The 70930-nt window shown below is 42.3% G+C and overlaps 4 protein-coding genes across 8 annotated transcripts; 3 read left to right on the top strand and 1 right to left on the bottom strand.

Moving 5' to 3' along the window:
* The first annotated feature begins 27767 nt into the window (after positions 1-27767).
* LOC311507348 (lysosome membrane protein 2-like) lies at positions 27768-44394 on the top strand. Of its 2 annotated transcripts, XM_084571657.1 has the most exons (13): positions 27768-28275; positions 34989-35146; positions 36079-36226; positions 36406-36597; positions 36690-36781; positions 37320-37439; positions 40052-40230; positions 42660-42778; positions 43003-43076; positions 43187-43238; positions 43717-43869; positions 44000-44041; positions 44255-44394. In XM_084571657.1, exons 1-13 carry the CDS (start codon positions 28153-28155, stop codon positions 44363-44365), a joined length of 1563 nt encoding a protein of 520 aa, XP_084427783.1. In that variant the 5' UTR covers positions 27768-28152; the 3' UTR covers positions 44366-44394. The 2 variants fall into 2 exon arrangements, with proteins under 2 accessions (XP_084427783.1, XP_084427784.1); XM_084571658.1 differs by lacking the exon at positions 44000-44041 and having other exon boundaries at positions 27771-28275.
* A 3284-nt stretch (positions 44395-47678) lies between these two features.
* On the top strand, positions 47679-54908 carry nup54 (nucleoporin 54). Of its 3 annotated transcripts, XM_084572761.1 has the most exons (15): positions 47680-47733; positions 48237-48356; positions 49168-49251; positions 49405-49569; positions 49946-50032; positions 50304-50462; positions 50880-51106; positions 51196-51383; positions 51468-51664; positions 51765-51819; positions 52190-52283; positions 52893-53000; positions 53292-53411; positions 53548-53658; positions 54310-54908. In XM_084572761.1, the coding sequence occupies exons 1-15, from the start codon at positions 47691-47693 to the stop codon at positions 54436-54438; spliced, it is 1887 nt and encodes a 628-aa protein (XP_084428887.1). In that variant the 5' UTR covers positions 47680-47690; the 3' UTR covers positions 54439-54908. The 3 variants fall into 3 exon arrangements, with proteins under 3 accessions (XP_084428886.1, XP_084428887.1, XP_084428885.1); XM_084572759.1 differs by lacking the exon at positions 49405-49569; XM_084572760.1 differs by lacking the exons at positions 48237-48356; positions 49405-49569 and having other exon boundaries at positions 47679-47733.
* A 910-nt stretch (positions 54909-55818) lies between these two features.
* Positions 55819-61555, bottom strand: ppef2b (protein phosphatase with EF-hand domain 2b). Its single transcript, XM_084571820.1, is given in 18 exon segments — positions 55819-56093; positions 56202-56289; positions 56390-56553; positions 56973-57079; positions 57164-57330; positions 57334-57573; positions 57657-58007; positions 58101-58250; positions 58707-58743; positions 58844-59010; positions 59085-59131; positions 59235-59349; positions 59447-59622; positions 59801-59855; positions 60960-61087; positions 61306-61323; positions 61421-61448; positions 61452-61555. Coding segments are annotated over 18 exon segments (2250 nt in total). The 5' UTR covers positions 61473-61555; the 3' UTR covers positions 55819-55902.
* Positions 61556-64543: 2988 nt separating this feature from the next.
* Positions 64544-68050, top strand: gsdf (gonadal somatic cell derived factor). 2 transcript variants are annotated; one of them, XM_084572208.1, is made up of 6 exons: positions 64544-64675; positions 64782-64986; positions 65353-65483; positions 65609-65686; positions 65774-65904; positions 66559-68050. In XM_084572208.1, the coding sequence occupies exons 1-6, from the start codon at positions 64549-64551 to the stop codon at positions 66706-66708; spliced, it is 822 nt and encodes a 273-aa protein (XP_084428334.1). In that variant the 5' UTR covers positions 64544-64548; the 3' UTR covers positions 66709-68050. The 2 variants fall into 2 exon arrangements, with proteins under 2 accessions (XP_084428334.1, XP_084428335.1); XM_084572209.1 differs by having other exon boundaries at positions 64562-64986.
* Positions 68051-70930: the final 2880 nt, after the last annotated feature.

The raw sequence follows: 70930 nt of genomic DNA, 5'->3' as shown, positions 1-70930 counted from the left end.
ATATAGCCTATATTTTTTTTTGCTAACGTTCACTGGTCAAGACGGCTGAAGTGCACACACACAGTTCTAGTGATTATAAGAGATGTTGTCTCATCGTAGTGAAGTATCATGATATACTTATGTAATCGATATGAATATGATTGTCACAAACATCTTTTAATGAACAAGGCCACACTCCGTAGATAAATAGCAACAGGCGAATACGTATCAAATGCCAACGTAGAAAGGGCCTACTTAACACGAGTGCATATCAAAATTCCGATTGGATGGAATGTTGATTGACATTGGCTTTGCTCAGTCAAAATCCAGCCCAGGTGGATAACTTCCCCGTTTCGAAAATGAACGTAGCGAATGGGTGACGTTGTATCATTCAGTAACCTAAATTGGAAAATTAGCTGCAGGAAAATGAAGAGGAGCTATCCATCTGGTAGTGAAAAGAAGAAGAAAAGAAAAAAAGAAGAAGCAAAAAGAAAGAAAGACAGTGGTAAGTGGAGCAGATAATGATTTACATTAAAATTTGTACAAAGTTTATATTGGGTTGTTAAAGCAATTTACTGTATTTTATTATACAGTTATTTTATTATTATTATTTTTATTTATTTATTCTTTACTTTTATTATTTTATATTTTCCAAAATAACAAGGTTGTTCATGTTTAGAACATTTGGAATTAAAAAAGGTTTTATTTCATACATTTTTCGTTGGTGTCCGATTATTTATAGCCTAACATAATGGTGATGAACACTGGTTGGTAGGGCCCCCTAGGAATTTTTTGCCTGGGGCCCCCACAGACTCTAGAATCGCCTCTGCTCGCTAGACATGACTGTTAGGGCAAGACACCCCGGGTGTCATTCAGATTGCGCCTATCAGAAGAATCTGCCGTGCTCAGTGGAACATGGCATTCCACTGATTGGACCAGGGCACAGGGGCAATATTCAACAGTCACAGTCGCTGACAGTTAGCTTTACACGGTGGTTGAATGTGACAGAAAAAAAAAATCGCTTTCTCTCACCCTTGGGCAAAGCATTCGTCTTATATTTCCTTAAAAGCCTTCAACTTTTGCAAGTTAACAGACTATTTCCTTACAGCACTTACCACATACTTTTGTTAACTCCTCCAACTTTCTTCTACACCCATCAGCCATAACATTAAAACCACTGACAGGAGAAGTTAATAACATTGACCATCTTGTGATAATTCATTGTTCTGCTGGGAAACTTTTGGACCTGGCATTCATTCATGTGGATGTTACTTAGACATGTAGCACCCACCTAGACCATGACAATGACAGCCCCAGCAGGATGCAGCCTGACACATGCGCACACACAAAAATTCTTTAGGAACAACTCAAAAAAACATGAAGAACAGCACAAGGTGTTGACATGGCCTCCAAATTCGCTAGATGCCAAACTGGGATGATCCACAGAGGCCCCTCCCTTCAACCCATAGGACCCAAAGGCCCCCCACTAACAACATTGTGTTGCCAGACACCACAGGACACCCTCAGAAGGTCCATGTTCATTCTCTGATGAGTCAAAACTGTTTTGGAGGCACAAGGGAGACCTACACAATATTAGGAAGGTGGTCATAATGTTATGCTAGATCGGTGTACTGTCTGAACTCTTGAATATGAGCATCTGAGCTTCTCGGACTCCAGTGAAGAATATAAAGTGTTAGTGTCAACCCACACATGCCATGTCTTGACTTTTAATACATGGTTTTCTGTATGGTGTAGCTTTCAGAACATCAAGACTCCTTTCAGCGTTTGATCTGATCTCATGCCTTGCATTCATCTCTCCTGGTCAACAGTTTCACCTCCCCCATGTCAATGCATACCTATCTTCGCCACTCTATTTCCCTGGAGACGTAGCCCTGGCCAATGAAAGACCTCATATGATTTCATGAGTATTCTGTCACACTTGCAACATGCAATTTCCTCCAATTCAGCCAGGAAGCTTTTAGCCTCTTCTCCCCTTGTCATTAACTGTACTATTCATCTCCCTCAGGTTCTCCAGTCATTCCTGCATGTTAACACTGAGTGAACCCCTTACAATCCCTTATACTTTCATACTACCTTCTCCGCCCGTGCGTCAGTATTACATCCGTTTCTTCTCCACATCTTCTCTTCCTTCACTTTTTTAATTCAATCCCAGATGCTCTATCTTTCTCTGCCATACAGCCATTTGTCTCCACGGCCATTTGTCTTGTCACCTCTTCACGTTCAAGTTCACTCCTCCCATCTTTCTCAATAAACCCCATCCTGTCATCCTATTCCCTGCTGTCAGTTTGCAGGGAACTCTGCAACTAGGCCACTGGACACAATGTCCCATAACACATAATCCTCTTGCCATTACGTATTTACATCCAACATCACTGTCCTTCAGGAAATAAGGATGACCCTGCCCTGGCTGAGGGACTACAATGAATAGCGTGCTCCAAATGCCTGCTGGTCCCTGACAAAGAACTTTGGTGGCAATGTGTCTTCAATGCATCCTGTATGTGTTCAGACCTGCACTTAGGACAGGCCACTTGCGATCTTGTCAAGGTCTGAACTGCTCCTTTTTTTAAAATTAATATTTCATTAAGCCATTGACGCCAACAGACTGAATGAACTGATTAGGAAAGCGAGTGTCCGCACATTGGTGCAGCAATAAGGCAATAATAAGTATGCATCCATCCGTGGGCTAATATGAACAGAAAGGCACAATGCATCAGTTCATCAAACCTGATCGTGTAAAGAGGACTCCCTTAGGGTCTGTTCAGACCTTGCATTAAGATCCGATCTGGGTGATCCGATCACGTAAAAGACAGGTGTAAACACTCCCAGGATGCTCTGAAATCGCATTTGAGAGATCGATCTCCGACCACATTGAGAGGAGGTCATGTGTCCACATTCTTCTGTTAATGTGAACACAATGCCTCCTAAGGCACAACCTGCCATTGAAAGTGCTTCTCTAGCTGAGCAGTTTGCTCCAGGACCTCCCGTTGCCAGCTGACACCACAGTCCAAATACATGTGAACCACCACCGCTGCTATTCTAACCCACCTGTCCAGCTGCCTCATATCCCACTCCTCTCCTACCACGTCGCAGAGGAGAAAACCTTTGGAGAATCAGGGCCTGTTCAATATCCAGTTCATTTAATTTTTCATCTGCAGCCCCCAAAAAATCGAACCACTGCTTTGTAGAGGATTTAATCTGAAGGTAGTTCAGTCTCCACTGAGTAATGTCTTCCTCCCCTCCACCCCAACATTAATAATGTAGTTCAACAGCTTCTGAATCCAACACGCCTAGTTTCAGAGGCACAGTTCAACACACTGACTTGTTAATGATTTCTTTTATGTGGGGAAGTTGAACACTCTCAAACCTGCACATTTCATGCTCAGGTAATGCCATTCATGAATATATGACAGGGAATTTTTGAAAACTAGGCTGTTTTTAATGAGCATGTCATCAACAAATGAATGTAAGCCTTGAATAAAGAATATCAAAGTCCTTGTGAGTATTGAGAAAAACTGCAGGTTACCATTATAATAACCGCTTGTCACGATTACACAGCAGCAGGACCCAATTGCAAGACACTAAGGGGAGGCAGGAGCTGGTAATAAACTGAATTTAATGAAAAACTGACGCAACAGTAACAAAAGAGGCTGCAGTTGAGAGGAGTAATCCAAGAACACAAAACCTCTCCAAAAAACAAAAAAAGGAAAGGACCAAGGACCATGCTGAACAAACGGGTAACATCGCAGACGACTAAAATAAAGGTAAAGGACTTAGATTTAGACTTAGACAGACTTTGTTCATCCACAAGGGAAATTGCTTAATCACAGTAGCTTAGTTGCAAATGAAAAACACTCGAGAACCAGAAAATAAGATAAAAATAAAAGTATAAATCTAGTAGGATACACACAACGTTAGCGTACAAAATTAGCATATGAACAAATGTACAAGAAATAGACACAGAAGTAAATATATAGTATATATTATATATATAGGAACAGGCAGGGTTATATATCCACTCACACACACACAAAGGCTGATGGAATAACAGGAGACAGGTGAGACCAATGAGGGGAGGAGCTTACAGACAAAAGACACAAGGCGAGACAGGTGAATGAAATCACAGAGGCGGGAACAGACAAACAGGAAGTAAAACCTAAATCCAACAAGAAAACTCAAAATTCAAACTTCAAAACCATCACACCTCCCCTTCTGCTGTTATAACTGTTAGCATGCTAGCCGTTAGCCTCAGCGGCCTCTGGAAGCCAGCAGTTGCCTAGCAGCGGCCGTTTGGATGGCAAGCATTTTATGTACATGACTTATAATCACGGCAGCCAATTACAGACCCGAGCCACTCATCCCACCCATTTTATTTTCTGCTCATTTTAGCAAACTACAGTTGAACATTCTCATATACTGCACACTACAGGCCCTCATCCACTTGTGCAACTGTTCATACAGGCTTTTACCAAATAGTATCACTCCATTACTGCCATGTGTGGTCACTGTGACCTTCATCCAAACACAAAAGAACATATAGCCTACTACTGTACTGTTTGCAAGTTTAACTACTTGATTAAATATTATAATATTTGGACCCAGGTACAAAACTTGTGCACTAAATGTGAAGCTATTTCCAACAGCCAGCTAAGCTAGCTTAGCAAGAAAAATGGAAAAAAATAAAAAGATAGAAACAACTAGCCCGGTTGTGGCCAAATCCACCAGAATCCACTTACCAACAACTCTAAAGTTGAGTGAACAAACATTGTTTTTGCATTTTAAATAGGCTTAACCGGATTGTTGGTATCTTAAATTAGTTTTCTCATACAAGACAATGGACAACTCTTACAAGTCATAATGCAATTACAGATATCTTCATATGGAGTTTTGACAACATGAGTTTCTGCAATGGAAATTCTTTTTCCATCCAAGTAAATGAATCACGGCAGCCTATTACAGAGCTGATTCACTCATCACACTCATTTTTTTTTAATTCTTATTCTGCTCATGTCAGCAAACGTGGTTGAACCTTGATATTCTGCTGAAGAGGGCAAAGTGCTGAGGTCTGAGTAATAGTTTTTCCAGTGCATGAATTGAAAAAGAACACAGCCTACTGCACTGTTTGCAAGTTCAAAGCCAAAACTAAGATTAAATCAGCACAATACAACCTTTTCCCCTGTAAATTTAGCAGTATATAAGCTTTATGAGCAACAGTAAAACAGGTTAAGCTCAACATCCTCAATATATGCAGTTTGTTTTCATCTTCACGTCACAAAAAAGCCTGTGTAGATATGTTAAGATCATGCACCATATGGCCAAGCTCAATCTACATAAAGGAAATAGGTCTCAAATGAGCCTGTAATAGCTGATGAGCATGTGAGGTGCCATGGCTTTCTTCCACTTTTCGCTTCCTTCAGCTATGATCCACTCTCAGTGGTTATTAGTCAGATAGCCCACACACTCAAGGCACTTCTCTCAGATCAGAAATAGCAAGTCTTTGTTCCAAGTGGCCTCAGACCAAACCCTGTCACCAATTACTGTCTCACTTCGAACTGATCTTCACATGGCTTTTAGCAACATTTAAATACAACAACAACTACAAGAAAGCGGATGAAAGCAACAAATAGAATCTGAACGACTTGTAAAGTTTCTTTTGTCATACTGTGTTTAGAAAAGGCTTTTAATTTCAGGTATTTCTTTTTTGAATTAGTTAAAATTGCATTCCAAGACAAGAACAAACAACTCATTAAGTGCTTTGTTTTTAGATCCACAGGGAAAACTCACAAATACACAATGTCTGTCTTATTCTTCAAAAAGAATGATGACTTTTTAAAAAGCCGCCACGCTAACCGTGACGCATTTTCCATTTTATGTCACAAAAAAATACATTTGTTTCCCCCAAATTATTCTGACACAGCTGTTCCTTCAGGAAGCGATGCGCTACAATGACGGAAAGTGCAAAAACTTCATCGTGTTTCCTTTCGGTGCACCAGCAGATCTTGTGGAAAAGAGCCACACACCCCGCAGGGCATGAGCCTGTTTAAAAAATGCTGTTACTGCAAAGAAATAAAATAGTCTAACCTCTGAGAATCCAGTGAGTGTCACAGGCAATTACATTTATCTCTTATAGAGTCCCTGTGGTGCAATTATACAGTATTTTCAATAAATGTCCAGGGCGTTGTTTCAAAGCATTTCTTCAAAACAGTTTTTCCACATTTATTGTTGTTATATAAAAAAGATCGTGTCTGTACATCTTGGACTCAGCAGAAACCGCTGTTTTGAAGGCAGCAAAATGTTATCTCTTTATAATTCTGGTGAAACGAAGAAGGGATGTTCTTCCAGATAGTAGAAAGGAGAAGAATTATATTTAGCCTTTACTTATTCCTTCCTTAAAGGTTGTTTTGGCTTTGGCAGAGAGTTAAATGACAATGAGTAACAAGGAAAATACAGCCAGCAGCTAGCTAAGCTAACGTAGCTTAGCATCAAGGAACAGGAAAACGGTTAGCCTAGCTTTTTTGGAAAGGCAGCAAACTCCTCCCACCAGCAACAACAACTGAATAATTTAAATATATAGAAATAAAAATATAATATTAAAGCGTTGGACTTATGTACAATGATTTCAGCTTGTAAGCTAAATATAAAGCTGGCTAAGCTGGCTAACCTAGCTTAGCAGAAAGGATAAGAAAAAGAAGGAAACAGCTAGCCTGATTTTCCAAAGGCGAAAGCAACAGAAATTCTAACACTGAACAGATTAAATATTATAATACTTGGACCCTTGTTGCTTGTACACTGAATGTGAAGCCACTGCCAACAGCCAGCTAAGCTAGCTTAGCAAGAAGAATGAAAAAAGAAAAGATACTAGCCCAGTTGTGTCCAAATCCACCACAATCCACTTGCCAGCAAGTCTAAAGCTGAGTGAATTAAAAATATAAAATATATTTTAAGAGATAGAGATAGAGTACAGCCTATAAGCAATAATTGTTTTTGCATAACCCGAATTGTTGGTATCTTAAATTAGTTTTCTCATACAAGTCAATGGACAACTCTTACAAGTCAAAACGCAATTACAGATATCTTCAAATAGAGTTTTGACAAGTCGTGAATGCAACGTGAGTTTCTGGAATGGAAATTTTCTTTCCATCCAAGTAAATAATGTGAAATTATGTCTGTGAAGTCATTTCATGTATCTCACAAAATTTATGCAAATGGAAATCACACATGTCAGCGCCCTGTAATTAACAGACAAAATTAGCCCCGCAGACCTGGAAAATTTTTAATCGTGGCACTAGAGGAAAGCCAATATAAACATAAATGTCTGAAAATCTAAACGTGCCTTGCAAATGCCACTGGAGAATAAATATCTGTTTCACCAAGGTTGTAAGAATGAATCCTTTTGTAACCATGAAATACTGTACAAAGCATGGCAGTCCTTCCAGTATGGACTTAATTACACTTCCGTTGAAGCATGTTACAAACATACGTATACAGGCAAAAGGAGCAGTTGATGTTGTGATAACAAGAGCCCTGATGCAAGGTCTAACGTGAAGGTCACTTGTTTGTATGCTGAATTCAACTCTTCTGTAATTGTTGTGGCTCCTTCCTGTAGCGCATGTATAAGACCTATTGTACATGCATAATAAAGCCTCACACCGGCATATAATTTTACATAGGACTAGACCTTTCTCAGGGAGCACATCTTGCCATCACTAACACCAGTGCTTTCTGCTCCGTGACAAGTAAAAATGTGAGCGATGGAAAAAAAAAAATACTCCAAACTGCATTGTTTAAACTCACAGAGACATGCTGGTCATGTCGCACATTGTGCAACATTTATATTTGTTTGTCTGATGCATATTGATCAGACTGAGCTTGTTGTTGCTGGCGTCAGGAAAGAATAGCCTCCGACAGCACCTGTGCTGGTCCACCGGTGGAGCAGATACTTACAATAACTGAAATGTCAACTTTTATACAACACAGATGGACGGCAATACAGACAGGCACGAGGTTTATGCAAGATTTATGTGGATCGTTTCACAAATGCCAAGTTATATTAAAGGTCTATTTGGATATACACAGAAATGTTTTTGTTTTTTTGTTTTTTTGCCAATATGTTTGAAACAAGAACTGGAGGGAGATTGAGCTTCTATGCACAGATAATGTTGATTTAGGAAAGAGAAATCATTAATCCATATTCAGCAGCCACACGCAGTTAAATTAGCGAAAAAGCGAAGCCATCTGCATTATATAAAAAGATTTACACTGTGGCTAAATGAGCAAAAAAAAAAACAATCTTATGATATATTCATGCTAATATCTTATTAGCATGAATGTTTCATCCTCTTTGATCCTTAATAAGTTTAATTAATAGGTTCATGCTTACATCCTTACGTAAAGAGAATGCAGCTAATAAATACCAGTGGGAGGAGCAGTGCTATAGTGCAATAGCTAATAAGAGAGATCACTGTGAGCTGCACTTATAGCTTCTGGACAGGTTAAGGTGACTTGCTAATGAGCTGCTGCACCTCCCTCCATGACTCAGTGAGATCCTCAACAAGCTCCGAACAGCAGGAAGCAAATGAAGGCAGAAGCTGACGTTACAGCGTGTATTAATGCTGCAGCTGGAGAGAGACAGCTTTGTGCAATAAATCTGTCCCTCTGGGGTTAATACATTTTGTTAAAAATATGCCTCTCCTCTGGATCGACAACTGAATCACCTATAGAGGCTTATTATGTGCCCTTGTGCGTTTCAAAGAGCAATGAGTGAGATTGTTTGTCAGCTACAGTTTCCAAGGTAATATCAGCAGTATCCAATTTAAGATGCACTTTAACAATATTTATTTATTTATTTCAGGATGAACGCACACACAAGAAAATGGCTTTTGCAGGTTTTGTGTAATGCGTTAAATTTCACATCATGTTCTATCTTGTCAGGTGTTTTATTAGGATTGACAGGAGGTCGATGGTCGAGGGTTTTAATTCAGAATCCCATTTAAACCACTTACATACTGCTGTCAGGTCAATGAGGAGTCACATATTAAATCCTGCAGCTTTTTGTACAGTAGCACATGCTGTTTTTATGGTACTTGAACTGACCGCTGAATTCCATGGACCTCTGGGGGTCAAAAGAAGCTTTTAAATCTGGCATCTACTGAATCTGCCTGTCAGTCTCAAAGGAAATCACCCAGTCACTACCTTGTAAATACCTTGTATAACGGTTTATTTATTCCTATAACGAGGAACTGGTTGGAGGAGGACACGCACGACTCAGTACTCAGGGGGTGCACAGAAAGTCTTTGCTTCCAAAAGGCAAGCAAATACAAAGTCCAAAACAGTAACGAGGAAAAAGTTCAAGCACACAGGGAAAATCCTCGAACGACACAGACATGGGAACAACGTCGAACTGGCAAAGGAGAAAGGAAATGCTGAGGCTACAGTAAATACAAAGGGAGACACAGGTGAAATATATCGGGGCGGGGCAAACAATCAGAGGAAGCAACCACACAGGGGAAGTGAAGGCATCTGAAATGATAGAGAGTTAGTGACATTAAACATTTGATTCCACAGAGCTCGATGTGACAACTCCTGGCTTTTCTTTTCTGCTCCCACTTATTTTATAGATTTTTTTTTAAAAAATTATTTTATTTTTTAATGCAGCTTGGTCTATAAAACAGTTCAAACTTTGGGCTAAAAAAACATTCCACATAAAGTAGTAAGTGATCAATCGCAGAAGAAGCGTTATTGATTGCTCTGCAGCCAGGAGTCATTGAGGATGCCCCTGGAGCGCAGAGGAGAACTTGCGTCGAAGCAATAAGACTGGATTATATGGAGGCAACGAGAACAAAGGTCTTCAAGCAAAAGTTCAGGGTCACTGAACGCTGGAAGAAGGTCCTGGTGTCAAATCTCATACGCGGGTTGTATGTTTCTAAATTATTCTGCAGACTAAACCCACAAAAAAAGTGTCCTTTTGGCTTATTGTCACAGAAACATGATGGTGCTACAGCATGTTATTAGACACTGGACAGCTCTGCAGATGAAAAATGTACCAGAGCCTATTTAAGGAAGATGAAGACTTAGATTCTGAGAAGAGAACTAATCAGATCACTTAAAAGCAGAAGAACATGGACTGAGGATGCCAGAAAAGATAACGACAACGGTAACTACAGTGCTTCAGTGTGCCACTTCACTGCAAGTGTGTAGCACAAACAATAACAATGAATCATACAGTCACCAACAAAGGCTGATGAAGGAATACCTCAGTTGCATCGATCCCGCTCATTCAAATGCACAAGTAGTTTTCAGAGAAAAGCATGATGGCAGTTGTCAGAGGGAGTGAAAGAAATACCAGGTGATCAACGATAAAACAAATCTCCAATTTGTCCTGCATCCATTTCAGCTTAAAAATCAATAAATAAACAAGGGAAATCTCAACAAACAAACAAACAAACAAACAAAAAACACTGGAGATGCCCCATCTGTTCATTCAAGCATGAAAGTAAAAAAACGTGGGCGCTTTACGCAGTCACCATGTTGCAATGACCACAAGTGCTTGGCTAAGTTACGCAATTACCGTGATGGCCAATTTGGGTTTGGCAGATGTCACTCAAATGACAGCTTGCAATAGTAACTGTGACAGTTCACACTTACAGATCCGCGCTGAGAAAGGGAATGCATTTATAAAAAAACACACATTCCTTAAACAATTTCATAATAGACAAAAACATATTATTGTTAGTCTGAGCATAGTAGGTGTTTGCTCGCTAAGATCCAAGGTATGTATTTCCATTTGTTAGTCACTGGGGGACGGTGGGTGGATGGGTTGGCGAATAGGTTAAATACACTGATCAGCCACAACATTATAGGAGATAGGAGAAGTAAACAACATTGACTTGAAACTTTTGGACCTGGCATTCATTCGTGAGGATGTTACTTAGACATGTACCACCCACCTAGACCAGACCAGGCACCCCCACCCCATAGCAATGACACTCCTTGATGGCAGCAGCCATCCCCAGCAGCAGGATACAGCCTGACACAGGCACACACACAAAAATGCTTTAGGAACAACTAAAAAAATAAAAACATGAAGAACAGCACAAGGTGTTGACCTGCCCTCCAAATTCACTAGATCCCAAACTGATCAAGTATCTGTGGGATGACCCACAGAGGCCCTTCCCCTCAACCCATAGGACCCAGATGCCCCCCACTAACAACATTGTGTTGCCAGACACCACAGGACGCCCTCAGAAGGCCCGTGTCCATTCTCTGACGAGTCACAACTGTTTTGGAGGCACAAGGGAGACCTACACAATATTAGGAAGGTGGTCATATTGTTACGCCTGATCGGTGTATACTGTTCGAAATCTTTTATTGACTGCTAAAATAACCATAGAGACTTGTACTGTCAGGACAAGTGTCATCAACTGACACAGGTTTATCAGCAGTTAATTAGCTTTAAAAGACAGCGATGCTAGCTCTGTGACAGGAATACATGTTAATAAATAAGGGTCACAAACTCACTCTACACTCAATTGTGGTTATTGAGTAGGCTATTAGAGCCAATTACTGTCATGTGTAGTGTAGTGCCCTGTAGCCAATAACACTTACAGTGTTGGCATCTGAGAGACTCAACAATTGATCCAACTCTTTTTTTTTTAAGCTCCAGCAGGAAAACACGAACGTTAAATGAGCAAAAGACACGACCAGAGCTGAAATGTCACGAAACTGTGAACATGATCTTTCGTCCTAAAAGATTTAAAAGTGTATCTGACACAGCTGAGTGCTAACAACAACAACAACAATGCCTAGTGCCTGCATGGTAAAAGCCTTGGATTTGAAAAAAAACAAAACTGAGTGGTCCCCTGAGCTGAATGCAATTTCCTGATAAATTTTCATCCAATTACACATAAATACCGCCCAGGTAGATATAAGCGGGTGGACTTCTTTAAGGTAACATTTTGTTCCCGTTAACAATACTTAAAGAACAAGCAAGGACACGATGCATTGGCACTTTTCTGTTTGCGAGGCAGCAGCAGGAGCAGTGAGGTCCTAAGGGCAAAGCCCACACAAAAATGACCCTTGTTTAGAAGACTGCAAAAGAACTTGAAGTCATACCCTGCCCTGAGGCGAAGTTCTGCTGATAGGATGGCAGGAGGGAGAGTAAAGGATGCTGTAGAGCTCTGCTGCCCTCTGTTGGCCGTGCATGACAGTGTTTTAGAAATATATGGAACAGCAGCCACATTATTGTTTCTATCCAAGAGAAGATCTTGTTGTTGTTGCTATAGTGATCCTCCCTTGTGCCCCCTTGTGTATTTTCCTGCGGAACATATACCCCTGGGTGTGCAGGTGAACTTCAAAGCTTGGCCGTGTTGCGTGTCTGCGACGTGGTATTAAGTTGATTTTTAATGCTTGGTTGAACTTTGATGAAATGTTCTTTCCTGCAAAGGCGTGGAAAGTCTTTGGTTGCGTTCAAAAGGCACTTGCTTATCTTCAGAGCGAGGGGAAATTTGACATGGCACTCCAGTCATCAAAATGCTCCACCTTACAGAAGTCTGGTTCATTTTTATTTATTTATTTTTCATCTTGACGCAGTCTGAAGAGAAACGATTCACCGTGACGTTGTTCTGACTTGAGGACTTGTGGCTTCGCTCATTAGTTTGATGTCTAAGGAAAGTCAGCGCTCACAGCCAAAGCTGAATCATCAGTACATGGAAATCCTCTGTGTATTCTGCATTTACATGTAACTATAAAAGTGATATTAGCAAATAAACCCCATATAATGTACTACAGATTACCTGGAATCTAATTTGCATAGTACTATATCATTATTATCATGGCACAGGATAATTCATGTAGGAGAAACAGCATATATTTGCTCGATATGAAGCAGTTTGTACAATCTGCTGTTTGACTACAAGGGCTTGTTAAAGGGGAATTACTGTTTTTTACAACCTGGACCTTATTTCTGGCATAAAATTCGATCATTAACTCACCCATATAACTTTTGTGTAATTTGTATTTCTTCAGGAGATAATTAGATCAGCGTATATCAATATAGTGGGAGTGACTGGGGCACCGAAACGCAGCCTCTAAATAACTCATTGTCTGCTGCGAAATCCGTTCATTTCACTATGGTTTGTCCACAACCTCAGTATCGTAAAATTATTCAGCCATGTTGTAAAAAACTAGCAGTAGCAAATTACAGGTAAACAAGCCGACTGTCGGGGGTGTGCGCAGCGCTCAGAGATGACATCATCCAGGTCAGAAGACATCATCCGGGGTCTGTAGGTCAATCTACAGACCCCGGATGATGATAACAGGTAACTCTGGACTCAACGGGGAATAGTACTAGCGTATCATAACAAAATATTGGTGAAATGAATGAGTTTCGCGGCAGATAATGCGTTATTTAGAGGCTGCGTTTCGGTGCCCCAGTCACTCCCACTATATGGATATACGCAGATCTAATTATCTCCCGAAGGAATACAGATTACACAAACGTTATATGGGTGAGTAAACAATCATATTTTATGCCAGAAATAAGGTCCAGGTTGTAAAAAACAGTAGTTCCCCTTTAACACTTTCTGTTCAACTGTTTGTCAAATTTAAAGAATTAACTCATAAAATAAATATTTTTTTCCCCCTTCCTGGAAGTTTCCACACATTTCTGCACAATGCACGGTGGCTTTTAGCCAGTAAATTCAGGAGGCTTTTATGAAATGGTCCTCTTGTTTAAACAACAAAACAAACAACCCATTCATCAACCTGTGGGGGTAAAGAGAGTAATTAACCCATGTGTATATTAAACATTTTTTGGCAGCAGTCAAGCCTGTTGCCGATTTAACAGTTTCTATTTAATTATAACTGGACTACAGGCTTTTGCAGCATGTGTCCCCCATAGATTGGGCCATGGATTGATGATGTGAGAAACACAAAAATAGCACCAAAAATATTTTGAACTACAGCGTGTTTCCAGTTTTGGGGGATTTCGGCAGTGCCTTTGAACAGCAAAAGCCAAAAGGGTTTAGAAAGATAAAATTTGACAAGACTGTGTGGCAGGAGTTCCAGCAGAGATCCTTGACCTTAGGATGAATGTGAACATGCAACTCGTTCAAGGCCTTCCGGTAAGACTGGAGACTGTTTAGAGCAGCAGCAGATTATTTGTTTTGGGCCAAACTGGGACATTGTATTAATCTTATCAATATTTCCTGTTTGGATTTTTCATAATCAAATACAAGAATGAACATTTTAAGTGCATTCTAATAAAATATCCACAGCTTTAATTTTTGCATTGAGTCAAAAAAAAAATGTTTTAATTTTATATATTTAAATATGATTTTTAGTTTGACAGCTGCCACTTTGCTAAAGCTAGGCTAGTTAGCGTGCATGGCTGGTGTTGTTTATTTTATCACCATAACAGGTGTATATATATATAGAGAGAGAGAAAGAGTGAGAGAGAGAGGTATTACTAAGAAGATGACTCATGAATTATATTTTCAAATACAGGAAACTGACAGGAAAAGTGTTTATTAGCTTTCACTAGGTAACCACAACTAGCTAGCATGCAGCCACTTCTGTTACATCTGTATCTGTGTTTGGCTCTTACTGTAAAGTTTTATTGTTAAATTATGCTGCAGGTTCTGACTGTGTTTCAAAGGTTAAGTGGACGACTGACCCCGATGCACTCCAAAAGGTCATCACTCCATGAACGTCCTTCTTGTCTCCACTGGTCAAACAACAGGACTGCACAAGCACTTGAATCCACTTAAAATTACAGCTACTTCACTCAAGTTTGTCAAAAAAAAAAAAATAAAAAAAATCTGCACCGTGGATTAACAGTGGGCTATTTATCAGGGAAATGATTATGTCAGAGTGCAATGGTTGCTTCAGACGAGGACCTTAAATCACTGCGCAAACACGCAAATGCAATTATATGTGCACCATGGCTTCTGTCAACATGAACTTTAGACGTCAAGGAAGACAGGAGATCTCTCACGCACAATAATTTTAATCTTAGCCTGCGCTATTTATGGTTCCTACTCATGAAAACCTCAATATATAATTGGAATTTATTGCATTTTGTTGGATCTGGAATGTATCTTAATGACGAATTGCTGCGCGGGGCAAAGGTTGCACCACACGAGGCTACGAGATGTTTTAAGATAACTGCATGTTTACAAAAACAGCCATTTACCTTTCCAGTATTAAAAGATTAAATGCACTCAGGAGGATTTTCTGCCCAGTGTTTATAAAGCTGAGGCCGGAGTCACAAATCACATCACGTCATGTCTTTAGGCAGGACAATAGGGCTGCCGTCGGATTATTTAACTCTAGTCATAAATCATAAGACAATCAGAGGATGTCAGCTGTAGTCTGTGTTTCTTTACGTCCTCAAGAACCGCGTGAGGGAGAGGACGGGATCGGGTGTAGCTCCCAAAGGATGGATTACAATAACTTCCAAAAATTCCTTCAGATGATTTGCATATTGTCAGCAGCAGACCTTTTGTGTTTTAGTTAAAGCATAAACACAACAATGTAGAGTGTAATATTTCAGTGTGTATTAATAGTGGACCACTATTAATCATTCCACCTCATGTACCAACATGTGTGTAATGACAATAAAACTCCTTGAATCCATCTAAGGGTTAGGAATCTCTTCATCATAGTTTGACAAACTAGGGGCCCCCAAACAGCATCTCGCTTAGGGTCCCCATGAAGCTAGAAACGGCCCTGATAGTGGTAATAGTAGCAGCTCTTTACTGAGGTCAAGTTCATATAAAATATCATTTATATGTTGTGAAGTGGTCTCTAACCTAGCGTTTAAAGAAAAATCCGACTGACTCTGCAACTCAGATCCAGTTGTTTTTGAGAAATGCCCAATCATTTTGCCGTTCTGGACTTTTTTGCTTATCTGAGCTTCTTTATTTTATTTTATTTTATAGTATGAGATATCTAAAACGTAACAGGATTTGTTTTTTCTTACTCCTGAAGCCCAAGGCTTTCTTGAAATTGCCACCTGGAAAAACATTCTCAATTTTACTCAGTAGTAGCTGCCCAACTTTAAGGTCAAAGTTAACAACCTTAGGCTCTACGGATAAGTCATACTTGGGAGGATAAGCCTCCTACACAAACTGCTAACAAGGGTTAATTGAACTTGGCATGTGACAGTTAAACTGACCCAGATGCCGATGAGACTGTAAAATCGGGAAGTGGTTATATTGCCTGAAACCATGGTGAGTAACAGGCTAATAATTAACAAGTAAATCAATAAGCTGCACTTGAACTTAAATGACTCTTGTCAGTGTTTTACTTTAACAAGAGAGTGTTTAAGGGAACCATGTTTACGAGAAGTGTATGGTGTGAAAATGATGACGGAGAGCACACTTTGACACGGTAAACATGCAAATAAAGTTGACTTGTGTGAATTACAATGGGGCATATTAAGGGTGGCGTCAGGTGAGGGTTCAGTGGGGGGAAAGTTTCCACCCTAGGGAGACTTACACATCGTAAAACTCATCGCATGTGGCCGGATGAGTCATTTTGCTATCTGTGAAGCTACAGTGACAGCCCACAGTCTAAAAAAAAAATATTTAAATTCAGTAGCTAAGAAATAAAAGCCCTAAACTTAACTGTCAAATTTCTTCGTGTCCGCAGACATTTGTATAATATTTACCTGCAACAAGAAGTTTTGTTTTTTTAGCGTTTTATAGCAAATGTGTTTTTTCTGTGACGCTGTGTAAATGTAATTATTTTTTGTCTAGCGTAGGAGGCTGATGATGCACCACAGTAGTTCCGTATTTACCTCTACACCCCGCCGATCTGCATCCATGACTGCAGGCTGAAGTGGTAATCTCCCTCTTTTTTTAGCAACGTCAACTCTGAGTCATTTCTGTGCCGAATTTCACCGCTCAAACACGACATTTAATTTCCTCGCTGAACCCGGGCAAACTGGAGGAATTACTCACGGTAATTGTATCACAGCGTTATTAACTTTAACCCGACAAGCTGAAAAAATATTGACAAAATGTTGCACAAAACGCAGCTGCGGGAATAGTGACATATTGATATCCTGGAAATGAATGCATGGCTTTTGCTCCTCAAGAATTTTCAGTAATCTACGAAGTGTGAGTCCTTACATGTTATAAGCAGGATATCTATTGTGTTTTTTTTTTTTTCTGTTTTGTCGTTCAAAAAGAATATCCACCCCTGTGACTACGGCCGGGAGATCAGGATGTGCCTCGGGAACCACAATAATCAAGTCCTGTGCCAGACAGGACAACAGGACGCTGAACTTAACTTACATTTCCATCATTAAGTGGATTTTATTTTCACATAAATGCCTTGGTTATACATCTCTTGTGACTTCTCAGTAAGACAGTCTGCACGTATTTGCAGATATAATCAGATAATTGGATCTGCCTGTGCAGCATCACTCAAATATTTCACCTTTTTGTTTATATAGTGTTTAGACCATACAGTTATACAAGTGGACATCTATTAAAGTTCCTATTAAGGTTGTACGTATACACCGATCAGCCACAAGGTAATGGCCATTGACAGGAGAAGTAAATAACATTGACCATCTTGTGACAGTTCAATGTTCTGCTGGGAAACTTTTGGACCTGGCATTCATGTGGATGTTACACAGACATGTACCACCCACCTAGACCAGACCAGGCACCCCAACCCCATAGCAGTGGCACTCCTTGATGGTAGCAGGATGCAGCCTGACACAGGGCACACACACAAAAACGATTTAGGAGCAACTAAAAATAAAACAGCAATTCAAACAATTCACTAGATCCCAAACTGATCAAGCATCTGTGTCATGATCCACAAGGGCCCCTCCCCTCAACACATAGGACCCAAAGGACCCCCACTAACAACACCACGCCCTCAGAAGGTCCATTCACACAATATTAGGCAGGTGGTCATAATGTTATGACCGACCGGTGTACATACAATGGCCAAAGACGTTGTATGCGCCAGAAATTAATGAAGCTGTTGTTTTCCTGTACAGCGAGTCAAAGTGTTCTCTGCACAGACTAATAGTTGTTTCCGTAACTGATACCAGTTCTGATATGGGTTATTATCGTGTTATTGTTTTTAGCTGACAAAAAACAAAAAAACAATTGGCCATGCAAAAAGGCGGCTTCAGTACGTGTTTAATTGGAAATACAGACTTTTTGTAACAATGGTGCAATTGGGCTGTCTCAGCACCATCTCAGCCAAGTTAACACAAAGGTCGTCTGGTGAACATAACACTGAACACGGTGTACCAAATACTCACAAAAATGGAATTTAATTGTCAAACTTGTGCAGTAAGTAAGCTTAATTATCTTTATTCCTATCAACTTTACTGAAAAACAAGTGAATATCTATAAAGGGTCACATACTATGTATTGGTGTCAGTAGTATGAGCCTGTTAAAACATCTATCTCCTTTGTTTGTGGTGGGTGGGGTGTTCTGGAGTGTCCCTCAATGTTTCCTGCCCTCTGTCCTAAAACTGTGTGAAAAAACATGGGGAAGTGAGATAAACATACATGCCGTAGCCAAGGACATGATACATCCTGTGCGGTGGACAGTAAGGATCTCAAAGGTGAACAGATGTGCCGCATGGAATGACCCCACCTTGACCAAAGATCACTTCCAATTTAAAGGTATAAAGCGCGTAATGACAAATATGGCTTCTCCGTTAGTAGAAGCATCAGTGCAGCTACCTTCTGTTTGTTACACAGCCTACACATTGTGAATGTTTAGATTGCTTTGCAGCTATTGAGCTACGAACTCTGGCTGAAAGTTGCGTGCCAGTTGTGTTGTTGCGCGTCAGTCCGCCTGTCAGTTTCTTGGACAACACCTTGGAAAATGCACTCGAGCAGCTTAAATAACAAAGATAAACAAGGCTGAAATAAACTTCCAGAGGTCTCTCCATGGGCACAACCTTGTTCAAGAACAGTTCCCACGTGTCGCGTTTACCCTGGGAATGTGCTTCTCCGGCTCTGATAATGTGCGTAGCCGGACGGATCGAAACCTCCTGAGTCTCTTTTCCAAGAAAGGCTGATTTGTGATGCTTTGTCTGTCCAGCTACAGATGATTCAAGGGCAGTCAAAACACACTGCTTAAGAGAACAGTTTGCATTCAACGGAGCCGGAAGAATCAGGAATCACGACACAGATCTGTGCACACTTTTTCTTCTTAGCGTTTTATTTTCAGTGCATTATAACTCAGTACATATCTGGGATCTTGTAACACTATCTCCCAGAATTAATCCGCAGCATTTAGCCGCGCAGACTGTCTTTTAAATCTGTCGCAATCCAGCTTTTTCTGTAGCTTGTCTGGTGAGATGAAAAGGCAGATCTTAGTTTGGAGCAATTACTTACAGATAATCAGAACAGCAGCACAAGTGAGGACACTATGATCTGCAATAACAGATGACAAGTTGCATATTTAGTGGCGTGACTCAGACATGTTCTCGTTTACCAGGCATGGCAGAACCACATGGCACAACAGACAGCTTTGTTTCGTAGCTGCACTCGCTCACGCCCTTCCTTTCAGGATGGAAATATCAAGTCGAGACTGCTGGTCCACTACTGAAATATCTAATATCTAATAACTCAACTATTTCCATTAGGTTTTGCACAGTTGTACAGATGCCATTTATCAGTATATTACCTACAGAGACCGGACTGTTTAGGAAAGAAGCAATATTTTGTCTTCTTGCATCATATAATGTCTGATAATTGTCGAGTCTTCCCACGCTCAGTGGGGAATAAAATAACAGGTTACATGGAGATAACTGCTTGCACGTGAATCTCACAACCTCCCTGATGAATCTGAAAATTACATTGTAATTCCTTAATTACATACTCTTAATTCTCAGGTTCTCTCCCTGTATTACAGTTTTTGTAACAACTACTTGCAGCTATTGAGTATAAAAGAAAAACCTGCCTTATAAAATACATCTTTTCACAAAATCCTCCCCCATGAGTGAACTATTCTTACCTTGGCCTCGCCCCCTTGATGCTCAGCTGTCCTGTGGGCTTAAATTAACATGCACACCCTCAGCGAGAAGCCTGCCAAGAAATGTGTGTGTACACAACTCAACCTTGAAGTCAGATACAACAAGAAATAATAAATCAGAGAGCACAAACAGCTTCATGCATCAAGACGTGCGTCGTATCACGTAAGACCGAAGCTGTATTCTTCTTCTTTTTTAACTAATCAGGGATTAATTAGAAAAAAAATAAAAAATAAAGTTTAAAGAGAGTTTAAAGCTTGTGTTGACATGTGTCGTTACATATCTGCGTGGATGAACCAGATGAAGAGTCGAAACGCGTCGGCCTAATAAAGTTGTTCCATACGCTGCAGATGCTGCTGGAGTCTTGACCTTTCGACAATGCCTCTTCCTCCTCTGTGCACCTGGGTAGCAGGTGAAGTCGTGCCAGAAATACAATGTTTGTGAACCTTGAGGATTACATTTTATTCCTCAAGATAGAAGAAGACATCCAAAACACAGAGAAATTACATCTACTGTTTTAACACAATCTGGTTAATTGTTGTTTCCCTTAAAACAGATTCACTTTATATTTTATGCCTTAATAGAGAAAAACAAGGTGGAGGCCATTTCACTCAAGCAGCAACCTCGCTGACCCAAGAGGTAAAAGAGGGGCGAAGAAGTTCACAGACCTGAGAAGATGTCAACCCGTTCAGTGCCCCCCGGCCGTAAATCTCTGACATCAACTCTACAGCGTGTCAACTGAGGTCACTGTGGCAGGGGTGCAGTCCTATTCCTGGAAAATTATCAGAAGCCTGACAGCCCAATTTCTGAATCTAAACATTGTTGTGGAGCCTCTGATCCCCCTCACTAATGAGAGCTCTTTGGTGCTGAATATCTCTCAGATCAAAGAACTGTGCTGTGGCAGATCTGACATCTGGTGATGCTGCACCCACCCACTTTTTTTTTTTTTTAACCTTCAAGAAACGGGGTAAAAGGGCAGGTTGTGGAGCAGGTGGGGGCCTTCGGATACCTGGGCACAGACATAGACAGAACTCTTTGCTGAGTAGAGAGGACAAGAAGGCCCAGCGGCGACTCCTTTTAACTGAAGGAGATCTAAAGCTTTAATAATCTAAAGGACATTTTAACTTTCTCTGATCATCGTCGCGACTTCAGAGTGTTTGGCATTGCTGCTGGAGGTCGCTTAGCAATATATTTCCCGGCTAGTGTTGAGGTTTTTTCATAAACAACTCAAACAAAATGACTTTTTCTTATTAGGTTGTGGTGGCTACGGTATGTAACCGTTGTCTGGATTGCTTTCAGAGGCAACAGATCACATTTATGAACTGCACTGGAGTCATTAGGAGGTGGTTGGGGTGGATGGTGGGCGTACAAAGCATTCAGCTCTCACCACAGGAGATCTCAGGTGGTGAAAACGTTATAAAAGCCACTACAGTTAATATATATTCTTCTACCTGATCAGAGATTCCAACTATTATCCTACCTGCCCTGGGACTGCAGATGGAAATTAGCTATTTGCTAAATCTGGTACGGTGTATCTTCTAGCTTTTTAAGCGATTAATGCATTTTGTACATAGTCCTTGTAAGAAATAAACTAAATAAACTGTTCACATGGACTTATATGGAATAAAATGATCCAATACGGCATATCCAACAATATCCATCATTGAATTGTGCTCCATAAGTTTTTTTTTTTTTCTAAATTTTCTGACGATACCGAATTAATTCGACAGAAAACATGTTTTCAGTGACATTTCCCCCAACGGTTCTGGTTCATTGATCTTTTCATACACTCATCTGATCAAAATCGTTGTTTTGCAGCCATCCCTGTCTGAAACATGTTACGTTTTCCTGTTCGAAAGAGTATTAAGCCGTTACACCACAGCTCACAATTCGATTCCTTTTAATAGAACCAGTCTGTTCTGACTGAGGTGTTAACATGAGCTATTTTGGTTAAGATCGGGCTGTAATTCTGATCATTAGCGGAAACTAGCTTCCACAGAAACGTAGCCATTGATCCACTCACAATCACGTTTCCTTCATGACACGTTTGATGCTGCGACTGACTGACTGAAATAAAGACAGACCTTGCAAAACTTTATAAAGACTAATTGGATTTATCTTCCAGTAAAGTTTTCCCACGAATAACGGCTATTTATGTTTTCCACATTCTTCTTGGCTTCAGCGCAAACATACGACAAACAGATGGCACGCCATGTCTAATCAGGACTCCGTGTAATCTTTTGCAGGTTGCTCAGTTAACCCCGCGTCTTCACTCACACCGTCGTGAGGGATCCTGGGAGACGCACATTATCTTCCAGTAAAGTCAGCCGCCAGAGAAAGTATGTCTCTTTCTGTAGCCTGTCTGATGAGATGAAAAGACACGTGTTGATGGTAGTCAAGACTACGAGAGCTGCCCCGAGGGCTATAGGGAGCAATTAAAAATAATCAGAATAGTGGCACAAGTGGAGATGTTGTGATCTGCAGTAACAGCTGACAAGTTGCATATTCAGTGGCATGTTTTAGATGCATTGTCATTTACAAGGCGTGACAGAACCGCATGGTACAACAGACAGTTTTGTTTCATGGCCGCACTCGCTCGCGGCGTTGCTCTCGAGATGGAAATATGAAGTCAAGACTGCAGGTCTACTATTTTTGATCCAGACTGAAATATCTAATATCTAAGAAATCAGCTATTGTCATGAGGTTTTGCACAGTTGTACGGTTGTCATGTATTAGGATTTTAGAAATTAGAGACAAGAAATTGTGTTTGTTTTCTTTAAAAGTTCATATATGACAAGTAAGAACATCTCACTGTCCTAAGACACATTCAGTCACACATTGACCTGCTTAAATAACTTAACACTGACAGGAGACAGACCATCTTGTAACAGTACAGTGTTCTGCTGGGAAACTTTAAGACCTGGCATTCATTCGTGTGGATGTTACTTAGACTTGTAGCACCCACCTAGACCAGACCAGGCACCCCCACCCCACAACTAAAAAAAACATGAAGAATAGCACAAGGTGTTGACCTGGCTTCCAAATTCCCTAGATCCCAAACTGATCAAGTATCTGTGAGACGCACTGGAACAACCCTGATCCACAGATCCCTCAACCCATAGGACCCAAAGGCCCTCACTAACAACATTCTGTTGCCAGACACCACACACTGCTTTGGCAGCAAACGGGAGACCTACACACAATATTAGGAAGGTGGTCATAATGTTATGCCTTTATGGTATAACCTCCCCATTGTTTCCTCACACAATAGCTATAGAAGGGAACGTGCTATTGAAGCTGAATGCACTGCTGATGGTATTTTCCTGTGTAACGTATGCTGTGTTTACGGATAACTGCTTCTAGGAAGATTAGGTTGCCGCAACCTATACAATGCAAACTACAGGGGGACAGGGTGAGACAATGGACATATTTCCCAAAGTCTATTTATAAATTAAGGCCAGCAGATGAAAAAGGCTCTTGATTTTTTTCCTTCTTTGAAGCTACTGTGTGTTTTGTCTGTGTTTGCATTTGCACCTGTTCACCGGCTATGTTATTTGCATTCTCAGAGCTACTGTGGCTATAAGACAAAACACGGGTTTTGGACTAATAATGGTTTGTGATAAAGCCATGCGACCTTCGTGGCTGAACACAGTGACTGAATGGAGTGAATTCAAGGCGTCTCCATTTGTTCCTGACAAACTGCTCGGTGGCAGGTTGCAGGTGTGTTGCTGTATGAATGAAGAACAAGAAAGGTCCCGTGAAGCATTAGCTCAGTGCAGAGTTCATCTTCATTGCAGATTATGGGCAATGGGCGAGATATCCGCCTGTAAGTGAAGCCAATGTGCGAGGTGAAGGTCAGTATGTGCTCCGTGCACAATGCATTAACAGTTAAAGCTGCTTTTAATGGCGGGTCAGTACTGTTATAATGGTAATGTGAAATGTGTTTCTGCAGAACTGAACTGGCCGGAAAAAAAAACAGTTATTGTCAGCTTGAGCTTAAGAATAATTCTTCACCAGTAAGCTATTTTTCAATGTTAAAACCCAGACACGCCAAGCCGCCATCAAAGAACTACCAGCAACAGATGTTGGCTATGTATGGAGCAAAAAGTTGCACTTTAACACACCGCAAAAACTTCAGCCAATGGACAGGCGGCACAAACGTTCGGCACCCACGTGGACGGAAATAACTCCTCACACCAACAGGTGGCTGTAGTCTGTATTTGTCATTTAAAAGGAGAAACCTGAAGAGCTACTATTAACTGTGCGGGGCACACAGAGCCGGCTTCTCCTGAATCGTGCTGCTCTACAGTTTACTCATTGTAGCTCATCACGTCGTAGTGAACACAGTGATACATTTGAATATTCAGATTAGACAAAGATGTAAAACTGGAAGAGCCTTCCCTGTGTGCAGTTCCGTTTGCTTTTATAACTCCCGTTTCTGTTCCCATTCACTAGCTCTCTAAACTGAACAACCAATCAGAGGGAGCTCTTTGACCGACTCCTTCCGCCACCGTTTCAAAGTGTTGAATCTGCTGAAAAGCTGCAGACAGGTGTGTCAGACTCTCACAGGCAAGCCTGAAAACGACAAGAGGAAGGCCGTCAGATTCGATTGACATGGCCCTTGCATTCCTCATAGAATAAAAACATCTAGCGGGGACCAAATTTTACGTAAAACATTTAGATTTAAGAGATTGTTGCCCCTCGTTTCTGACTCCTGAAGGCTTGCATTAGCCTTGAAAGTCTTCTCAAACAGAACAGGATCTGTAGATTTTGACCCCTGACCCTCATTCATATTGTCAGAAAGTGTGGACAAGAGGAACGATTACATCAAACCGAAACAACTACGATTTAAGGCAGAGGTTTAAAAGCCACGAACCTGTTCTTTAAAAATGACTGTGGACAGATTCCAGTGTGTCAGGGCTAAAAGGACCAGCTCTGATTAGTTACGTGTTCTTTCCCATTTATTCTTACACTCGCAAAAGCAGAAGTCCCAAAAATATCTGGATGATTCAGTCCTTGTGACCTTATTACGTCGTAGTGATTGGTTCCAGTTTCATGGGTTGACTGTTGACTGTTTAACCATTATTTAGGAACCTGATGACTACACTTCCTATTTCTCCTTGGTATGGTTAACGTTGCATGACGAGAACAGACCGCTCTAAGTGGCCGTCTAAATTATTGTTCTACAATAGGCTGGTCAGTGATACATTTTCCTCAAGCAAGCCTTGTGTTGCTCTGCATTGTTGTCTGCATCCTATATAGGGAGCGTTTGAGCTTCTCTCTGGGGGGAAGGAGATTTATGGTTTCAAGCCTGACAGTGAATGAAATAACACATCCTGAAACCGTGCAATAAATAAATTTTTCTAATCTGGTTTGATAATGGCTCCCTCTTATCCATAGCCTTGCATAGACATTTCTTGTCAGGATATGAGTCTGGCAGGACGACATTAGGATTTCCTTATGGGGTCATTTCATTATGCTTTACAAGGAAAATTCCTCTGCACTTGATTGGATAGTCCTACAGCCAGTTCTGTTGTAAATAAAGTCAGTTTGCACCAAAAATGCATAACATTATGACCACCTTCCTAATATTGTGCAGGTTTCCCTTGTGCCTCTAAAACAGTTGTGACTCATCAGAGAATGGACATGGGCCTTCTGAGGGTGTCCTGTGGTGTCTGGCAAGAGGATGTTGTTTAGTGGGGGCCTTTGGGTCCTATGAGTTGAGGGGAGGGGCCTCTGTGGATCAGGCTTGTTCCAGTGCATCCCACAGATCAGTTTGTGGTCACTATTTTTTTTTTTTTTTTTTCATGTTTTTGAGTCAGGCTGCATCCTGCTGGGGATGGCTGCTGCCATCAAGGAGTGTCATTGCTATGGGGTGGAGGTGCCTGGTCTGGTCTGGTCTAGGTGGGTGCTACATGTCTAAGTTACATCCACATGAATCAATGCCAGGTCCAAAGGTTTCCCAGCAGAACACTGTACTGTCACAAGATGGCCAATGTTGATTACTTCTCCTGTCAGTGGTTTTAATGTTGCGGCTGATCAGCGTTTATAACCATGAGCACTCAGGGCACTTTTTTTTCTCCAAATGAATCTTTTTAAAAGTTTGTTTTCTGAAACTACAGACAGAAATAATTTACCTGGAGCGTCCGTTTTGCCGACTGCATTAAGGATCTGTTAAGGATAATGGGGAATGGGCAATAGCCATTTAAGAGCTCAGCTGTTAAATGTCTGTAATGCATGTATGAATGTAGGAGAGTTTCTAATTATGAGTGCATGACATCAGCTGCAGTGTGCACAAATGTATGTGTTACTTTATGCAGTTAGTGTAAAAGTTTTACGAGAGAGCTTCTAAGAGGCTCCAAGTAAGTGGGCCCTGTTCTGCATGCATATTAACTTATAAAATGGTATATTTACAGACTGTGATCTTTCACCATGTCTTCTTTTTTTTTATTATTGTTGCGTTCCATTCTTTCATTTGTTGTGGCCTTCTCTCGTCTGCATTTAGTCTTTGTAGATATTGTTTTGCAAAGTTGCTCTTTTAATAAATCTAATGTTACGTCGTATGCATCTTATTATCGTGTTTGACTTGTTGGCCTGCAAGAAAAAAGTAAATCTCTTTGTGAAAAATGAAACTCCTTCATATCTTTTTGCACTGATCATGTACAAAAATATAATTGTATATTATATATCTTGGCTCACAATCGCAGAATATCTCAAGATACTGGCGATTGTGACTACTACACATGTGACTGGTACCTGTAACAGGAGTAACATGACTCTAATACTGAATTAACCCTGCTCTTGTGCATATCACTGAACTGAACCTGTATAACTCTAAAGCCCCGAGGACGCGTCTTAAGCTGCCAAAACAAACAAGAGGAATGAGAGTATATTTGACCTCCTGAATTTGGAAGTTTTCATTAATTAGGAGTATTATCAGTAACTTTATATTGTACTTTATTCAGCCAAAGTACTCTGCTATACTTCTACAGTATAGAAACAAATGTTTTGCAATAAGACAGTCTGTCAACAAGATAAGATAAGATAAGATAAAATAAGAAAAGGGGTTGACATTAGGTGTTACAGCTGCAAGGCAAGACAATGCAAAAACACAAATTAGAATTGTGTAAACATCCTGAGTGTATAAGTATGTAGGTACTGTTTAAGTAAATACATACTCCAGTGGGAATATTGCAAAGTGTGCCATCATGGTTTTATTCATCTTAAAGTGCTTCCTGTTGCCCCTCTATAAATCTGATTTGCCTTTTATCACAGTGAAGGGCGTTTGATAGTGCAGCGAGCCGGAAGTATCAGGTTAGCGGTCTTTACAGTCGACGGATATCCGTGGTGTGTAGGAGAAAGTGGAGCACTAAGCCACTGTCTTTATTTATTTTACCCTGTTTTTGAATAAAAATTTAATCCCGCGTTAATAATACTAATTTAACATGTTGAGCGTATTAAAAAATAAACAAAACTTTATAGTAAGAATAGATAATTTCGCCTCTGTGACCTTCAGTCATGTGAGTCAGTGACTCAGCTGTGTGAAAGGAGTTTTGTCGCGTGTGTGTGTGTTTTTGTTTTATTATCAATGTTGTGATCTTTTAGATACGGTTTAGCCGCAGGCGGAAGCGCGTCCGCGTCGCACACGCTCCCGACTCTCGGTCTATGTCATCCCCTCCTTGCGGTCACACACCAGCCGCCTCAGCCAATCAGCGCCCTCCTCGTCCGTAGGGAGGGTTAAGACTTTACAGCCCTCTACAAATACCCCACGTTTTATTTCATGCGTCTATAGGCCTCGACCACCGGTTCTTTATCGGAAGAGCACGTTGAGGCACTGATAGATTACCGTCTATAAACCTTAATCATAAATGACCAGACTTAACAGCAGCTCTCTGCAACTTGGAAACGTGGACAAACTCAAACACCTCCCCACCGTTACTTAGCTGCAGCTCAGACAACACTGCAGAAAGTTTTCTGCAACTTTTTTTTTTTTTCCAGAAAAGAAAAGAAAATACAAAACAAAAGAAAAATAGCAGCTGGAGGTGAGATATCGAGGTGGGATCTCTTTGTTTTAGTCTGTTCCTGCAGTTTCATCCTTCCAGAGAGTCGCGGCTCTACGTTTGCCTGCAGCACCTGCAAACATGGCACGAAGGTCCTGCGCGGTTTACGTGGTCGGGATCATCTGCGCTCACCTGCTGGCCATCGGGCTCGGCTTGCTGGTGTTTCAGGTTTTCCGCACGTTCATGCACAACCGTCTCAAAAAGGTAAAGTCCTCCTTCTCTTTCAGTCTTCATTAATCACGCGTGCATGTTTCAGTTTCATTTTATTTCTTTTTTTTTTTCATCCTTTTGAATGGACTGCTGTGTTGCAGAGTCTGTTGAGAATGATAGCCCCTGGCTACTGTTTGCAAACTTCAAAGGATTAGGCTTAAAGCTCCCCATATCGCACCATATCTCCAGTGCATGCCACGACAAGTCATCAGATCACACCAGAAACAACTGACGAGGGATTATTTCCAGTGTCAGCCCCATCAGCTCGTTGATTAGTCTGTAAAATGGAAAATAACAATAGTTTAAAAGTTGTTAACACATGAAAAAAAGTTGCTGATTACTTTTGTGGAAACCAGATAACTTGTTGCAGCTCCCCGCTGGGCTTTAAAATGTACAGCTCAGCAATTTAAAAGAAGAATATGTGTTGTCTCCACATTGCATCTACCTCTTTGAGTTGTGTGTGTCACATTCTTGAAGGAGTGGCTCCGGTTAAGAAGCTCCAACTCATTGAGGTGAAGGAGGATGTGCTGTATACTATAATGGGCTATTATGGTTTCAGTAGCTGCTACTAGTCACTCAGCACTTTCCTTTCCCCACAGCTGAACTACTTTAGCCACAGCTCCTGTTCCATTAGCTACTATGTTTAAAGACTTTACTAGAAAGACTTCTTTATTTATTTATTTTGTCCCGTACTAAATATCCAAGTAGTTTCTGCCTCTTGTGCTTGTAATCATGACATTAGGTGGAAAATCAGCACTTTTGTGGAGAGTTCTGTCTTCACCACTGTGACACCCCAAGCCGACAGTCGGTTGTTTTCCAGAGTCTGGCCGTCTGTGTGAGAATCTGCTGCCCTTCTTCTGGAGTTGGGCCCTGCAGCAGTTTTTGGCTTTTCAAGGCAGTTCAGCATGTTGAATCAGCAGCCAGACAGAGATCTGTTCCCGTTTTACATCTTCTTCTCATCTGAACATTATAATCCTCAAACATTTTCACAACGACACAGTCATCTACATTGAATAAACTGTAGACTATAAGCTGAGTGTGCAACAGGTCTTTTGAACGACGAATAAAGACTACTGCCACCTGCTGGTATAAAGAGTATACACCATTTTACCGTTGAATGTAATCTTTCACGTTTGACCCAGACGCAGGCGAAGTGAGGTCAAAGTCGGCCTTCGCTGCCAGCAGTTCTGGTGTGTCCGGCCCTCAAAAAGAAATATACCAAGATGCAGTTTGATTTTAGGCAAGCTAGTTACGCATTAAACTAATTAGAGATTAGAAGATGGTATAAACCAAACACTTAATTTACTGTATGTTGGTGTAACCCAGCTTTGATAACTTCAGTTTCGCTGACGTCTTTCACGCCGTATACGTCGTGAAGTGTGGTGAACGATAAATGTGGGTGGAATTTGTTTTCAGAATTGTGCTGATGTTTTTCTCATTTATCGTAAGTTACAGATCGCCCGTTTTTTTTTTACTGATAATGAAAGCAGGCAGTCGTCCACATCATCTGCAGACTGTGGTTTTCAGATAAACCAGTACATGGTGTCGTTCGGGTCCTGTGTGAGGGACGGTGGCCGGTTGTGAATCTAAGAGTCGCTAATGTTCGTAGCTGACGGGAAATGAATATTTAAACGTATGTAAACGTCCCAGGTGTCATGCACACAATGCGTGTTTGATCCTCAGTGCCAGAGGTGGGGCAGTCAACCGACCGCAAATACAAATACACCGTGGACTCTGTCAGCCTGGGCCTTTTATTTACTTATTCAGGTGTGGTGGGCACAGTTTCACCAAGTCAAAGATTACACTTCAGATTCACCGGTAACCTGGATTAGATCCACAGGAGTCAGGTCATTTGTTTCAAAAAATCTATTATTGTTCTGGAAGTATGAGATAAAAGTAAGCTACCACTTATTACATATATTAACTTACGTATGGGTCAACCAGTGATGTTAACATCATTTCAATTAGGGAAATCCTGAAGCTTTCAGATTTCTTAAAGGTATATTGTTGAGTATGTTGTCATGCTGTGAGCCAAGAATGGTTGTCCATAGGTCGCATATCTGTGGAGGAACTCACTCCAGCTGGAAGCACCCAACTAGCCTTAACATGACGGAGTCTGTGAAGACTTATATGCAAATGTAGACATACAGGAGAGTACCTTTAACCTTAAAGATGATTTAAAGTGAGTCGAGTTTAACTTTTTCTGCTGCCATACAGTCCGTGTAATCTTAAAAGCAACGGCCGTGACAGCTCCTGCACATTAGTAACCATTGGCTTGCTGAATAATAGCTGAATAATGCATGTTGTAGTAGCTCAGTGCAGCATTTGCTCCGTATAAACATGCAGGTTGATTTGCCGTAAGCTTGACAGCTTTAATCGCTGAACGTTCAAGATCAGAGATTTCCTTAGTTTCCCGTATTGCAGACTGTGTTGGCCAGTGAAGCCTTCCCAGGCGGTTCATTTTACAGTGCAGACATGCAGAGAATAGTGTTGGCGCACGTTCAGCATTATTATAAAGCCCGCCTTCGTCTTTATTTTCATATCAAGGCGGCGTTTCCATAACGGTAATCAGAAGGATTTTCTCTGAGAAGTATTGACTTCAAGAGGGCATAATTAACACAGCTCTCCAGTTTTGTTTAGCTTGTAATTTAGATAATTTCCTTCAGCTGGAGTTCTGTTTGAGCCATCACAACAGAATAAACAGAAAAAACGAGGTGGTTGTTGAAGAAAAATCTTCTTCCCTGACAGTTTACTCTTGCTATCCACTATATTTACATATGCAATGTTTGTCTTTGAGACCGTCCTGTGGGATTCTACCCTTTTAAGTTCGGTTAGTAAATCTTTACATACTGGTTTATAGACCCATCACAAAAACACAATTAGCTTCACCTCTTGCCCCGCACATAACGAGAGCGTGCAGGGTTATAACCAGGTCATTAAATTGCTGAGGTCAAAGCACCAGGGGGAGGGTTGGTGGTTAATGGTGGTGTGGGTGTGGGTGTGGGTGTGGGGGAGGGTTGTTGTGCAAGGATTTGGTGGTTTGTTGATGGGTGTAAATTGTGTGCGTGGGGATGTCTCAATATTAGGAGAACATGTTCAGAGAATCGCACCAAGGTGCATTAACCCTGGTGTCCTGAATCGCAGCGTTTAAATGTGTCATGCTGTTGCAGATTACAGCGTTTAAAAAGATTAAAGCAGGGATTGTGGCAACAGGAATTTGGTAGATTTAGTTTTTTTAGCATAAAGTATGTCCACACTGAGCAAGAAAGTTAAGATAAATTCATTCATTCATTTTTCTTCTGGTTAATAAAGGCCATTGTATCCGCGTCAACTTTGCCCCACAATTTCTAAACTTGTAAACCACTAGACAACGTTTGAAGTTGTCTCGTCCCCTCCTTCTCAAATTTATTTGTAAGGCCTTTTATTACCAAGTGTCGATGTTGGCATTTTGCCACGCAAACAGTTAATGTCAAACAACCACACACTAAACCAACAGAAAGTTTTGAATTTTATTACCGGTTAGGCGTAGGTGTAGTCTACATAGTATGAGAAGTGCTGCAATGACCGCGCTGACCTTGGATTGGGTGAAATCCTATTTAAATGAATACTGAATGTTATGAACTCCAAATGGGACAATGTTCAATACTTTTAAAATGAACTCTTATTTACTTGTATGTGCGAGGTAGATCAAGATCCATTTTTGACTGAAAGCTGAGTAAAAATAAGTGTCGGTGTGACACTCATGGATAGACCTCACCTCACATGTTTTATTTATTCCAGCTGTATCCAGTTACTGCCTTACCCCAGTTGCATCAGTGTGAAGGATCCCCTCCCATGGATCCCCTCCCAGCAGCAGACACTCTCTTTGTGTGCTAAGCCTCTTTCACACTGCTAGGTTTATTAGGAAACCTAGCAGGGTTGGCGTTGCCTCAGCTTCCAGCTTGTGTGCCAACCAGGGTCAGTGTGCAATGCCCCCCCTGAAGAGGCGATGGTGAAAAATGTCTTGTCCCTGAATAGGAATTTGGTAATTTTTGCATAGACTAGTCTAGACATATTGGCTAGCGGCCCCTTGCTGGTGGTCTTGTCGGCTTGCGTTAAAGTTTTAGCTTCGAGATGAATGGTTTTAATATGAACTCATTGTAAAAGTACTAATCTGTGTTAATGTGCTGTATGTTGTTGGAAATTAGGAACAACCCAACGGCCTAGCGGTTAATCAGCATTAGAAACTTCCTGGTAGAGGAGCTTTTGCCCAACAAGTTCATGCAAATTTCAATTCAGGTGTCTGTGGGGACATTGCAGTCTGCAAGCAATGGTTTGCCAGAGTTGAAGACGATAACAACGGAGATGGAGTATGGTGAAATTTATGGCAGTTTGATGAATTCTGGACCCAGGCTTCATGAGTAGAGTCCATAAAAACGGCCCACTTTTGTGATTTTCACGTTACTGGTATTCTTTACGAAGTGGGCGAGCTGTGTAATATCATGTCTAAGGTAAATATTGATCTTCCCAATGACCTCATTTTTTCATTATGCCTTTGCATTTCCTGCAGATTGCTAAAGTGTTAGCCTCTGTGGCTTCCTGACGCCAACGGTCGCCAAGCAACGCTGTTCTCTAGAATTGTGTGCAAGACTTTTTTCAAAGCAGCAACAGAATCCAAGACACCAGATGAAAAAGAGACTCTGCATTCAATGGAAGAGTTGAGACTAAATCAGATAACTATTGCGTTTCCTCGTTGGAAGAGGAAGGACTGTAGTCTGTAGATATACAGTATGTCATACTTATGGTGACAGTGTTTGTGTAATTACTGTCTCTGCCAGAAGGGGGAGACAAATAATCCGCACTGTATCTTTAAATCAGCTAGACGATGTCTTTGTGATGAATATTTCATTCTGGACAAGTAGGAAAACATGGACTGTATATAAATATGGACAACGCATCCCCACTTCCTTGCATTGGACAAACTATTTTCCGGGGATACGGACGGCGCCATCTTGCTAGTTTGGAGCCAGAGTCGGCGCAGTGCGGTCCGAGATATAGATAACCCGTCCACGCTTTGCATTTCCGTTTAATTAATACCGCGTCCTGCTCTACCCCCACCAGTTACAAGGAAATGTTGGCATGGCAACTTGTAGTCATCATGATGTCACATCCTGTTTCTATAGCATCAAATAACTAACTAAAACTAAACTTATCAGAAAAGGGATACTTGAGTATGCATCGGTATTATATAAGCTACCTTAAATAACAGAAACCATCCTCATCCTCGAAATTTTTTTGACACGTATTTTCAGTGTTTTACTTTCCCTAGTCCCATCCACTAACATGGAAGAGCTCTACTTGCTTTGGCTTTACTTTTGAGGAACAGTTCTGTTGTCCATCTTCGCACAGTCTTTGGTAGAAACGCATATTAAGATTAATACCTTCTCCTCTTCAGCAAGTTGGTATCCACTGGCTTTTAGGGTTCATGATAAACTGAATTGACCTTTAATATCATTTTGATGTGTTCAGTAACAGCAGGGCAGGACCACAATTCAGCTGAGCTTTGTGAGGTGTTCTGGCCACTAGTGAGGCAAACCCATTTAAGTTATGCAAAGCTTGTGTACCATGACTGGAGGATTTCTTGAATAGCCTCTAGCTGTGCCCCGCGTTGTTCACATCTATTCATGTGAGTGTCTCGACATCAAAGCCCCGACTTTGTGTGTATTTGTGTATTCACCTGCTACATGTGTTTTCGTAGGGAGTGGTGTTAGAGTAGCGGTGGTAAGCGCTGAGATGAGAGGGTTCCCTGTTCCTGTTTTCCATGTATTTTCTACGCCGTGCTGGGAGGGTTACGTATGAAAGAGGGACACAGAAAGACCACGCTCTCCCTTCCTCAATCTAAGGTGACAGCTTATTGTCCTTGGCTACTCAGCTAAACTTTTGTCTCTGAGCAAGTAGAGAGGACCCCAAAGGAGGAGGGGTTCATGTACTCCCCCGAAATAACGGCTCTGGGCATGAACCCGCTCCTCTGGGCTTTTTTCGTACCAAAGTGTTTGTGCTATTAACAAGTCTGACACAACTGGGTCAAAGTGAGATTTCCTCTCGCCTCCTTCTGTCTTCACTCTTTCCTTGCGTTTTCCAGCATCTCAGAGGCGACCTGCTGTGTATCAGGGCTTTTCTGGTCCACAGGCAGCGGCATTTGTAGTGAAGAAAACAGGATAGTCGCCTGTGTTCCACTTCCAGGGCCTCACAAGGCTCGGTCCTGAGGAATGTGGCTGAGATCATTAAGGTCCGAGTCCTGCGCAAACAGTAGGCATCCAGCTCTCGGCATCACATGATGTGTCAGCGTGCACCCCTCCCCCGAGTGCCCGTCGCCAATGGCAACCGCTGACAATGGCGCCGTGGAAGGGTCTCGCCTCGGACCATTCATGTGAGCGGCCGATGCTCTTGTCTGACGCTAAGACAGCCGCCCCCTCTCCCCCACGCGACCCCCCTTGGATGTTTTTGTTCTCCGGTTTGTTTTTAGTTTGAACACATTGTGGAAACTTCAGATTCGAAACACATGTTTACTGTGACTAAACTTTGCTCATACTGCAGGAAATGCACTGACAGTTCAAATCGTTCATCAAGCAGGAATGTGTTATACTGTGTGTGCAATTCGCTCTTCGTAGTGAGTCTGACCGAACGAACGATGCTGAGTTTTCAAACGCCGCTTTATGTCTCAACAGGAGATCGTTTTGGTGGAGGGCAGCCGTGTGTTCGAGTCGTGGAAGACCCCTCCCCCTCCGGTCTACATGGAGTATTTCTTCTTCAACATGACCAATGTGAAGGAGTTCCTCGAAGGGGCCAAGCCAGTGCTCAAGCAGGTTGGACCCTACACGTACAGGTGGGCTTCAAGAGGAAACGCTTGCAAAGAGACAAGCAGTGTGTCTAACTTCTAACATCACGCGCATACAAATGATTGCACTACACATTATCCTCGGCTGACGTTGAAAAAAACGTTGTAAAGTACGCGTTCTGACACCTTGCCTTGACTTTAGAGCTGGGGTCTTCAACGTTTTCCAGGCCAAGGACTCCCAAACTGATGGAGGGATGGAGCAGGGGACCTCCTACTTATGTGTATTTGTATTTAAAGACATTTAAAGCAATGGAAAAAATTGCGGGGGGAATATAAAAAAAAAAGTCTAATCAACCAAAACTTTCGCGACCCCCCTACAGAGGCCTCGCGTCCAAAAACCTAAATTTGCATGTGCCGATTGTGTTCCCAAATTCGGCCACAGCCACAAAACAAATAAAGTTCACTTGCAGAGCGGAGAAACGTTTAAAACAAAAGTCGTGATTGCTGAAGTGTGACCAGTTTTTTGCTCAGCACTTCTGCTTCTGCTTTTTAACTGCTTCGTCTACATTTCTTTCAGTAAAACAGCATACCAAATAGTCATGTCAACAAATATAAGACAGCCCTAAAGATCAAATAGTACACCGCCGCAGCCCGTCCTGTCCACGTGAGCCGTGCGGATTTGTCATTTTAAATCGAACCGCTTAAATAAATATCAAGGTTCATTGCTAAAGCACCAAAAATGTTACAACAGCCACAGTGCATGTCGAGATAATCTGGCCCCGCCACTTAGCCTATATTTAACTTCTGGGGTTACCTAATCTCAGACGGATGTGTTCAACCTGTCGGGTCAAGTTGTGTAAAGAATCCAATGTTAACCAAGTTTTTAACCGACACCCACTTACACCACAGATGTGATTTTTTAAATACCTTTGATAAGCATTTAAAGCTGATCACCATCTGTTCTATTGTGTTGTGCACAGGGAGTACAGGTATAAGGACAACGTGAGCATGCTGGAAAATGGAACAATGGTGTCGGCGTACAACACAAAAAGCTTTGTGTTCCTGCCGGAGAAGTCTGTGGGCGACCCGACTGTGGATAACATCACCACTGTCAACATCCCCGCTTGGGTGAGTCGTGAACTGAATGTCTTAGATAACTAGAGGAGAGTGGAAATCCAAGTGGGGGGAAGTGGACTGTGTGTACTGCAACATACATTGCACTTTGTTAAGTGTTTCCTCAGTGCACCGCCCGCTAATGCATCCTGCTTTATTTTCCACATCTTCCCCTCGCCCTAACCCGTCTCCAGGCTGTAATGAACAAGGTGAAAGGGAGCTTCTTCAAGGCCGCCATGGTGTCCGTGTGGATGAACTCCCTCAAGGTCGGCCTCTTCACGACTCGCACTGTGGATGAGCTGCTCTGGGGCTACGAAGACGTGCTTCTGGCTCGCATTGCTCCCTCCAACCCCGACGTGGAGAAGGTCTTTGGCCTCATGTACAAGGCACGTACAGCTCGAACTTAGATGACGGAAGATTTGTTAAAAAGGGGGGGAAAAAAACGTGTTTAAATGACTTGAATGTTTGTTTGATTTAGAAAAATGGAAGTAATGATGGGGAGTTTGTCTACCACACTGGAGAACAGAACTACATGGACTATGGCCGGATCAGGACATGGAAAGGTCAAAGGTACACAGACTCTCTTTCTGTCTTCATCCACGGTGATGAAACCTTATTGGGCAACCTTTGGATTAACAAAATCTGCTGAAATGAGCTTTTTTTTTGCCAATAAAAGAAAAGCACTGGTGTTTGCCTGCTGGTTTTGACTGTTGCCCTTAGCCAAGAGCACAAGGCAGGACGTCCAGATAATTACACTGCCTTAAAAACATTTCCTTACTGATCTTTCGAATTTTATTGTCTCTGTTCTCCTGGAATCTCTAATTACCCTTGCACTCATGGGAAGCCGCTTTTTTTTTCTTTCAGATAAAAACATGTTTGATCATCAAAACATGTCATTGTAATTTACTGTTATTAAGATGGAGATGATAATCCTGTTGACATTGGATGAAGGGGTTTTGAAAGCAGCCTATATTGTTTTGTGTTTTCTTCTCTTAGGCGGGCAGAATGCGTTTTGGATTGAACACGATGCTTTTTTTAAGAAAAAAAAAACCCACATTGATGCAATTTTGAAGAGAAGTGAAACTGTTTTTTATTCTGTTTGTTGCAGCCAGCTGACTTTCTGGGCGTCTAACTACAGCAACAGCATCAGTGGATCCGATGGGAGCGCGTTCCATCCCCTGCTGGAGAAGAATGAACGCCTTTACATCTTCACTCCGGACCTGTGCAGGTACAGTTCAGCACCACGCTGCTTTCCTGCGGGTTTTTTGGAGATCTTTTCGTGCAGACGTCAGCATTGAGCTCAGCGCTGAGCTCAAATTACAGCTTGGTTCCCTGGGAAATTCCTGCAGCGTTCAGACACTTCCCACCAAACCATGCATCACCGAGCCACTACCTTGCTTGCACACACTTGTGTAGTCACGCCACCAGTTAAATTACCCCCATTTGGAGTTCTGTTACAGTCGGGTTCTCTCGCTGCTGCTGCGGGGATTTGCATCGTCCCTAGTTTTACCTGAGAATGGTCTGGCCATGATTTGTCGTCTATTTCTGGAACATGATCTGGCAGACTCGGGTGGTGGCTTTCATATCTGGTATGGAAATAATGTCCAGAGGCTTCGGATCCCGTGGATTGTTGTCATAACATGCTGATCACTCACAAACAGCCCTGCAGGTGACCTCCCGTCCACTGTTGACTTTGCCTCTCACACTGCGAAGGCACACTGGAGAAGTTTTCCAGAAAACACTTAAAGAAGGCTGTCGGTTTAATGTGGCTTAATGATGATGGACGACTGGTGTAGGGAACCAGAGAGAGAAATATCTCATGGCTGTTGACAAGAATTGATGTGGGCTAAGCACGAGTCTCATCGCTGTAATCCATCCTCCTCTTTTGTTCATATCGGTAATTTAGAAAATCCTCGAGGAAACGGATTCATAAGGAAATGTGGAGTTTATCTATATCCCTCAGCCACAACATTAAAACCCCCAGCCTGTGAAGATACCTGAGCATTTTCGCAGACCAAGCGCATCCCCATAGCATCGGCAAGGGCTTCCTAGCATCCCAATGCCACATGTTCCCCAAATAAGCAACACACACACATCTATCCATCCATCCATATGATCTGAACGAAATCATGATTCTTCAGACCAGGATACCGTCTTCATATTGATGGTGGAGAAGGGGAAGATTATGTGAATGAGAAACGGACAAAAACCCATTTTATGGTTGTTGCCATGACCTCTGCTAATGTTTGCTGAAAATCAGTGGAGGACCATCCGGAATTTTTAAAATCAGAATGTGTTTATTGAGCGTTTGGCGAATTAGTAGGATTGCCACTTGCACACCGACTAATGAGCAGTTCCCCCGGGGCTTGATAAGCCCTGTTTGCTGCAAAATACAAGTGCTCAGCCCTTATCTTTGATGACAACAACAGACTCTAATTTAGAAAACAACCCTGACCTTAAAAGTCAGAGGCTGATCCGTCTTTGTTGAGCGTGGAAAGAATCTGCTGGAGTAGTGCGGGCGTACCTTTGACTCTGATTGGAAGCGTGTCAAAAACCCCTACCCCAAATATTTACAACACTTTCACCTACTTATTCATTGCCTGAATGAATGTCAGCGGCCGTCCGTGCTACTGTGACTAAAAGGAAGGCTCCCTCCCTGTTTCCTGTATTTTTTATTCTAATGTCTAGAGGAAACATTCTCTTTAGTCATCCATGTTCCCCTTTGGCACACAGACACTTAAGCCCATGTAAGATTAGCTCAGCGGCGCTTTGTGTAGAAACCATTAAGCCATATCTCCGGGAGTGATCTGCGGGTTAAAAACACAGTACTTGAATTCCCATCTGACGACACAGTGACCCTTTGGTCCAGTAGCTGACAGCTGAGACGCAAAAGCCTCAAGATTTTGATGAATTGCACACAGCTGTAATTGTTCAAATACCAACGTCCCTTTTGCAACAAGACAAGCTTTTCCTTGACAAGAAGTTTAAAAAAAATCATTGTTGTTGAATAAAACTTTAATAAGAAGAACAAGGTGGAGGCTTACACCCTACTGTAGTGTAGAAACACTTGGCTTCTCCCACAAGGGTCAAGGGAAAGGTCCGGACAGTATTGTTGCATGATTGGTGGGATGCATTGCTAAGGGCCGCATTCTCCCGGCCAGTTGGCAGGCGCTCTATGGAGGGCTTTGTTCTCTCTGAGAGTCGTCGGGATTCCCTCGACAGGACAGAACAGCCGATGCGCAGACCAAGATGAACCGTCGACAATAACAGGATTCTCTTGGAAGCTGTAAAAACACAAAAAGCATTAAAGCGGAATAAAAGATTCGCGATTCCTCCGCTCCCAGTGCAAAAACTGGAAGGTCAGCACTACAATGCAACGCTATTCTGCCCCATCGTGTTTAGAATCAAAGAAGCACAATGGTATGCGTCAGTATAAATCAAACGGGTCCTTCCCTGAAAGTCGGTGTAGGTTCTCAAAGCTCGAAGGACAGATTTGCAGTGTTTTAAAACAATAGCTTATTTTTTTCCTGCTGTAATCAATCCGCCTGTTCCCATTGGCCGTTGAGAAATCTCCTCATAATGTCCCAGACCTGCATCCTTGATGCCTCTGGTGATGATGCAAAACATATACAAGGGCATTAATTTTAAAAGATATCCACTTGATTTAATTAGATCCACTTAATTATATCCACTTGATTTAATTAGAGCAGATCAAATAGACTTCAGAATATATTTTTCTTTCAAATGTCTTTACAGCTTTCTTTCTTTCTATTCAGGTTTTATGCTTTCGTAGTTCGAGTTCAACGTTTTTATTGTGTCATGTGAATCGTCGCTTGACAGGACGATCTACATGGAGTTCGAGAAGGACGTGGAGGTGAAAGGAATCCCGGCCTACCGCTTCACGCCGCCGCGCTCCGTTTTGGCCAGCAAGGAGGAGAACCCGGACAACGAGGGCTTCTGCGTCACCCCGCAGGAGTGCCTGGGAACGGGCCTCCTCAAAGTCAGCCCCTGTCGGAAAGGTGAATGTCAGCCGGCGTGGCTCGGCTTGAACTTTGACACACCTCTCTCTCAAACTGTTGCTGGTTTTTACTTTAATTTTTCCACCCAACTTTAAACCTCCAGGTCTCTGAAAGTCGCAGAAGTGCTTGTATTTTCTTTTGCACTATCACTAGTCTTGCTAATACCCCTTAAACGACCCCATGTGACACAGCTCTCCGGCTCTCTCCACATCTCACGCGCCATCTGACCATGAGTTGCCCAGTAACTGAGGGGTGGTTTTGGCTGGCAGTGTGTGTGTGTGTAGGGGGGTTGGTTTGAGGGCAGTAAGCTCTGTCACCTGATTCTGCCCTTGAATGTGACCAGGCATTACCTTGTAGAGCGTGTTTACAGCCCAGTCGTTCCTCTCATTTAGTGGAAATCACTACTTTGTTTTTATTTCAGTGTCAGCGTGCAGAGGTTTGTAACTTCTTTTAACCGGTTGCATTGTTGTTTCGAGGTAAAGGTCAGATTGATTTGAAAAGCCTGCTCTAACACAGATTCATACAAATGACGCAGAGAAAAGATTAAAACAGACGTCATGTGTTAGTGGTTGCAAAAAAAAAAAAAAAAAAAAAGAATAAAAAGCACCGCTGAGTTTAGTTTAACCTCCAGCAGAGAGCTGAGGGTTGCATTAATGTGCATTTGTGCTACGGTGACCTTGCAGGTTGTCATGTGAACAGCCTCTCAGGTGACCGTGGGTGGAGAAGGAAAACTGTCACCTCTGGCCCACTTCATCAGCACCGCTAACTGTGCCGCCATCTGACTCTGTTGTTGCTGCTGAGGCGCGCGGGGGCTCTTGCTGAGCGGGGGCCGCTTTTTTGTTTTCCCTGAGATGCAGACGTCCAGAATTTGATAACGCACGAGGCCGTAACCTCAATGAAAACGTCTCGCTAAGCTGGACGCGGGCGATATTGTTGGAATTCAATAACTCCCTTGAACAATGCGAGGAAGGAACTCAGCAAGAGTAACACGATTCTTTATCTGGATCTGTGTTGCTGTCTTTAATTAGTTTAACAAGCAGGGTTACTGTGATTTGGTGTACCTGTGCTGTTTATTTATGTTGGGAAAGTTGACCCTGTATAACACTCTGAGCGTCCGGCGACAGAGGACAGATTACATCTCGCCCCGTTCTCCAAATGTTTTGACGTGTCCTGATAAGATAAGACATCAAACAGAAGGAAAAGGGACATTAAAATGTAATTTACTATGCTGACACTGTGTTTACCAACAAACGCCATTGTCTCTCTCGGTCACCTGATTGCCTCTGTGCGTCGAAGCCAGCGCACATGGATTCATCATCATTTAAATTTACACATTTACACAGCTTCTTTCCAGAGTGTGTTTGCAGAGTGTGGCTAGACTGCAACGAAGGGGACGCCAGGATCTAATATGACTAAAATAGACGCAGCATTGTTTCAGCGTGCGGTGTCAGATTTGAGATGCTGTGGAGAGTTTTTAGCCGAGGTCCGGTGACTTTCTGATTTATGGCTTCCACTAAAAAAAGTTGTATTTTGAGTGTGTTTCATCCGTGAAACCTGTTTTTAAGGGTGAAATTTAGAAACTAATACCCCAGGGGTTAAAGGGAAACTACAGTTTTTTCCAACATGGGCCTTATTTCTGGCATAAAATATGGTCATTTACTCACCCATATAACTTTTGTTTAATTCGTATTCCTTCGGGAGATAATTAGATCTGCGTATATCCATATAGTGGGAGTGACTGGGGCACCGAAACGCAGCCTCTAAATAACGCATTATCTGCCGCGAAACTCGTTCATTTCACCAATATTTTGTTGTCGTACGCTAGTGCTATTCCCCGTTGAGTCCGGACTTAGCTGTTATCATAATCTGGGGTCTGTAGATTGACCTACAGACCCCGGATGATGTCTTCTGACCTGGACGATGTCATCTCTGAGCACCGCGCACACCCGCGACTGTCGGCTTGTTTACCTGCAGACCCCGGATGATGATAACAGCTAACTCCGGACTCAACGGGGAATAGCACTAGCGTATCATAACAAAATATTGGTGAAATGAACGAGTTTCGCAGCAGATAATGCGTTATTTACAGGCTGTGTTTCGGTGCCCCAGTCACTCCCACTATATGGATATACGTGATCTAATTATCTCCTGAAGGAATACAAATTACACAAAAGTTATATGGGTGAGTAAACGACCATATTTTATGCCAGAAATAAGGTCCAGGTTGTAAAAAACAGTAGTTCCCCTTTAAGGCATTCATGTTGGCTGCGTGTTTTGCTAATTGGAGAAAACTCTCCAATTAGTGAATAATTAATGAGTTATTTGGGCGGATTTCAAAGCAGCGGCTTGTTAAGGAGACACTTGGACGCTCAAGAGCCGCCTCTTAAATTCACTTTCCAGGCCTCATGATTCATCCTCTCCTCTCCCAGGTGCCCCGGTCGTCGCCTCCTTTCCTCATTTCTACCTGGGAGACTCCAAATACGCTGCCGCCTTTGAAGGCTTGTCCCCCGAGAGGTCTCACCACCAGACGTACCTGGACCTCAACCCGGTAAGCCAGCGCACATCGTATTTAACGCTCGTGCTTTTGTGGTCGCCATCCACTTTTGCAGTCTGATTTGGAAACATGTTGAAGCGTGTTGAAGCCGTGCTGCTTTTAAGATGTGCTGCTACACAACCTAGTGGCCAGATTTTGCAATGTCAGGTTTAATTTATGTCCTTGTACTTGTAAGACAACTTACATTATTATCATTATATATATAATTTTGCTCACAGACAACTGGAGTGATTGTACGTGCAAACAAAAGAGCGCAGGTTAACGTCTTGCTCAGCAGAGTGTCTGGATTCCCGTGAGTATCTGTATTCAGACACAGACTAAACACTTCACATTACTGGTTTATTTATATCTCTAGTGTTTATGACACCTTCTTTTTTCTTTTTTCTTTTTTTTTACTGACAGGGTAACTAGAACCTTGAATGAGACCGTCTTTCCTGTAATGTTCATCAACGAGGTAAGAAACTTTTCTTTTAAGGCAGGAGTTAAAGGTTCTACATTTTGAGAAATACGCTCGCCGTTGAGAGTTAGATAAGAAGATACTCTGGCTCAGAGTGAAAAACTGAAAACTGCTCTCAAGAAGTAGCTGTTTTTGGGCAGGAAATAGTCCAGGTCCACAGCCTCACCCCCCTCCCCCCAAAAACAGGACTTTTTTGGACTCTGAATGCCATTCTTGGTTGTAATCTGGTGCCAAATGCAGAGCGCACGGTTCCAACTTAAAAGGAGGCTTGCTGAAATGAGGCAGAACGAAAGCCGTTGGTATTCTGGTGGGAAATATGCCGTTGCAGCCAAGAATAGATGTAGCAGAATTACCATCAATCTCCTTACACTTTGAGGATTTTATCAAACTAAACACTAAACCCCTCATTTCCAATCTCCAGATAAGCGATCACTAAAATGTCTTTCCTCCCACTGATCCGTCTCTAAATGCACAGAGCGTGGTGATTGACGACGCGTCCGCGGCCAGAGTGCACAAGCTGCTCACGATTGCCAACGTGGTGATCAACTTCCCGCTCATGATCATGGGGCTCGGCGGCATCCTGCTCGTCGTCTTCATCATCCTCCTAGTCCGGGCCCGCAAGCAAAAGGTAACGGCGCCCCTTCTTGCTCTCCCCCCACCCTGACTACTCACGGTTTCGCTTGCGCCTGATGGGTAATTGCACAAATCATTCAGTTAACCTAACTCGCTCGCTAATGGCACCATGCATGTCTTTGCAGAATGAAGTTAAGCGCATTGTGTTTTCCAAGGCTCTCTATGCTGTAAGTGTTTATGGTTATTTTTGCATGCTTTGATTTGTCCTCTGTCTGTAATCGCCAGTTGAACGACTTTCACCCCACTTAAAGTAATTCTGCTGTTGTACGTTGAACTTATTGTTGGTTTTAACCCTTTAACATAATGTGCATATAGTAAATATCTGTTATGGTTCTGTAAACAAAGAAAGACGCTTCTTTATCTTGAATCTGTCTCTCCAGACGTCTGCCGAAGATGACACCTCTTACTCTCCGGTCAGTGAGAAGGAAAAGGACGACCCCCAGAATGGAACCTTCATTGGTCTGACACCTAAAGGCGACCCACAGGCTTGAGGACGGGGACGAAGACGGGGCTTTATGTCGTCGGGTGGGTGGGTGGGTGGCAGAGGGGTAAATGAGTGGGGAAGAGGGGGGCGAGTTTTTAGTTTCAAACACAGTGTACTTTATATTGTTAGTTTTGATCTTTGAAGAGCTACCTAAGAGCTAAACTGTGTTCCCAGATAAAGATGTTCTTGGAAAAACAAACAAAAAAAACACTTCTTACTGCTCACCAGTTGCTGATAATGTCACATTATTGACAGCTGGCTGCGGTGTTCTAGCGACTACAGACGGAGAGTGCACTTTGTAGTGTTTCTAAAACAAACACACCCTTCAAATCTGACACGCGAGATCCATCACTTCGTCATATGTTTTGGCTGGACTGGATTCCTGTGTTGATGTGAACTTTTGGGTTATTTAGCGAGCAGGGAGATGAAATCCCACAGTTTGTTTGTTTTTTTGTTTTCATCATTCGTCACTCTCAGGGGGCCTTTCCTTAGAAGCAGGGAGAGAGAAGGAGAAGTCTTTTTGAAGACGTTTTATTCAGTATTACTATGTCTCATTTGTCCTAAATGTAAAGTTACAAAACATTTCCATGGCTCATTCTTATTATTATTATTTTTTCTTTTCATGCACTGTATTTAGAGGGATACCTGTGCACATCATGTTTGTATATACAGTATACATACACACATTCCTCTCAGTGTATGACGGGGATGGATACCAGACAAACCGCTGTATATTTTGGATACTTTAATTTTTGTAAAGTAAGACTTCCATAGTTTCTTTTTTTTTTGTAAATGTTAACGTAGAAATGTTTTAATGAAGATCATCTCAAGTTAGAGCATCACAAATATATTTTAATGAGCAACACTTTTCTCATCTACACCGCCGGATAGGGCGGTTTTTTTTGTTTTGTTTTGTTCTGTGCTTGAAAACCGTGATTCATACAGTGCTGAATTCATGTGCCTACAGTATTTGTGCCTTGAATAACCGCTTCTACTAACTGACACCGCCATATCATTATGCCAAGTGTCTTAGACGCTGTGCCTTAAAAGGATAAATGTTACTGGATTTCTTGCCGTATGAACACACCTACTCTCAAGTGCATATTTGTTTTTCTCCCAACTATCAAACAGAAATTGAGGGTTTGTATTGTTTTTGTACTGCTAGCGGAGTCATGTTAAAATGCACTGTGAAAATGCTCTGCTTGAACGGCGGGTTGTCGTGCGGGGGCTTCCTCACTAGATGCTCGTGGCGAGAATGCTGTGTTTCAGGTGCCATACATAAAATGTTCTGCTGAATTATTCAATTTAAACTGTGATGAGTTATTTCTCGCCAGATCATTTCAAGCACTGTGATAATCTGCAATGAATATAGCAGACGATAGTGGAGAGATTCTTTCCTCCTTCATTTGATTTTACTATTTGATGCTTACTTTAATCCAGTTCTGCACAATAAGCCTATGAAATGTAGTAATAAATTCTATGAGAGAAATGGTGAATGCGTAGATTTAATTTCTGATGAAGACGAAATACAGTATTACACAAAAGAGCATAAGTTATTTTGCCACGCTGACAAAAACCAAAAGTGAAGCACACATGGACAGTACACTGGGCTACGCTGTGCCATACTTTGACTACAGGTTGTTTCTGAAATGATTGTTTCTGCTAAAACCACATATTCTTCTAATTGTCAGCCTGTTTTGAAATGTTGAGTGTTGATACTTTTGCTGTTGCTCTGTACACAAAAATAAAAAGTAGTTTCAGTACATTTGTCTTCCTTTCTGATTTTTTTTATTATGTGGATTTAGAATAGAATAGAACGTCTTTATTGTCATTGTACAGGTACAACGAAATTAAAGTGACCTGAGGTCCCCCTTAGGTGCCATAGAAGTATTGGAAAATAAATAAATAAATTTTAAAAAAAAGTAAAGGAAATGTAAAAAACTAGAATAAAAAAATATGTACAAATCTATAAACACTAACATAACAACCCCATTTACACATAATAAAAAGTCGCTGTTATTGCACATCACATGAAATTATTGCACTTCTTTATGAGAAATGATTGCACATTTGCACATGCTAAGTTATTACAAGTTGCACAAATGAAATTATTGCACAGATGTATTAATATAATAATAATACATTTAATTTATAAGCGCCTTTCAAGACACACAAGGACACTTTACAAAACACTAGGACACAAAACAAGACAGAATAGAAAAAAATAAAATAAAAAATGGAACAGTGCAGTCACGGGGAATAAGCTTTCTGGAACAGGTGGGTTTTGAGTCTGGATTTGAAGAGAGGGAAAGAGTCGATGTTTCGGATGTCCGGTGTGAGCGAGTTCCAGAGTTGGGGAGCAGAGCAGCTGAAGGCTCTGCTCCCCATGGTACTGAGGCGGGCTGAGGGCACAGAGAGGTGGATAGAGGAGGAGGATCTGAGGGAGCGGGAGGGGGTGACAATGTGGAGGAGATCCGAGAGATAAGGAGGGGCGAGGTTATGTATGGCCTTGAAGGTGTGGAGAAGAATCTTGAAGTCAATCCTGAATTTGACTGGGAGCCAGTGGAGATGCTGCAGTACGGGGGTAATGTGGTGAAACGAAGGGGTTTTGGTGACCATTTGAAGCTTATGGAGGGATTTGTGGGGGAGGCCGAAGAGGAGAGAGTTACAGTAGTCAAGGCCGGAGGTGACAAGGCTGTGAACAAGGATGGAAGTGGTGTGGGGGCTGAGAGAGGGGCGGAGACAATTTATATTGCGTAGGTGGAAATATGCAGACCGGGTAACGTTATTGATGTGAGACTGAAATGATAGTGAGCTGTCGAGGATGACACCCAGACTCTTAACCTGGGGGGAGGGGGAGACTAAGGAACTGTCGATTGTGAGGGAATTGCACATTTTGGGGATTATTGTATGAATTATTGCACAAGATTTACAAGGTTTTCAACAAGTGTATTTATTTCTGAGCATCAATTAACCAGCTCAAAATCCTATTGACCCCAACGGAGTTTGTAGTTTCCAGATTATACTAAATTAGCTCTATAAAATATGCCACAGTATTGAATATCAGAGATAGTTTGAAGCAAAACCCACAAATGGAATCTGATTTGTAATTTTCTTTTATGGCAGGCTTAAATATAAAATAATATGTTATTCAGTCTAACTCCACCACCATAACTGCGTTTGTGTTTTTGCCAGAGGATGTTTACATGTCTGCAAGTCCGACTCCCGCCGCTGTAGCGCTCTGTTCTGGACACCAGGGGGCGGTACTGCGCAGGCGTGTTTCTGCTGCTCTCAATACGCCGAAGAAGAAGACGGCGGTGACAGCAGTCAACATGGCGTTCAGTTTTGGCGGAGCCACGAGTAACCCAGCAGCAAGTATGGATATTTATGTTAATTATCTCTCTTTTTTAAAAATATTTAATAGTGTTGCAAATGTGCATTTTATATAGTGTCACAATTATGTCAATTCTGTGCTTGTACATGACTGATAAATATAAACGGTCAGCTGATGCTAACCCCTAACTGCCGTTACGTTGCTCTCCTGACGGTTTGGTCATCTACCGGCGGCTAACAATACATTTAATGTGAAGCCCTGTACAGCCTTCTATATTTATTACATGTGAGTAGTAAATTATAGATAGATTACAGCAATGTGGTCACTCGTCTTAGTGATAAAATAGGCTCAAGGGAAGCAGAGTTCAGTTCATAGTTAGCTACGTACGATGCACCTCGTTAGCTAGCTGGCTAGTTTATAGTCCCCCACAAACTAGTGTGTGTCCTCGAGAGCTAACGTTACTTCTGAATTTATTTTCAAATTCAGCTGTAACTTTACTGCCATGATACCCAACTCTTACCGCGTGATCTGTGTTCTTGTGAAGGCACGTCCGGGTTTTCTTTCGGTACATTCGGTGCTAAGACCACAGCGGCGCCGGCATTTGGCTTCGGCACCGCGGCGGCCACCACCACCGCCGCCGCCGCCGCCTCATCCGGATTCGGCAGTAAGTCCGAAGCTCCGATCCTCAACGACCGGAGCTCCTCTCCTTTACTCACATTACAGCAGCTTGTCGTTGAAGAGACTTGTCTATTTTAGTAAAGTTGGCCCTTGCCTGGGACTGTCCGAGCCACCAGAGTGTGTTGACCTTTACTGTTAACCAGACTTGTGTTTTCAATATCAACTGCAAATGGTGAACCCCGCAGCCTTCATGAAGCCAAGGTTTAGTGCAGGACACTTATATTAAAATAATTATCTAGCTGCATGTTATGGTAAAGAGCAGCTGATTTCTAAAATGGGAGTCATCTAGGGGCTCCTCTCACTCAGTGGTAAGACTGTCCTAAATGAGAATAACTTCTTTTTATGAAGTATTTGTCTCTCGTTGTTTGGTTATTACCATCTGTCTTTGGGTTTTCTTTAAAGCTATTCTATGTGGTGTATATATCTGGAAGGATACTCACATGTTGAGTTGTCGATGAACTATATACACAAAAAAACAAAGTCAACTCGGCTTACACTTGACTTTAAATGTTTATTTTGAACGTTTGTGCACACTACAGACCACGAGCACCCCGCAAGAGTCTACCCATCAACGTCTACCCTTGTCAGAGATGTCAGATCCATCCACTTGCCTATTTTTCCTCCTTCAAACACAACGTCGAGGACAAAATATTGCCTGTCATGATAGCCAGATAATCCTCTCCTGTCAGTGGTCCTAATGTTACGGCTAATCAGTATATTGTTTACCTTTTCTAGGTGTTTTGTCTTTTTCTACCTAACTCCTAACAGCCTGTTTGGTTTGTGCTCTGTCTTCGTAGCTCTTACAGCCCCTGGTTTCGGGGCAACCACCACCACTGCAGCTGCACCAGCCACAGGATTTAGTTTCGGCTCCACCAACACTGGTAAGACACATGTTTTGTGTGTTGTCGCTTTAGAATGGCCTCTTTTAAGGCATTCAAAGACTGTCTGTTATAATTTAAAACAAAAAAACATTAGGTCATTTAACTCCTCCATGTCATTCTCTCTTTCTCGCTGCCTGCCTGCTTTGGCTGCAGGATTTGGGGGGCTAGGAGCTGGAAACACCACGGCTGGTGGGTTTAGTTTTGGGGGGTTTGGTTTAAATGCCAACCCGCCAGCAGTCAGCTTTAATGTGGGGTGCTTTGGTACAGCAACCACCACTGGCACTGTTTTCAATTTTGGCAATAGCCTGGCTAGCACAGGTAGATGACCTTTGTGATTCAGTTCTGCTTTTGTGTCTGTAAAACACACATTTTCACCCATTTCTTCCCCCTCATCAATGTGGTGCAGTGATTTGTTTCATCCCACCTGGTCTCAGCACTGCTGTGTCCATTTGCATGAAGAGACAAAATGTTGAATTACGCACTCATCTCATTTGATTGCTGTGGAAATTCAGTGCATTTTCACCTCTATGCAAGACAGGTGCTAAATGGAAGTAATTATGTTTTATAATCATAAAAGTCATGATTTTGCTCTTTTGGATGTCAACTATTCATTGAATGCATTCTTTCATTCACTCACTTCTTTTTGCGTCACCTTTGTCTTATCACATTCGTCATAATTCGCTTTGTTTCTCAGGCGCGTTCGGCGGTTTTGGGACAACAACAACGACTGCTGCGGCGCCAGGGTCCACGTTTAGCTTTGCTGCCCCCTCCAACGCCGCAGGTCAGTAACAGAGCTGCCTTCAGATTCATAATCTATCAGTTCTTTTTCTGAAGTCGCCACCGTAACTTCTGCAATTAATCTTACAATACAATATTAAAGATACTGTTTAAGAAACACTTTAAAATGTCCTCAGAGTTGTGCTGTAACACTGCCTCATACTGCCACAAGATGTCTCACTCACTCTACCATACATCCTTCCTCAGTGCTGCGACTGGTATACGGTAGCTTTAATGTACTTCAGATTTTTTCTTGTCAATTGTTCTTGTTTCAGGAAGCCTGTTTAGTAACACGCAGAACAAAGGGTTTGGGTTCTCTTCTGGGCTCGGCGCTGGGACCACCGCTGGGACTTCAGGGTTTGGAACTGGATTAGGAACAACTGGCCTGGGTGGGTTTGGAGGCTTCAATATCCAACCGACCCAGCAGCAGCAAGGTGAGATCTTGCATCTCCAACATTATATTATGTTGTATATAAAGATTAAGCAGCTACAGCAGAACATTAAAGCTGACATCTGTCATCAAAAACACACAAGTGATCACATTTATTGTGGTTGAATCAGCCCGTACTGGACGCATTCCACTTTAAACGGGCCCAGTCATATAATATAACTGTTAGTGACATTAGCGGTTTCACATGTCCGTCACACAATATCTGTGTCCAGTGATGTTTTCAGGAGTGTTAAATGTTTATATCGCCTTAAATTATTTCTTAAATGGTACAGAGAACATCTTGAAACCCAAACAAATTAGCCTGGAAGTAGCCTAAGATATGGTTACAGTGCGTCGAACCAAATAACATACATTTCTCACACAGTCTGACCTGCGATCTCGACTCTCCTTCCCTGAATAGGAGGCTTGTTTGGACAGCAGGCTCAGCAGCAGGGCCAGGCTCAGCCCACCCAGCTTTACCAGCAGGTCACCGCTCTGTCAGCTCCCACCTTGCTGGGAGATGAGCGTGACTCCATCCTCGCCAAATGGAACCAGCTACAGGCGTATTGGGGCACAGGGAAGGGCTACTACAGCAACAACAACCCGCCTGTGGACTTCACCCAGGAGAACCCGTTCTGCAGGTTCAAGGTAATCCTGGATATTTCAGCAGATTTGAATACTTGATTGATTTGACTTTGAATGTTATACAGTAGTCACCTGTGTCTTGTGGTTTTCAGGCGGTAGGCTACAGCTGCGTCCCAGTGAGTAAAGATGAGGACGGTTTGGTGGTTTTGGTTTTCAATAAAAAGGAAGCTGATGTGCGAGCTCAGCAGCAACATGTGGTGGAGTCCCTTCACAAGGTCCTGGGAAGCAACCAGACACTCACTGTCAATGTGGACGGTGTCAAGGCCCTGCCGAATGACCAGTGAGTTTCTGTAATAACATCTAAAACACACTAATCCCTCCCAGAACAGGCTGTGTGAAGTAAATCTTGGGTTATCTCATTCAGGACAGAGGTGATCGTTTACGTGGTGGAGCGTTCTCCTAATGGAACATCCAAGAGGATCCCAGCTTCTACTCTCTTCGGCTACCTGGAGCAGCCAAACGTTAAGGTCCAGCTCTCGCAGATTGGTGTGGCCATGTCGGTCACTCGCACAGAGCTGTCCCCAGCACAGCTCAAACAGCTGCTGCAAAATGCTCCTGCAGGTAAATGCTTGATCGTGTTGCCCTCTTTCTTTCTTCAAGCTGTCAGAATGTGACTTGGTTGTTTTTAAACAGCTGCTAAAATGTTGTCTCCCCTCGCCAGGAGTGGATCCCATCATTTGGGAGCAGGCTAAGGTCGACAACCCTGACCCAGAGAAGTAAGTTAAGAGGACGTGTTGAAGACTTTCAGCAAAGGCTTCTGCATTAATGATCTATGAAGTGGGAGAGTAGTTGCTGATGGTTTTATTCCCTCAGATTTAAAATGCCATATAAGAGCAGTATGCATTTGATGCTTGGCCTTGACTGAAATAATGGCGACTTAACCAGATCCCAGAGTTTATCCAGTACCCCGAGCCATAATTCACAACATGTTCAACTTCACACAGACATTTCTTGGTCTGTTTCTTGGTCATAGTTTTTTTTTTTTTCTTCTTCTTCTTCTTTTTCTTTACATTTAACAAACCTACAGTTAAAACTGCTGCTCAACTTTCTGTACAAAGACTCATTTCTTTCCTGTTTTGTCTCCAGATTAATCCCAGTGCCCATGGTGGGTTTTAAGGAGCTGCTCCGTAGGCTGCAGATCCAGGAGCAGATGACTAAACAGCACCAGACCAGAGTGGATGTGAGTGAATACAGTTGCTGTTTCTAGTTTTAAATCTCTAAATGGGACTGGATTTTAACATCCTCTTATTACCGAATCAGATTTTGTGGTATCAAGGACAACACACAGATCTCCAATTGATGCTAGCTGCTGGTTGATTCCGGCTGGAAAATTACATTACAAATACGGCTATGAGTGGTAGTGTCAGAATTTAGAAGGGCTTTTATTTACTTTTTCTTGAACTGATATAGGGTGAGTGAGGTTTCTTGACCTGCGGAGTATAAAACTTTTTGGGACGCTTGCTTAGCCAGGTGAGCTATCGGGGCATCCCTAGAGGGTTTTTTAAAAAACGACTTTGGCTTGTTTATGTTAAAGTCAGAGGTGAACCCATTTAGTTGGCTTAGATGCGAGGATATTTAAAACTCACCACTTCTCTTATATAGGCTGAATATATTTAAAACTAGACTATAGGAACTTTGAACAGTTGTCAGGTACAACCACACCCTGCGTCCTTTCTTATGTCTTTAAATAAGACAAGAATGTACATCGTGTCCAAGGAGTAAAGAAAGGAGAATGACTAGACGCGTTAACAGCCTGCTTCCTTCTTGTTTTCCACCCGTGGACTTTCAGATTATCTCCAGTGACATCAGCGAACTGCAGAAGAACCAGGCGACCACAGTGGCCAAGATTGCCCAGTACAAGAGGAAGCTGATGGATCTCTCTCACAGAGTACTCCAGGTATGTGCCTCTCCTTTCAAAATCCCGTTTTAGACATTGTTATTAGTCTTTAACAATAATACCTGACTCAAAGCTTCCACTGGCGACGCAGCAATGCTGTATTTTCCAACCAGGATTTAACTTAGTTCGGTGAAATGCACTTAGGGTTCTAGTGAAGTAAACTGTGGCACTACTGCACCATCTGTTATTTAATCCCATTTGAATGAATGCCCTGGCAGTGTCGGCAGATTTCCCTTATTTGTCATTGATTCTTCTATATTTATCCCTCCCCCTCCTCTGTTTTCCTGGAAGGTCTTGATCAAACAAGAGATCCAGAGGAAAAGCGGCTACGCTATCCAAGTGGATGAGGAGCATCTCAGGGTGCAGCTGGACACCATTCAGTCAGAACTCAATGCCCCCACACAGTTCAAGGCAAGTGTGTCGAGTACACGCTGAATACAGTGATTTCTTTGTGTGTATTTATCAGCTGTTACGAGATTAAACTTCTGTTTAATACAGAGATTTTATTGTATGTTTTACGGGATCCGTGCCACCTTCGTTCTTCCAGGGTCGCTTGAATGAATTAATGTCCCAAATCCGGATGCAGAATCACTTCGGAGCCGTGAGATCAGAAGAGCGCTACAGTGTTGATGCAGACCTTCTCAGAGAAATCAAACAGGTGAGAGTCACAATATCCTGTCAAACAAGGTTACACTGGAGGATGTGGCAGCTGCAGTTTATCACTGTTTCTTTGTGGTTTTGGAGTTGAGGGTAGATCAGGATCTCATACAGATTCAGGTCCTGCCACTGGTTTATCCAGAGTCATTTTAATAGACTCTTTGCAAGCTTTACACGGCAGAGCGGTCTGTTGGGACACCATTTCCATATCAGTGAAGTAACTTGACTTTATCTTGCCTTTAGTTTGTATCATTTTGTTGGCTTATGCAGCTGCAGGTGCATTTACTCCAGCTTGTTGTTGACAGCCAGAGGAAGCAGAGGGACCACTAATCTGAATTTTAGGCATTTTTCGCATTGTTCAAATACCCGAATGAATCTGTGTATCCATGCATGTTGCAAACGATGTGTAACATGGTGATAACATTAGTTTCTGCACAGAGCACAATATTGGAAAAACTTCTCCTAAATATTGGCTGAGATAAGAGGGATTTCCAAAGTTGAGAAAGATGTTTTTACTGTCCTGTCCTAAAAGTTGGATCAAATCTGTGTCATTCTGAGAATCTGAAACACATCCCCAGATATTTGAATCATTTGAATATTTGGCTCTAATGATCGTGACACTGTTTTTTTTTTTATCTCTAAATCTTTTCAGCACTTGAAACAGCAGCAGGATGGTCTAAGTCATTTGATCAGCGTCATTAAGGACGACTTGGAGGACATCAAACTCATAGAGCACGGCCTGAGCGACAGCGGACACATGAGAGGAGGCATCCTGAGCTGAGTCCGCCCCACCAAACACGGTGTCATTCCTCAAGACAGTGGCATGCCGCTCAGCCAGACCCCAGACCAGACAACACCTCCTTTTTATCACGGCATTTGAATAATCTTCTGTTCCTGTTAGCTTTGATCACAGCCCGTCTTTTGGAACATGCTTAAAATGTACTTAAAAACATCAGTTTGGGGTTCTGTGTACTTTCTTTATCAACGTTTGGCAGGTCTATCGTTTGCCTCACTATCTATGCCAGCGGAAACAGTGACTGGTTAATCTGTGCTTTCTCAACTGATACACACAGCTCAATGGAAAGACTCCACGTTGTCTAATAATAGCTGGCTTCCCATATGTCAAATCAGATTATGGACTATGAGCTGGCATGTAAACAAGTCGTGGGATTGAGTGATGGAAAGCTTTGTAAATACATCTTTGTAGATCTTTTTTTATGCTGTTAGGACTTTAATAAATGTCATTTAAATTCAAAACACCTCTCTTTATATCTCATCCTTTACATTATACTCTAAACAATAGTTTTACGTTCATGTTTGTGTGAACAGTGTTCATGTGTGTGTATGTTTTTGCTCTGAACATGTTGCATACATTCATTCACAGTTATTTTGGGTCTAAAATTAGACATCCTCTGTTTAGCTCTTCAGACTGGCCCTTTCCAACATGATCATCATCAAAGTAGAGCTTGAGTTGATGGGATTTATGTCCTGGATTCACATCCCCGTGAGGATGAAAGACTGATTGGCAGTTGAATTAATAGCTGCCTTCGAACAGATTATATCCCCTCATGCAGTAGGGTCACACAAATCATATATGTACTTCCATATGCACTGATCAGGCATAACATTATGACCACCTTCCTAATATTGTGTAGGTCTCCCTTGTGCCTCCAAAACAGTTGTGACTCATCAGAGAATGGACATTTTTCCGAGTTGTTCCTAAACCGGCTGCATCCTGCTGGGGATGGCTGCTGCCATCAAGGAGTGTCATTGCTACAGGGTGGGGGTGCCTGGTCTGGTCTAGGTGGGAGCATCAGTAACATCCACGTGAATAAATGCGTCTTGCTCAAGGGCATTTCAACCATAGATGTTGAAGGAAAAGTGCTAATCAGTCATTTCACCCACAGACATTTGCTTCCATTCAGCTCAGGGATTCAAAGCAAAGATCCCAAACTCGTTCTCTAACCACTTTTCCACATCTCATATAAGGAAAAGACAACATTAAATGTGCGTGATGTTTTTATTCACTGAACAGGTGATCGTTAAGTTACACTCAGTTTTAAAAATACAAAAGTATGGAAGGTAAAAAAAGAGCCGTAAACCTAAGAGGTAGAAAACGTCTATGTTTCCTCTGAGTAAGTTGAACCTACCCAGGTCATATGATCAAGGACTAGGCGGACATGTCTACTCAAGACGGTGCTTGGTATTTTCATAGTGCAGAAGATCATCTAGAATAGTGCAGTTATCATGTGTCTGAGTGCGCGGAGAGGTCCACCAGGCGGAAAGCCTCCATGAACTCGTTGATGTCGATGCTGCCGTCCTTGTTGAAGTCGATGCTCTGCGCCAGGTCGGCGATGGCGTCGTCGCTGATCTCCATCTTGAGGTGAGAGCTCAGGAGCTTCCAGGTCTGACGAAACTCCTCGAAGGAGATCAAACCTGGATATCGACACTGGGGTCAAGTGGCGGTCATGTTTAAAGTGGAAAACCAACGAGACGACTAGAGCGAAGGATCAGGCGCAGCAGGGAGGAGGAGAGGGATCTGACCTGAGTGGTCTGTGTCGATGATTCGGAAGATGGTCTCCAGGTTGGAGTGGTTTTTGTACATAGTCTCCAGGATACTTGTGTCTGTGACCTGTCAGGAAAGAAGCCACACAGGTATATAAAATAACAATAAATCTTAAACAGCTGTCTGAGAAGGAGGGGAAGTAGATCAGAAAGAAATAGAAGAATACCTCTAGCTTGGGCTCAGTGATGGAGAGCTCCCGTATCCACTGCTGGTAGTCCACCATGCCGTGCGCGGTGCTGCTCACGAGCTGAGAACGAAGCACCCTCCAAGGCAGACCCAGCTTCAGTACGCTCTCTGTGGCACTGGCCCAGTTTCTTAGAGAGATCATCCCTGAGACAGACACGGGAAAGATAAGGGTGAAATACTGTATTCATGTTCTGATACAGAGCAGTTATATCCCGAAAACCAGGGACACTGGACTCGTAGAGTTTCCAGAAAACGTTTCATCCGAGTAGCTTCTTCAGCTTTAAGAGACTAGTGGGGAGTTGGGGTTTGAATAAGAACATCTGCGGGTGACAAGGGTCTGTTAACGACCACATACTTGGAGGAAACTGTTAGATCCTGATGTCTTTCTCCAATGAATAGTATCAGCCAGAGACTCATGTTTAAACCTCAACTTCCCAGCAGTATTTTAGAAACTCTACAAGTTCAGTTATCTTTGTTTCAGCTTCTTTTTGGATAGACTACGACCTGGGTGACTGGAAAACCTTCACAGACTTACAGAGCAGTTGTTTTCCTTCGCTGATTACCTGTGTTGTTGGGATCAAACTCCTGGAAGGCACTGATGAGATCTGACTTGTGTACAAACAGTTGCTCCCTGAGAGCTCGCAGAGCAGATCTCTCTGTCCATCCGACACTGACAAATAAACAGAGATTGACATGCAAAGCCTTTCCTGGAAATGTAATTGGACACAGATCTGAATGATTTTAAAGTGTGTACCTTTGCCTCAGGGTGAGATCAATGCACGCCCTGCTGGCCTGATACTGAATAAAGTGAGGGACCAGATCAGAGCCCATTCTGATATAGGCTCCTCTGTTGCTGCCCACCTCGTAGTAGTTTGACGCTGAAAATATAGTCAGCACCTGCATGAAACGGAAGACATCTGGTTAATTTCTGTGAAGTGTCTCACAAATCTCCTTCTGAAGTGGTCCCCCTGTGCTCGCCTGGCGGTTGTGGCAGAACTCGTAGCCTTCCTGTTTGCACTCGTGCGAGCGGATGAGGAGCTGGAGGTTGTGTCTTCCCAGAACCTCCTCGGTGACATCAGGTCCCCAGTAGCAGCCGCCGCCTCGCACCTCGTTGGGAGTGCAGCCGTTTTGGGGCATGGGGTCGCTCCACAACAGGTCCACTATCTGAGGGGGTAAAGCAGTCATTGAAAAATATCTGACTTGAAATGGCAAGGCTCAGTATGTGCATTAGACAGGATTGCGCTTACTTGTTTCCACTCTTGTTCATTTGTTTCTGTAGCTTCTCCCGACTCTGGGTCCGAGTCAGAATCTGACTTGTTAATTTCTCCGTAGGACTGGTCAAACCCTGCCAGCCTGCGCCTCCTCTTCAGCTCGTCTTCCACTGACCAGCACTGCTGACTGCCGCCGATGGGCAGGTTGTGGAGCGAGCGGCGCGGGAGGTCGTACCTCTGAGCCGGGGCCGAGCCGTGGTGAGTCAGAGAATACACTCGACGCCGGCCTTCCTCCGGTCCACCGGCCTCTCCGTTCCTGCTGCTCAGAGTCTTGCTGCCGTTGGCTGCCTGATTTGTCATCTTAGGAGGCCTGAGCGCCGACACATACTGCACACATTCAAAGACATATTAGATACACACACGGATCCTACAAGAAGCCTGAATTACACTAATTTAACTGATGATGGAGGTCTCTCTTACTTTGTGTCTGTCCACTCTTTCTATCACATTAAGGTCTGTCGTGTCGGAGATCCCCCCGTGCACAATCAGCACCTTGTTATCGATCACCGTGGCCAGCGGCAGCCAGCTGAAGATCTTTTGGAGAAGTTTTAGGATCTTCTTGCCATGCACCTGCAGAACAAGTCAACAAGTTTACCATGGCGTACATATATTTAGATTAGTAGCTGTTTCCCTGGCTCTACATCTGGCCCCTGACAAATCTGGCATCCCACAACACTTATTAAGGGAAAGCTTAGCCTCCTGGGCCTCGAAAACGCACCTCTGGGTCTTCGACTTCCTCACAAAGACACCAAAGTCAGTTCAGATAGACCGCAAACACTCATCCACCACCACCCCGAGCACTGGAGACTCCCTATGAAGGCCCTACAGTCCACAATGCCCCCCCTGGCCCCTTCCTGTCTATGACAGATTTCACTAGCTTCGTCTTTGCCTGGGCCCCCCGAAACAAAGGTGGGTCTCATCAGCGACACCAACAAAATGTACAGCATTAAAATGCCACTGAGGCATTAATGTATCGATATATAATAGCTACAGGAGCTAGTACATTTCTTTTAATGCAAGACTTACCTTGTATTTTCCCAAAACTTCTTTATTGAAACCATATCTGCAGAAAACACATGATTAATCAGAGGCTGTGTAATTATACTGCGACTAAACTGGCAGAATGAGACATTAAACAGGAGTTTTTAGACGGAGAGTCTTGCCTCAAGTTGACAATGTGGTCCTCGTGGTTGCCTCTGTTCAGGTGGACGTCGTTGGGGTAGACCAGCAGGAACCCGAACAGGATGAGCAGAATCTCTAATGAGCTTTTGCCGCGATCCACGAAGTCTCCGTTGAAGACGTACGGTTTCTCAGACGACGGCAGTCCATTCTGGTTGAGGTCAAGGTGTTAATAAAAGTGAACGTGCCTGCCTGACGTGGTGAGGATGCGTGTGTTGTGAATACCTTGTAGAATATCAGCAGCAGGTCTTCAAGGTGCCCATGCAAGTCTCCTGGGAAAGAATAAGTGATGTATTTGTGACTGTTGTGTGCTGAGTGTTTTAAGGGACATTAATTGTTCTAAGAGAGAGAAATCTGCTGTCTGCTGTTGCGTACCACATATTGTAATCTCCTTGGTGTGGCAGACGGAGACGTGATTGATGTTTGGAAGAATTCTTAGAAGTCTCCACGTCTCTCCAAGAATCTGCAGAACATACCGAGCGTGAAGCTGCTACCGGGGGAAAAAACACCTGTGAATTAGCTGAGAGCTGAAGAAAAAGGCAAACAACATCTGCCCTTTAGTGTCCTCCATGTGCAGGAGTACTTACTTGTTTGTGCTTAAAAGCCTCCACCAGCTTCGACACCCCACAGAAGGTCATGGGGAAGGTCAGATGGGGCCCGGCGTAGCTGTCGGGGACCTCGATGTTCTTGTAGCAGAAATATCTTTCCCATTCGGCATCACGGCAGATTTCGTTCTCACGAAAGATGTGAGATATTAGGTTTCCTTCATCGGAGGCGGAGAGGGGAAGAAAGGGAAGTGGATCAGAGCAGTAAGGGAAAACCACTTTACGTTTCTCAGCAGGGAGCAGACTCAGTGAGCTCAGATTAGCTCACTATCGGTAATCTAATGAAACCTACAAGTCGGCGAGTTAAAGGGTTTGTGTTGAGAGTCAGTGTCTTACTTTCACTGCTGGCTGGGGTGAAGTGATCCATCAAGAAGCCAAAGAAATTGTACAGCTGCAGGAAGGAAAAGAGTTTAAATATTTTAGAATTAAGATGAAGAAAGAAGAAAACACGAATGAACGAGAATAAGAGTCTTTTGGCACGCTAATGGGAACGTGATCAATTTTTGCAGGTTATATTGGACACACTGTAATGGACTTTAAGGGTTGTGACATACCAAGGGTCATAACCCTAACCCTAACCCAAGCCGGTGGTCTGTGGGCCCATTTGACACAACAAGCAAGTTTCAGTAGAAGTTTCCTATTTAAACCTCAAACTTCCAACCAGTCCCCTAGAAATGAAGAAGCTACTCGGATGAGTGGTGAAACGTCTTCTCAAAAAACTCTACAAGGCCAGTTGCCTTTTTTAAACCTTTTTTTGGATATACCATGACCTGGACAACTGAGAACCTTCACAGACATATTTGACACTAACCCTAACTCTCGGACCCCTGTTCAGCATGTTGAACAAGTCAGTAAGAGAGATTTCTTTGGCGACGAAAGTAAAGAAAACGACTATATTCAATTGGCTTTTCTTGTTTTGTTTTTTTGTTTTTTTGTTTTTTATCTTGATTTCTGGTGGTTCTTAGGTGTGTCTGTAGCTTAAAGCCACAAATGCCTCAGTCTGTTTTGTGTGTGCTCTGCACACCAGTATGTATTAAATTATGTAAAGGTTGGGGTTGTTAGTGTCTACATTAAAGAAGTTTTCCTTGTCTTCTTCTAGCAATTTCTACAACTTTTTAAAATGACGAGCGTGCTAAAAGCAAAGTCAGGGGATCTCAACGTGCACCTTTAATATCTTTATGTTTTAATGTTGCGATCAAGAAGTCCAAAAACATCAGTGCAATAATAAGGACACATCCGGTGCCAGAGGGAATTATCATCTGCAGATCATCAGCGTCAAAATGTTGTGATGTTAAGACATTTCACGTTGAACCACAAATGTCAACTTCATGGTGGTGCAAGAGGAGAAGGCAGGGGACCAGGGGACCCTCTGGGGACCATAAACCTTTTCAAGCAGTTCTTCCAGCATTTTCATTCAATACAACACTGCAGTTCACCGTGTCATGGCTAAATAAATTCTAGAAGATTATCTAATGTTTATTCTGTTTGACTTCACCTTGATCTGATCTTGCTCTCCTGCATATTCAATCGACTGGAAGATGTTCCACGTGTACCTGCGCCTCATCTCCAACCGTGCGACGTACTGCCGGTACCAGCGCTGGATCAACAGAGCCGCTCTGATCGCTGAAGATCGGGAGGGGAAAACAGAGTAAGCGTCAAGGTCGTCTTCCACCAACAATACCTTCATTCACCGCGTCTGATCTAAATCGAAAGACTCACCGGTGGCAGCTTCACAGCGTGCATGAAAATGGGAGTTTTAAAAGTTAGCAAACACTAATTGAGAACTTTGTTGAAGATGAGCTTTAATGGTTAAATAATGTGGTGTAATAAAGTAAAATTACCTGGGACTGAGATGCTCACTGAAATGACAAAGACAAAAGACAGATGTTGTAGCATAGCAGTAAAAAAAAAAAGAACCGTTTCTTTTTCCTATAATAATTTTAGTCAAGGCCGCACCTCTGTCACATTTCTTCGGCTGTACTTCTCACTTTCCCATGCTGCATCCCATGACCCTCTGCTGTTTTTACTGTCAGAGACAAAGATACTTTCAAGTTGCGAGAGAAATCTGACCTTGTGTTCTGCAACCCTGCATAAAACATCCCAGTATACAAAATAACACATTTTACCACTTCACTTCACACATGATATTGCAAAGCTATAGATAGAGTGAGAGGCTGTAAGCGGAACAATCATTCACAGCCCGAGAAGAAGAAGAAAAAACTCTATCAGAGTAAACCTACCTGGTCACATCAACCTTTCTTTCAGCAACTCCCTTCACTCCTTCAACATTTGTGCTGTTTATCTCTCGGATGTTCCCATTTCCCAGGCACAGCAGCAGCAGCGGCAGTGGCAGCACGTTGGCTTTAGAGCCGAAAACGCTTTCTCAGCCATCACCTGAACACGAGAGCCAAGCGTCTCGGACGGGCTCCTGTGATCCCTTAATCAAAACAAGATGCAAAGTGGATTAGGATTAACCGTCACTACAGCTGGCATCTACGCTGAATAAACAGATGAAGGCTCTGATAAAGGGCAGCAAGTGTTTCGAAAGGAGGGCGTGTTGGTCTCAGCTCTGAGATCTGTGTCGCTATTGCGGCTCATACGACAGCGATTAACGCCAATACTGTATCTCTATTGATGATTCGGACTCATATTATCAGTAAATACAGATATACTGCGTTAATAAACTAACGTATAAGTGCATAATGAGGATAATTGTTTTATTTGAGGCCTCACTCTCTGTGTTCCTTTGTTTTTAGATGTTTTTGTCCTAGTGTAGTAATAAAGTAGTGAGCTATTGAATATTTTACATTACACCGATACCCTCAGCACATGATGGTGTTATCAGCTACAAGCTGTGGGAAAAAAAACACCTTTTCTTTTTTTTTTACTTTATGTTCTTTTCATTGATCACCTCACGACCCCTCAGAGTTTTCTTGTGACCCTTTGGAGGGGCCTGAACCTTAGGCTGGGAACCATTGCACTAAACTAAATACAGTCACTGTATATAAAGGAGAGAAACTAGGAGTAACATGCTGATGTGTTCACATTATTAATTCATGTGAATCAGCCACAGGAACTATTCTGTTCTGTGGTTACAACAGATACAGATATGCACTCACTTGCCAGTTCATTAGGTACACTTGTCCACACAGCAGTTCATTAGGTACACTTGTCCACACAGTCCTGCACTGAACAGCTGTTGATTCGACCGTGTTTTCATTCTGGAGGCTGTGGTTTGTACTACAATTAAACTGTACTGTGTTGCTCGGACACCTGTTTTTATTATTTTGAGAACCCCATTTTAGGCTAGGCTAAATAACAGAAACAGCACCGCCAAACCTGGTCATACAGTTGAATTGCCACCTTTCTTGCCATAAAAGGAGAATTAGCACATGACTTTTGTGTTAGATTGCAATCACTTTCACTAGTGTACCTAATGAAGTGGCAGTTTTTACATTTAGCTGCTTGTTGGCATGTTTTCAGAAATTTAATATAGTTTTTTTGTGTGTGTTTGGACGTTGTGTCAACATTTAAACATTAAAGTCTTTCCAAAAGTAACATCTGCTGCCAGGTTATTGGATTGCTCTACATTGTTGCAGCTACTTTAGTTTTTTAATAATTCTGAATACCATCTGCACCCATAATTTTATCACGCTGTTCTGTACCTTGACTCCGTGATAATGTTTTCCTGTATTATGTGATTTAATTTCTCACTGTTGGTGTTAATGTATCTTCCCTGCCTTGCTACATCACATGCCGCTATCTGTCCTGTTCCTCTTGAGATTAAAAGTAACACATTTAATAAAACTAATTTTGCGTGTTGACATTTACATCTAGGGATGTTCGCCTTGTTTGTAAGAGATCTAAAGCTGCAGTATCCTGGAGTAAACTCCTTTCTGTATTGAACACCATGCAAAGTCAAATTATCCAGTATCCCACAAAAAAATAAATAAATGTGTTTGTTCTTTTCATTGATCACCTCGCGAGCCCTCAGAGTTTTCATGTGACCCTTTACAGGGACCTGAACCTTAGGCTGGGAACCACTGCACTAAACTAAATACAGTCGCTGTATATAAAGGAGAGAAATTAGGAGTTTACTTGAATATTTACTGGAATTGTGGTATATTTTTGTGGTATATAAAAGTATATGTCACTGCTGTGCGCCTATTTATTAATATATACACTGACCAGCCATAACATTAAAACCACTGACAGGAGAAGTAAATAAAATTGACCATCTTGTGACAATACAATGTTCTGCTGGGAAACATTTAGACCTGGCATTCATGTGGATGTTACTTAGACATGTAGCACCCACCTAGACCAGACCAGGCACCCCCACCCCATAGCAATGACACTCCTTGATGACAGCAGCCATCCCCAGCAGGATGCAGCCTGACACAGACAACGACACAAAAACACTTTAGGAACAACTAAAAAAAAAACAAATTCACTAAATCTCAAACTGATCAAGTATCTGTTGGATGATCCACAGAGGCCCCTCCCTTCAACCCACAGGACCCAAAGGTCCCCCATTAACAACATTCTGTTGCCAGATACCACAGGACATCCTCAGAAGACCCATGTCCCTTCTCTGATGAGTCACAACTGTATTGGAGGCCCAAGGGAGACCTGCACAATATTAGGATGGTGGTCATAATGTTATGCAGGATCGGTGCCGGATTCTTGTGTTTCTGTGGTTCTGTTATTTAGCCTTGACCACTGACAATGTGGTTTTCAAAATATTAGAAATATCTGTTAGTACAACACAGACCAATATGATAGTACCACAAAATGAAAACACAGCTGAATCAACAGTTACAACACTGAAAAGCATAACCTTCATGAAGATTTAGTGCAAGACTGTCAGCCTTTTGTTTGTTTTCACTGGTGTACCCAAGGAATTGGCAAGTGAGTGTACATAAATACTGCATGCACGAGTCTGCAGGTCTCTAGTGCATCTTGATATTAAGCTGCAAACCTGCAAAATGAAAGCTCTGCAGGTCTTGTTCGAACTTGCTCAAAAATTCCTTTGGGTTTTCACAAGTGCCCAAATATACTCTAAATACGTATGTGGTAAGCCTATGTTCTTTATTCTCGCCTCCTTCCCACCTCTCATTCCTGAATGTTTTCCTCGACTCTTTCTTTCTTACCTCTGCTGGACCATCCTCCTTGTACTCTTTCACACAGACCAAGGGACAAGACAACATTGTAAGTATCTCAAGGCCAAGTTGGGGTACAAGAAGATAAAAAGCCAGGTTCCCAGGCCCGCGTGCAGCATTGCTTTCTTGTTACGCCTATCTCCTCCTCCAACCAGACGTACAGGACCAGCCGTTGATCGCCACCAGTCAGACTCAAACGTTGTTCATCTGCAGCTTGACTGTTCTTCTCTTCTCTACCACCATGTCTCTTGCGTTCATGATCATGACGATGCTTCTGGGCACTTCAATGGTGATCGCATTTGTTTTGCATCCATCCAGAGAAGAACCTGCAGCCTCCGCCAGTTTGATTTCCTACCACAGGTCAGTATCCGTATTTGTCCTGTTTGTAGTGTTTGAACATTTAAAAGCATCATCTTCCTTGATTTGTGGAAAGCTTGTCAGACCGTGTTGATGCATATGTAGTGAGGCCACGTGCTAGACTCTGACTGCGTGCAGAAATCAAACTCCTGACCAACAAAATCATCTGTAAAGTGCTTCCATAGTCAATTGAGAGTGTGGTGTTAATATGTAACAAACACATCTGTGTTGGGAAAAGCTGCAAATGTCTTTATTTTTTGTCATAATAATAGAATAAACACAGTAAACAAGATCGCTCATGCTGTTCCTGTAGATTTTCTATGTGTTTCTGTTAGTTATGTTGTATTTGAATGCAATGTATATGTTCAGGTCCATCAGTAAGGATCTCCTCAAGGCTCTCAACATGCAGACTGAGCCACAGCTACCTGCCGGTGGGCTGGACAGCGTCAGAGAGCAGTGGAAGAGAACCTACAGCGCCATTTTCCCCAGAGCCAGCCAACGTAAGTGGCATCTAAAATTCAACGTGAAGCAGCTCAGTGTTTTCCAGCGTGAATCTATTCCTCTGTGACAGTCCAGTCCAGTCCCAGTCAAAGTTTACAATGTCTTTTCTTGTTTCATATTCCAGCTGTCTCCGACTACTCCGAATCTCCTGATAGTGGAAACAAAACATGCTGTTTCATGGCCTCAGAGGTCTTCATGAAAGGTGCAGACACATGTCCATATGTTTATATGTACTCTATAAATAAAATGCATCTTTTTAAATGAAGTAATCTATATTTATATCTGCCAGATCTGGGCTGGGACAGCTGGGTGATCCATCCGTTGAGCCTAACCATCGGTCAGTGCGCTCTCTGCAACTCTGCTGTGAACACTGGGCAGTGTCCACCATCCCACTCCACCGGCCAGAATCCTAACTCGCAGGTATATTAAATATATTACTATTAACTGTCAGAAAAAATGCTGTTTAAAAATGCTTTAGTCTGTGTACTATGACTTTCCACCAGCATGCCTGAGTTTCAGAGCACAGTTTATCTTGGTGTGCTCTGTAGGTGAACAGCTGCCAGCAGATAAACTTGTTTTCTCCTTTTCGCTGCCAACATCAGCGTCCTTTGCCAAACACAAGCCTCGGCACTGCACTGGGGAATTAATATAGAAAAAAAAAAATACCTTTTTAGTATTTACAACTGTTGCCAAATGTGGAAGAGTTCAAAGTTTTTGAAAGTAGATGTCCAAAAATGACACAGTCGCGTAAACTGTGGATAGGTTGTGCAAGTTTATGCAAGTTTGTGCATAAACTTGCACACTTTTATTAATCTGTCAATACAAATCATGAGCACACCTTAAGATAAATCCTTTATTGATGCCGTAGTAGGGAAAAGTGCAGCGTTACAGCAGCAGAGGGGACCAGTGCAAAATGGCACAAAAATATATTTATCTACTGGCAGCACCTTATACAAACTACAGCTGCATCTTTTAAAATATAGCTTATCTAGTCTTTGTTTTGTGTGCAACCACAGATGCTTGCATTCTTATTGGGCAGTGTCTCACTCCTCCACTGTTTGTCTTCCTCCCCAGGACCAGGTGCCGTGCTGTCAGCCCACCTCCCAGGAAACGGTGCCCATCGTCTACATGGATGACTCCGGCTCCGTTGTCATCTCCTCCGTGCCACTGACCCGCAGCTGTGGCTTCGGACCTGCCAACATCCAGCCGCCCGATGAAGAGTAGGATGTTTCAGAGCCCTATGAGTATGTGCTTTGTGCTTGAAGACACCTAAAATAATCATCACATGCAGGCCAGACTTCTTGTACAAGCACGTGCGTTGCTTTTGTAGATTGTCTCCTTTATCTTAGATTCTTGCAGTGTGTGTTCAGCTCTTATCGTGGGAACCAAAGTCTCTACAGGCTCAGTTTTGCATTCCTTGTACTCTGCAGAAATAATACAAAAGCATAGAGTCGGTCATGCGAAACTGTCGATTTATGGTTTCAAAGTTCTTCCCGATGCAAAATCTACATTTATGTGTTGAGTTAACAGTCGAGCTCAGGTCAAATCCAAGAATTTTTCTTGCACTGACTAGGCTACTGGGGATAACTAAGTTCAGCTGACACTTGGGTAATAAACGCTCCCAGTTCATCTTTATATAGATCTCATGAGCGCTATTTATAAGAGCTAACTGTTACTGAGTGTTCCCTTCAAAAATGTGAAACTATTGAGAGCCAAATCCTGCCATACGCCAGTTGTCTCTTCTCTGGTGTGTGAAACGGTCATTTCCTTTTATGGAAAAGAATTTAATCTGAGTAGGCAAAGTGAAAAGACAAAACCAAAGCTTGGTATCACTTTCTCTTGGAACATCTGTGCTGTGATTTTCCATGGCATTCCAGCGGCCGCGCCACGCCAGGCCAAAGGACGATAAAATATTGTGTTCTACAAATGTTTAAGCCCAAACTAAAAATTAATCAATTCAGAATAAATCAACAGAAGTCACTGCACTTTTGCTGCTCTCACCTGTCAAGATAATACAAAACACAAATTAGTGTGTGCAAAATAGAATCCAAGAAATATCAAACGATTTAAAAAATATTACCCAAGGAAAAATGTGATTTAAAACTATAACTACACCAAAAAATCTTGCTTTATTATTTTAATTTCAAAACTGTGTTTCAGTCTCTGCTGTAATGTTTTTCTGTGTAATGTGTTGAATGCACGACATTTAGTTTGATTCGCATGATACGATCTGAATGCTTTAACATCCATTTAAAACAAAACAGTTCTTGTTTTTCATATATATATATATACAGTATATGCCGTGACAGTTCTCATTCGTGTTTTTCTTTATTTCCATTTTAGTTAGTCGTTCTGTTATATACTCTCATTTACCTTACAAATACCTCACCATTCACTTCTCACAAGTGTATTGCTTCTTATCACAGTATCATATAAGTTTGATTAATGCATGAAGTTGTTTTTGTGCTGATGACACTGCTTTCACATCATAATAACTTGTACCACGATTTATCACTCTCAAATATTTCAATAAAGATGATTGAAACCAATGTTTTGCTCCCAGTTCTTTTCTTAGAGCCTCTTTAAAAGCACATTATTTTTTAATAAAACCTTCCATGTGCCAGCTTCTCTGGAGGTTCCTCCTGCCAGGCAGTTACAAGTTCAGAGGGAGGGAAATATCAGATGAAGAAATGTTGGCACTGTACTCAAGGAAACCAGGCACTGGTGAGGGAAAGAGCAACATGCTGCGCACTTCTGAGCAGCCTTCATCGTTTTCAGTTGCTGTGCATGAATTCGCATTCTTTTGCATGAAATCAAATCTTTTCATTTCTGCAGTGGAATACTAACTTTATGATTCTCAATTTGTGATCTGGGAAGATTACAAATAGCTCAAAGTTGCAATCAGTTTTATTTTTTGCTGATACGGGACACAATGCCAGGGTATATCTCTGTGTGCGTGTCTTTCGGCATACTGTCCCATCTAATGCTGGCTGCTGGGGCAGTAGAGTGTTCAGAGAAAGAAATGCTGCTGAAGCCAATTCCCGAGACGGTGGCACAGCCATCGGACTGTTTAATGGAGTGCACTGGGATGATGTACGTCAAAAAACTGCAACTTCAGGACAATCGTAATATTCGACTTAAAGACTCCACAGAAGGTAAGGAGCTTCAAAGTGACATTGTGAACCTTTGGTTGAAGCTGTGTTCTAAAAATAATACCTAGACTAAATGATGAGATGTCAGACTGCCCTAGATCAGTGTTATGTTGCACACAGAATGATCTGTGCACAGGCCTTCATAAACTATTTTCTTTTCCCAGGAGACCTAGGGGAATACTGTTGGTCTACTGACCTCAAGTGCACCATTGGAGAGAGCTTCGAGCATGCCTACGTAGTGTTGCCTGTGGATCTATCTGCAGCTGGATATGAGCAGCTGGAAGTCAAAGCCACCGGCCCCGCTGCCACCTCACTGAACGTACATAACAGCCCCAGCACCGTCGCAGACAGCTGCGGCCTCCGTTACGATGCCACGCAGCACTTCAGCACACCGAACACGGGGTCGTCATTCTGCGTTCAGGTGGTCTCCCCGGAGGACGCCCTGGGGGACAAACATCTTAGATGTCCACCCTATCTGGTCACCTTCTGGCAGAGAAATCCAAATCAGTCCAGCCAACAGGGAGGCGGATAAACTGTTGGTGGAAGTACTCAGATCTTTTCACTAAGTAAAACTAATTTCACCATAAAAGCCCTGCGTTGAAATGTTGCTTAAGTCTGTAAATATAGACACTGAATGTAGAAAAACTGGCCCCTCTGGCTCTTATATATATACTATATCACTAGATTATTACTCACGCATTCATGTATAAGCAGCCTTTTATTCTTGTAGCTGGTTGAGGTGGAGCTCAGTTTACCAATTTTATATAAGGCTGCAACAAATAATGATCTTCATTATAGATGGATTACCAGGGAGAAAAGCTGATCACAGATATGCTATGTGACATATTTGCAATGCTTCATAGTCCAAATAGTCCTAATTCTCGCTTCAAAGGACTTGGAATGCTTTTTCTTCATTGTTATTTTTATTATCACCATGGATGAAATAGATATGTCTTACAAACTGTGAGCAGTTTAATTTAATAGACAAGATACTTCACATGTTCTCAGCGTGCTTTGTGTGTAAAGGTTTAAAATTCTAAAGGAACTCGAGACCGAAGCAAACACGTAAATGTAGTGAAGCAGATGTTAAAATAATAATAATAATAATAAAGATGCAGGCATGCATGCAGGCACCTGAATATGATGCAGGCAGAGAGGTTGATTTAATGTGCTTTTATAAAGATGTTACTTTACCTGTCGTTGGTCCTGATTGGATCATAATCATTGTTCGTAATTAAGATGTAAGAAAAGATCAGTTATTGTCGTTTATATACATTCCTCAAACTCATTCGGATTTATTCTGTATAGTTCTGTGCAAAGTGAGCAGGGCTGGAACTCATAACAGATATTTGTAATTCAAAACATAAATATCGTGAACATTGTGATGCATATCCTTTTTGTTAACATTTATTTCATCATTTTTAATGTGTTTATAATCTGCCTTTGGATTTTCTTTGTGTGACGCTGAAGCTTTCAGTCGTTTGGGCCTTTGACGAAATTTGACCACTTGCATGTGCCAATCCAGATTTGTTCAAAGACAAAGAGAGCTACAAGATATTATCTCTGCTGTGCTCAGTTTAGTCAAAGGCAACGGCAATAATGAAAAAACGTCACTGTTAAATGAAGAATGCTCTGATGTCGATGGTTGTAAGTGTTTGTGGTAATAGAAAAACTATTAAAGGTTTATTTTCTCATCTTTATTGTGCTCGTGTGTTTTGACTATTTTGGAAATGTTGAAAGATAATGTTGTGACCACAGGTAGAAACCAGAAGGCTAAATCTGCAAAAACAGGATAAGCATGCACTTGCAAACATATATGTTTGGACAAGTTATTTATCACTATTATTGTTTAACTACAGCTACTAATACATATTATACAGTCTGCGTCCAGCATGTAAGTTCAGATTCTACCTGTCATTGGTCGTAATACTGCAAAACAAACAATCTAGTGCCACCTACTGGATGTCAGGTAAACTAATTTAAAAACAGAATTTTGTCCTTTTTGCCATAAAACCACTGGATGGCAGGCTTGTTACATGCTAGCTTGTGTCTGTGTCATGTAAACTGTGAAATGCAAAAACAAAATGATATGGCATTTGTTTTTCTGTTCAATCATTTGAGAAATGCACAAATCAGACAACAAGCGTTTGTGTATCTTTGCCTTGATTTTTCATTGCTTGTCAGGAGGAACTAAAACATTTTAGACGTTCTGCAGACACGCCGTGACTAAGGACGGTTTGCTGCGCTCTATTTTAAATTCTTCTAACTGAAGATTTTCAACAGTCTCTGTGACA

Source organism: Chelon labrosus, assembly GCF_963514085.1.
Source record: "Chelon labrosus genome assembly, chromosome: 22".
Classification (NCBI taxonomy): domain Eukaryota; kingdom Metazoa; phylum Chordata; class Actinopteri; order Mugiliformes; family Mugilidae; genus Chelon; species Chelon labrosus.
This window is presented reverse-complemented; position numbering and strand designations above follow the sequence as displayed.

What these genes read in the sequence shown, in the direction of transcription:
- LOC311507348 (XM_084571657.1), top strand. Translation starts at nt 28,153, where the DNA reads ATGGCACGAAGGTCCTGCGCGGTTTACGTGGTCGGGATCATCTGCGCT. An exon ending in TTCACTCCGGACCTGTGCAG is followed by an intron (nt 37,440 to 40,051) that starts GTACAGTTCAGC and finishes GTCGCTTGACAG; the next exon opens with GACGATCTACATGGAGTTCG. An exon ending in TCCGGGCCCGCAAGCAAAAG is followed by an intron (nt 43,870 to 43,999) that starts GTAACGGCGCCC and finishes ATGTCTTTGCAG; the next exon opens with AATGAAGTTAAGCGCATTGT.
- nup54 (XM_084572761.1), top strand. Translation starts at nt 47,691, where the DNA reads ATGGCGTTCAGTTTTGGCGGAGCCACGAGTAACCCAGCAGCAA. An exon ending in ACCGACCCAGCAGCAGCAAG is followed by an intron (nt 50,463 to 50,879) that starts GTGAGATCTTGC and finishes TTCCCTGAATAG; the next exon opens with GAGGCTTGTTTGGACAGCAG. An exon ending in GACAACCCTGACCCAGAGAA is followed by an intron (nt 51,820 to 52,189) that starts GTAAGTTAAGAG and finishes TTTTGTCTCCAG; the next exon opens with ATTAATCCCAGTGCCCATGG.
- gsdf (XM_084572208.1), top strand. Translation starts at nt 64,549, where the DNA reads ATGTTCTTTATTCTCGCCTCCTTCCCACCTCTCATTCCTGAATGTTTT. An exon ending in AGTTTGATTTCCTACCACAG is followed by an intron (nt 64,987 to 65,352) that starts GTCAGTATCCGT and finishes GTATATGTTCAG; the next exon opens with GTCCATCAGTAAGGATCTCC. An exon ending in GCCAGAATCCTAACTCGCAG is followed by an intron (nt 65,905 to 66,558) that starts GTATATTAAATA and finishes CTTCCTCCCCAG; the next exon opens with GACCAGGTGCCGTGCTGTCA.